Raw genomic sequence first — 60,200 nt, 5'->3', positions numbered from 1 at the left:
CCCAAGCATTGAGCATCTCTGAGGATGCTTTGATTACCGATTAACAGAGTTGGAAGGGACCCTGTAGGTCATCTAGTCCAACCCCGCCATCCAAGCATTGGGCATCTGCAAATCTGGAGGTTGGGAGAAGAATCAAGCAGTCATGGCTTGTATGGTGAGCTTTTCAAACAGTAAATAAGGTCTTTGGTTTGCATATCTGAAATGGCCTGGGGTCTCCTGCTTGAGCGGAGGGGTTGGACTAGAAGACCTCCAAGGTCCCTTCCAATTATTATTCTAAATGTTTAGGACCTCCTGCTTGAGCAGGGGACTGGACTAGAAGACCTCCAATGTCCTTTCCAGCTCTATCCTCATTGATTGATCGCCCCCAAGTGCACAAGAGACGTTTCGAGCATTCAGATCTTGAGGTTGAGCCCTTGGTGACCGCATGGACTCATCCACAGTTCGCTTTTGGCAACAGCAAAGGAGTGGGCTGCTACTGCCTTTATTGGAGATTCCACTCCCTTTTTAATTTCCTAGTCTTGGTCTCCAATCCAAGTCCAGCCAAAATTGACCGAACGTGCCACATGTGTGGGATTTCAGACGTCTTGCTTGCTCCTTGACCGAGCTCCCTCTCTGTAGCCCTCGGGAAAACGGCGGCTGATTTATGGTTGATGCAATCCCCTTCTAGGCTGAACTGTTTGCATAAAACGGAAAAAATGCATTTGTGATTTGTGGTTTTGATGATTAGGGGGGAAACAGAAAACTCTGGAAAATAAAAAGAGTGAACTTTCTTTGGGAATCATAGCATAAGAGATAACTTTGCCATTATATTTGCCGCAAAGAAATTTGAAACCTGCCTCTTTTTGTTCTTCCTCTAATGCACTTTTTCCTTCCCCCACCCCTTCTTTCTTTACTTACTGTACTCACTCTTTGCTCGTTTGTATTATGGTAAATTTATATTGGGACGTGGTGGCTCAAATTGGGACGTGGTGGCTCAGTGGCTAAGATGCTGAGCTTGTCGATCAGAAAGGTTGGCGGTTCGAATCCGTAGTGCTACGTAACGGAGTGAGCTCCTGTGACTTGTCCCAGCTTCTCCCAACCTAGCAGTTGGAAAGCAGGTAAAAAATACAAGTAGAGAAATAGGAACCACCTTTGGTGGGAAGGGAACAGTGTTCCGTGCGCCTTCGGCGTTGAGTCATGCCGGCCACATGACCACAGAGACGTCTTCGGACAGCGCTGGCTCTTCGGCTTTGAAACGGAGATGAGCACCGCCCCCTAGAGTCAGGAACGACTAGCAGATATATGCGAGGGGAACCTTTACCTTTATATTTGCCACAAAGGAAATTGGAAATTTCTGCTTCTTTTTATTCTTCCTTTAATGCACTTTTTCCTTTCTTCTTCTTCTTTCTTTCCTTACTGCTTCACTTTTTGCTATTTTGCATTACGGTTAAGTGTTTATGCTTTTGTAAAACTATTTATGGGATTTTTTAAAATATTCAGTGCGGATTCTGAGAGTGGGGGCTATTGTTGGCCGGTGGCTCCGTAAAGGGGGCAGCAGATAAGGAGAGACCCAGTTAGAAGCAGCCTTTAAATGATTGTTTATTTTCCCTTTGGTGACCCTGGAGTTAGGCTCTCTGGCGGCTGTTTATTCTGCGTCTGGTGAAGACAATGCCGTTGTTTGTAGCACGTCCCTCTCCCGAAAGGAAAAGGAGGAGCAGATGGCAAGCTGAGTGATGGCACTTCAGATCTGGACGAGAGACCGACAGGAGGGGAGGGGGAAGTCTAAAAACATCCCGGACGTAAAGAACAATGACCTGGACTTGTCCATAAAGTCCCTGGATCTGAACATGGCTTAGGGGAATAGAATAGAAGAATCGAATAGACGAGACTAGACAAGAATAGAACAGAAGAATCAAATCAAATCGAATCAAATATTTTAATTGGCCAAGTGTGATTGGACACACAAGGAATTTGTCTTTGGTGCATATGCTCTCAGTGTACATAAGGAGGATAAAATACATTCATCAAGAATCATAAGATACAACACTTAGTGATAGTCATAGGTTACTAATAAGCTATCAAATCGTACTAGGAAAAAATTAAAACAATATAAATTGAAAAATACAAGCAACATGGTTATTATAGTCATACGTGGGGAGAGATAGACACTAGGAAGGAAGAGAAGTATAATAGTAATGCAGCCTTAGTGAATAGTTTGACAGTGGTGAAGGAATTAGTTGTTTAGCAGAGTGATGGCATTCAGGGCAAAACTCTCCTTGTGTCTAGTTGTCTTGGAGTGCAGTGCTCTGTAGAATTGTTTTGAGGGTAGGAGTTAAAACAATTTGTGTCCAGGATGCAAGGGATCTCTAGATATTTTCACAGCCCACTTTTCGACTGGTGCAGTTTACAGGTCCTCCATGGAAGGCAGGTTGGTACCCATTGTTTTTTCTGCAGTTCTGATTATCCTCTGACGTCTCGGTCTGTCTTGCTCTGAGTTGCAGAGCCAAACCAGACAGTTATGGAGGTGCATATGACAGACTCAATGATTCCTCTGTAGAACAGAATCATTGGAGAGTTTGAGCTTCCTGAGTTGGTGCAGAAAGAACATTGTTTGTTGTGCTTTTTTGATGACGTTTTTGATGTTAGGTGTCCATTTTAAGTCTTGAGATAAGATAGAACCTAGAAACCTGAAGGTCTCTACTGGTGATACTGTGTTGTTGAGTATTGTTAAGAGGTTGGTAGTATAGGAGATTTTCTTCTAAAATTAAAATTAACCCATCTTCTGCATTTGCACAATCAGCTGGACAATAAGACTACTAACCCAAAGCCAAAAGGATTGCCTCACCTTGCTCCCTCATCAGTCTGCTGCCCACTCCCTGTTGAAATATCCCTGTGGGCCTCAGCCTCCCCACCCCACCCCCTTGCTTGTGCCAGCGACATCTCTAAACATAGACAAAAGGGGCTTGGGGGGGACCTCAACCTGGAACAACGTGATAAAGAGGGGAGGTATTATTAAGCACCCCACAGAGAGCATAATTTGTGTTTTGGAAGAAAGGAAGGAAGCCAGTTCAGGGAGGAAAATATATCTCCAGTCTGGAAAATGTGGCAAACGTGATGCCAAGTATTTGCTTATCTTTCTCAGCTGGGTGTCAAGCACGGTGACTTTTGGTTTTATGAGCTTAGTATTTGGCACAAGCTACAAAAAATACACCAGTATTGTTCAGGTTGACAGGCAAGCCAAAGAGCATAGCAGCTTCGGAGAATGCATTCAAAATCCACAGTAAATCACTGTCTACAGTTTGAAACAGCCAAACAAAACGTTTGAAATAAATTCATTCAACAGTTTGAAATGGCCAGTCTAGAGAAAAGAAGGACTAGGGGGTAACATGATAGTACTCTTTCATTATTTGAGAAACAGCCACAAAGGATTGGGGGAGGGGGGTTCAAATTATTTTTCAAAGCACCAGAAGGCAGGACAAGAAGCAATGGATGGAAGCTATTCAAGGAGGAGAAGCAACCTGGGATGAAGGAGAAACTTGGAACAGAAGTTGCCTCCAGAAGTTGTGGTGTGTTCCATCACTGGAGGTTTTTAAGAAAAGACTGGACAGCTACTTGTCTGAAATAGGACAGGGTCAACTGCCTGAGCAGGGGGTTGGACTAGAAGACCTCCAAGGTCCCTTCCAGCTCTATTCTGATCGATTGAAACAGCCATCCAGACAAAACATCTGGGCAATTGGAAACAGCTTGCCTCCAGAAGTTGTGAATGCCCCAACACTGGAAGTCTTTAAGAAGATGTTGGAAGATGTTGGATAGCTATTTGTCTGAAACGGTATAGGGTCTCCTGCCTAGGCAGGGGGTTGGACTAGAAAACCTCCAAGGTCCCTTCCAACTCTACTAAAAGTTAGCAAAAGTTAGCAATTAAGCCAGCCTGGATGTCTTTAAGAGGTGGGAATGTAATCAACTAGAGCATTTTCCTGTGGCATTTCCTCGGCCCAAGAAAAGATTAAGCTGATGAAAGACTTCTCTTCATCGGTTTTCTGGAGACCCCCCCCACCCCTTTAAGTGCCAGGATAGTTAACTGAATATCCCCCCCTCCACTTGCTTTTGTCTCCTGTTGGCTCTTGGGCTGTGTTTATTTGTCTTAAGTATTTGAAGACAACTTTGAAGTCAGAAGTGAGAGACAGAGAAAACACAATCAAAGGTGAGTCAGAGGGTCAGAGAAGACCTCTTGGTCAAATCTTTCATTAATCAAAGGCCAACTTGAAGGACTCCATCCTGCTTGGAGAGAAACAGGCAGGAGCAATGAGGTGGGTGGATCCCTTTTTTAAAAACTTGGGCCAATATATCAGAATTCAAATTTCTCTGGGGCTGCCATAGTTGGCCACCGAAACTCAAATGCAGATCTTAAGATGACCGCAGGATGCCTAATGTCCTGGCCGCCCCAAATGGCTATCCAAAGCCTAACCTAATTGCAAAATGGTGCGGCTGAGAAGTTAAGAGTTTGGGAGAAGATCAGATTGTAGTTGTATAAGTGTCAGCCGAAGAAGCTAGTCGTTCCCGACTCTAGGGGGCGGTGCTCATCTGTTTCAAAACCGAAGAGCCAGCGCTGTCCAAAGACGTCTCTGTGGTCATATGGCTAGCATGGCTCAACGCCGAAGGCGCACGGAACGCTGTTACCTTCCCACCAAAAGTAGTTCCTATTTTTCTACTTGCATTTTTTACGTGCTTTCGAACGGCTAGGTTGGCAGAAGCTGGGACAAGTAATGGGGGCTCACTCCATTCCGCGGCGCTAGGGATTCGAACCGCCAAACTGCCGACCTTTCTCATCGACAAGCTCAGCGTCTTAGCCACTGAGCGACCACGTCCCTGTATGATTTTGTTATTCTATTCTATGTACACTTTTAACCAGCTATAAATGTCTCTGGATGTTTTGTGGCCTCAATGTGATGCCACAGTATCAATTACAATGCAAATGGACAAGCATTGCCACATCGACTTTCTGCCTGGCCCCTTTTCTCCTGCGCATGGAGTACAGTGTCTGGTGCATGGCGCATTCAGCACCGCTCTGGATTGGGTCCCTGTTCGCAACCAACTCTGGGAAAGATGCCTCTTCTATTTCACTTGGCCGGGTTGCTCCCTGGCAATCTTAAAGCCGCTTTCCATCCAAACATTTATATTAAAAGCTGTCTCCATCCTTCTCCGTCTGCCGTGCCAAGTCACAATCCTGAGGGGTGGAGGGGCGGGGAGGTGACTCTTTCCAACTGGTTACGTTTCGGGCCTCACCCTCCACCCCATCAGCACCCCCTCCCTGCAAACCCAGCGTTTCAGATAAGTCCTGTTCCCCTGCTGTAGATTTAGATGGGAGGGAAACATGTTCGGTTAAAATGAAAAACTGTTTCTGGAACGAAAAACAAACATGAAACATGGCCTGGGAATTTTGCTCCCCTGGGTTGCGCTTCGCACAAAACCCCAAATTTGGGTGTAAACCTGACTCGCAATATTTCAGCACCCTCCCTGGATGCAGGGCCCAGTCTGGGCTCCTTCTGGAGGGGGGGGGTGAGGAATAGAATTGCCCACCCCTTTTTCCTGGCTGAATCCAGCCTGGGACAAAACGGGGATATCTCAGAAGGGTTAGGCAACGCCTGGAAAGGCTGCCCCAATTGAAGCTGATTATTTCTCACGATCAGGACATAAAACCTAATTTCCTATACACGTTAAAACAGAGGTGGGTTGCTTCCAGTTCGGTCCGTTTTGGCCGAACTGGTAGTGATAATCTGGCCAAGGTCGCAGAACCAGCAGCGACCCAGGCTGGCCACGCCCCTGAACTGATTCCCCAGTCTCCGTTGGCATTGCTGGCATCTTATTATCTTTTAATGGTTTTTGTGCAGGCGCACAACCATTTTCAGTGAACTGCACATGCACAAGCAACGCGCAGCTGGCATGCGTGCGAGCAAAGCAGTACCAGTTCGCGTAGGGACCCACCCCTGCATTAAACCCTACATTCAAGTTATTAGCAAGCAACGGCAGTTGCAATTACAAGACATGCAAACCTAGGTTAGTTTATTGTGCTGGCCTGATCTGCAGAATATGTTCAGGTAATGCTTAAGATACCTAAAGCACCTTGAACCACAACTATAAAGATTGAAATCCTTCCATTCTCCACCGTTCAGTCGGAATGGAACAAACCTCTGGGATGAGAAGTGAAATGTCTTCAAGCAAAACAAGAAAGTCCAGTGGCCTTTTGAAAGAAAGCACCTTTGGGGACAACTGTGACCCGGACAACTGAGACTCTCCATAGACACAACTACACCGTTTCTAGTTGGCCTCAACTGGCCATTTTGTAAACTCAAGCAAGAGTTTGGCACAGTTGATCCTATCTATTGTGAGGTCAACTTCCTTGGACGGATAAACAGAATTTGTTATCAGGCACAGAGCTTGCCATCCGTTTGTTCTTACAACGTATGAACAGATGCTTTGTGGGTCTAAATGCAAAATACCAGGGCAATTGCAGCAGGAAGGCTGCCTGCCAAAGCACCTTTTATTGATCAATTGTTAGCCTAATTCTCCTGCCAAACCCTGCAGACAGTGAAGAGTCCCTCAATTGCTAGCTTTCCTGGCGTAGCTCTTTGCAGTCAGACTGTGCCCAGAACGGCTTTGCTGGCAGGAGGGACTTTTCCTCATTAAAAGTGAACATATTTGGAGGGTTCGAAGGACTGCTTAATGGGGAAAGAATGAAAGTCCCTTCACAAGTGGAAGATGTTGACAGCTAAATAAAAGATAGCAATAGCACTTAGCATTTATATGCCGCTTCATAATGCTTTACAGCACTCTCAAGGCCAGGGATGTCAAACTCGCAACCCCTGGGCCAGATGCATCACACACTGGCCATGCCCACCCTCATTTTAGCAAAGGGGGGGGGGTGAAGTCATGATACGTCATGTGACGACAATATGACGGTGTGAGTTTGACACCTCTGCTCTAGGCAGTTCACAGAGTCACATGAATATATTTTCCGGCATTTTTTGTCCATTGTCTTGTTTTTTGTTGGTTTCTGTCAACAAATGTCCATTGGATATAATGAATTCATTTAATGACCACTGCGAAACAAAGTAAAATCAAGCCCGGTCACATCGTGACTTGCTTAATGACCAACACAAGTTATGACTGTAATTCCAGGCTCAATTACAGTCATAAATCAAGGACTACTTGCAGTTGACATTATGTAAGTTTGATGAAATGGTACTCAAAACCCATCTCCCTATAATACAGCTCCCTGACCTGCTTCTCCTCCTAACCTCTGTGACCTGTTGGGCTATTAATACCACTTAGATTTATATACCACTTCGCAGTGCTTTACCGCCCTCTCTAGGCGGTTTGCAGAGTCAGCCTCTTGCCCCCAACAATCTGGGTCCTCATTTTACCCACCTTGGAAGAATGGAAGGCTGAGTCAACCTTGAGCCAGTCAGGATCAAACTGCTGGCAGTTGGCAAAATTAGCATGCAATACTGCATTCTAACTATGGCATCGCCATAGCCCTTCCTTCCTTCCTTCCTTCCTTTCCTCCCTCCTTTTGTTCCTCTTTCTCTTTTCCTTCTTTAGCACTTAGCAATAGCACTTACATCTATATACTGTTTCACAGTGCTTTCCAGCCCTCTTTAAGTGGTTTACAGAATCAGCCTCTTGCCCTCAACAATCTGGGCCCTCATTTTACCCACCTCGGAAGGATGGAAACTTGAGTCAACCTTGAGCCGGTGAGTGTCGAACTACTGGCAGTCAGCAGAATTAGGTTGCAACCACTACGCCACCAAGGTTCTCAATCACTATTGTTTTTAGGAAGAGAAAAGCCAAGTTGGCCTATTGGGCAAAGTCATGGCTTTTTGGTCACTGATTTAGTGAATAAACCACGATTAGCTAAGTTTGTGCAAAAAAAAAAAAAAACTGGAGCCATAAACTGCACCTTCTTTCCCACGATGGCTGGATTCACACAATGGCAGAGTCCTGAACTAGATGAATGATCAGAGGGCTTAGTGTACCATGCAGGACAATGAGAGACAGCGAAGAAACAGTAAGTGGCCAGAAAGAGAAAAATAAAGAATAGGGATATTTAAAATTCCTTAAGATTACCAAGGTGCTTGTATGCATTGCCCATTTGTATGTTTTTTTTTTAAATTGCTATTGTACAATTTCTTCCTGTCCTAAATTATTCCCACAAGGCGGCAACTTTTTTTTTAAAGGGCCCTTTTAAGAGGTGGACTTCAAGACCCAAAATTCATCCCTAAAATGACTTTTTTATTTCATGTTTTATTTTTTAGCTTTAAAAAAACACTTTGGGCTTTATATCTGTTGTACAATATGTTGAACGTTTATCTTGAGGAAAACAAACTTTTAATGTAGCGGAAATGGGGGAGGGGGAGATGTTTGTCTCCTTTCCATTGGTTTCCCAACTGAAAAAGTTTTCTTTCAATGAATGTGAGTTTCCTCCAGCTGTTGCACAACTATCTGAACTCCTTATTGCTGAGTCTGCTTATTGTTGTTGTTTTAGGCAATTCTAGGTGCCAATAGTCTGTACGATGACCTGGAATCTCCCATTTCAGACTGGCCAACCCCCTTGCAAGTCATCAGGCGTCAACAGTAATTTGAAGGACAAGATCCAGTTGTCATTGCAAGTTCTCCAGCTGTGTCAATTTGAGCATCTCCAGCTGTTCTTCCTTCATTGCCACTGTGTTATTATTTGTGACTGAGCCATCCAGATAAGCAAATTATGATGGCATCTTTTCTGCCAGTTGAAGAATCGCAGGAAGTGTCACAAGAATCCTCCTATGAGTTAAGAGGGTTACCTTTTTAAGAAGGTTACCATTTAATAAGGAAGAGCAACTCCGTCTTGGAGTAGGGGAGGCTCTCTCCTTGCCCCAAGAGAACAGGTTTGCAGGTTCTCCTTCTTAGGATCTTCCTATGGGATCACTTGTCTTTTCAATGGGAGAAACTCTGCTTTCGTATTGGTAGGTAAGTCATGCTCTTCTTCAGGAGCTGCCAGCTGGAGCTTTACTCTCAGGAAATTGGCTTCTGCTCCCATTGCAGAGCCCTGACTCACCGCAGGCTTTGGGTGACTCATTGCCCAGCAGGAGAGAAGAGGCCCCGTAGAGCCAGCCAGAGGCATCTGGAAGGAGTGCCAGCTCCATAGGTGCAGATGTTGATGGTGGAAAAGAAGGTAGAAGAGCCCTCTCCCGTCTCAATGTGCCTTTTCCACCATATGCACCTGGCACACCGATCACCCCTGCTCTTTAAGTACAGGTAGTTTTGCTTTACAACTGTTTATTTAATGACTGTTCAAAGTGGCAGTGGGAAAAGTGACTTAGGATCATTTTCCAGTTACAAGCTGATCAAAATTCAGGTCCGTGGCAACGGGCTTGTATTTATGATCGTCATGTTGCTAAGCAAGGCAGTTGTTAAGTGAATAATGTGAAACCAGCTTCCCCCATTGTTCTGCCCACTCCCCTCATACACACGTATGTACAGCAAGAGTTCTACCGGTGTTTATTCAAAGCCCTCAAACACGTCCTTGGAGAGCATCCCCGTTTGGTAGGTCCTGATTCCGAGCTCAGCATGATGACCGAGTCCAACAAGTACACACAAAGTACACAGGAAAGCAGTTTGGGAGTCAAACGGGTCAGGATACATGGCACGAGCACACAAGGCACAGAACTGGGCACGTTGCTCCAGCAAGACTCAAGTCCTCGGGGCGGGATTAAGTAGGCGACGCCAATGCAGCCCTTCATGAGAGTCAAGGTTGCCTCCTCGCGAATAGCCTAGCTGATAGGTGTTGTGCCTGCCTCCTCTCTGTCCGACGTGTCCTTGGATCAGGAGGAGGTGTGGACTCCACTTCCTCCTCATTGCTAACTGCCAGCAGCTACTTCCGATCCTAGCCTGGAGCCTCCTGGCCAACTCACTGCAGCTTGTCTAACCTCAGCCTCAGCCTGTCCCCTCCCTTGATCAATCCAATTGAGGCTGCTCTGTCAGGCTAGCAATCTCCGAGCCTCGATCCTGATCAACACTCATTCCCGCGCTTTCCTTTGCCGACTCAAACTCACCCTCCTCCTCTGAACTTGTGTCTGGAGATGGGTGCAGGGGCAGACCCATGACATCCACTGACTCTGCTTGCGAGAAGTTGGTTGGAAAGGTTCCAAACCACCATCGTAAATACCTGCTTATCGATGAAGCTGTATACCATCTGTAAAACATTTTGTGCCACTTTCCTCCTAAGTTGTAACTTTTTTTATAAATTGAAGAGATTTGCTCCACAGTTCTTCCCATGCTGTTGGTTTTGTGATTGTATCACTGAAGAAGAGTCAATCCTTCGATGATGTTGGTAATCAAGAAACTGGGGGAATTGTTTGAAAATGGGCATCTCCATAAAACCTTTCTGAGCAGATCATAATGATGGCTTGGCAGCTGACCTTTGGACTAATTGGGGACGATCACACATGGCTTCCAATTTAGAGGAAGTAAAATCTGTTGTTCTGTCAGGCCATGTTTACATCCTTATTTGAATTTGGTGCCTTTGCAAGCTCACAACATTCCTTGCATAATTGTTTGACGATGTATGTCTAGTCACACTTTGCTTTTAAGCCGACAGCTTGACCTCCTGTTGTCCTTTCCTCTCCTTCCACTCTGATTCTCTCTTTGCTCATATTCTCTCTCATTCCTCCTATGAATGCATATAAGCAAATATAAAAGGAAAAAAAAGAATGGCATTGCCATAAGTGTGTACTACAGGCCACTCAACCAAGCGAAAGAAATAGATGAACTTTTTGCCAATCAGCTAACTAATGTGTTCAGGAAACAAACCACAGTAGTAATGGAGGACTTTAACTACCTTGACATCAACTGGGAGATAAACTCTGCACCAAATTGGAGATCAAACAGTATTAAAAGTTGCCAATACTGCAATATCAAACATAAGCACTAGCTCACTGCAAGAAGCAGACCAAGTAATGTACAGCATAGCTGACAAGAAATGATAGTCTGGGCACAGGTATGAGATAACCCTAAGAAATATAACAAGAATGCAGCTTGGTTAAAGGAGATGGATAAGAGTAAAAAAAATGGAATGAAAGAACTTATAACAACAGCAGAAATGGCAGAGAAAAGGGCATGGAATTGGTCAGCACTAGGTGAAAATGAATTGCATGGATTTTAGTTGAAACATTTGACTAGTCTACACCCTAACTGGTGTGATAGCTGGTCTACAACAATGAAGAGGCGATCTCCCATGTAAGACTACTCTGGTTAGACCTACGTAGCTTTGGAGCTCAGAGGAGGTTAGCCAAGGGTTGAGATGATGAGTAATACTGTAAAGCAGGAGATAAAATCAACAGAGCGATAAACATTTATAAGACGTTAAAAATGCCTAAGTAAAGAAAGAAGAGCTTTGCTTGCAATCTTTGGAAAGTTAAAATATAGAGGCCAAGCCAACATCTCCATGCAGGGCATCATACTCATGAGAAAGCCTTTGGTTTTTCTTTGCATGGCAAAGAAGTTGTCTTCCAAATAGCCTGAGCAGATCACGAGGTGTGAGAACAAACACAACTGTAGCTTTTAGGGACTTAAGCCATTTAGCACTTTCAGTAATCCAGTACCTTTAAAACAACTTTGAGAAGGACTTTGGAATCCTAGTGGACGATCACTTAAACATGAGCTAGCCATGTGTGACAGCAACCAAAAAAGCTAATATAATCCTTGCTTGTATAAACTGAGGAATAGAATCAAAATCACGTGAAGTATTAGTACCGCTTTATAAAGCCTTAGTAAGACCACACCTGGAATACGGCATCTAGTTTTGGTCACCACGTTACAAAAATGTTAGGACTTCGGAAAAAGCGCAAAGAAGTACAACTAAGACGATTAAGGATCTGGAGACAAAAACATATGAAGAAAGGTTGCAGGATTTGGGTACAGCCAGTCTAGAGAAAAGGAAGACTAGGGGTGACATGATAGCAGTATTTCAGTATTTGAGGGGATGCCACAAAGAAGAGGGGGACAACTTATTTTCCAAAGCACCAGAAGGCAAGAAAGGAAACAATGGTTGGAAATCAATCAAGAAGAGAAGCAATCTGGAAGTAAGGAGAAACTGTCTAATAGCGAGGACAACCAGTGGAACAGCTTACCTCTAGTAGTTGTTGGTGCTCCATCAGGGGAGGTTTTTGAGACTGGACAGCCACCTATCTGAAGTGGTACAGGGTCTCTTGCCTGAGCATTGGGTTGGACTAGAAGACCCCCGAGGTCCTTTCTAGCTCTATTCTGATTAAAAAGAACTCCAAATGGGCAATTCATTAATATAATTTAAAACTGGCATGACTAAGGCTGCATCAGTAAAAAATTATGTTGTCTGATGAACCAAGAAATTTTCTTTCTAGACCAAATCTTTGTCCTTAATCCCCATTTTTCCAAGTCATTTTTTCCATCAGATACTTATTCTGAAGTTTGGGGGGGGGGGGGTGTAGCAGCTTTTAGCAAACTAGTAGGCTGTTCCAATTCCACAGGGGGAAGAACGCCACCTGCTGGCTCCCTTGCAAAGTGCAATCCCAAAGCCTCATTACTCTTGAAAACAAAAGGGTGCAAACTCCTAGAATTTTAGTTGCAAAACATTTGGAAGGTGCCAGACAAAGAATAGTTACATTAGATTAAGAGCTGAGCAATACTTTACCTGCTTATACACACCTAGATTTCCTTTCTCCCCCACCCCCCAAAAAAATTCAGAAGGGAAAAAAGAGGTAGCGAAGTAGAGGGCACTGCTTAACTTTTTCTGATTTTGTTGCTTCCTCTATTCAGATCAGCCTTTCCTCCACCCTGTGTTTCTGGTTTGGTGGATTCAAACCTGCATTTATTCCATAAACGTATAACTAACACAAGATGCAATGGAAGAGAGCAGAAGAAATATTTTTCCTAGTTTTGGAAAGTTCTTTATACGGTGTTTAAATGAAGCTGTACTTCTTTCGGGGCTTACGCGCTGCAGTTGGAATGGATGAGGTCCCTTCAATTCTGCTATTCTATTTTTTTAATGTTTCTTCAGTCAATTCTGACTAATGAAGCCATAGCTTAGAATATTGCGCGATTGTAATCAGCAACTTGAAAACCGGTATATATAGCATATTGAGAGTACATGTTTGGTTCAATAAACCACAATCAAGGAATCCATGTTTTCTTATGAATCTAGCCACTTAATTTTTTCAAACGAACTAATATTCTTACATTTTTGTCCCTTGACTTTTCCTCTAGTGGTGGATTGGGCTCTTTCTTGTGCACAGTGCAAAAATGGGATTTGGAGTAGAAATAACCAGCAAAGCCTCTTGGCTGCTTCTATCCAGGCAGTCCTTTTGGCAGCCAATCTCTGGTGAGCAAAACCCATTCATACGTCATGTCTGCTGTTTTTGCTGCTAGAACATTGTCTTCCGTTGCAGGCCTCCTTTCCCACATCCCTCTCTATCTTCTTGAAGGACTGTATCTTGAAACTCATAAATCTGCAGCTTGAAAATCCAGCTATCCCAGAGAATAAAGGCGTAGCTTTGGAGATAAAACGGGAATGCAGAGAGCCAAGTTTGGCCTCTCGGTGCAGGGAAGATTTGACAATTCTCAAAGGCTTCCTCATCCCTCAATGCAGAAGCACTGAATTACTAAGTCTTGTGCCAAGGGCTAACTCTGCTGCTCTTTCCATAGTTCCTGCTGCTTTTGGGAAGGTGGCAAAAGTGGTGATGCTGTTAGCAGGCATCTGATGGTGCACCTGGGATATTGGCAATGTCTTTAGCCGCGTTAGCAAAACAAAGAAATTCCCTGGCAGTGAAAGATTAAAAACCCCAAGGGTCCCTTAATATCCTAACTTCTATTTCTGGGAAATCACTATAAGATTTATAAATGCATTAGTGCTTGACTTACGACCACAATCGGGTCCAAAATTTCCATTGCTAAGTGACGCATTTGTTAAATGAGTTTTGCCCCATTTTATAACCTGTCTTGCCAGAATGGTTAAGTAAATAACTGCAGTTGTTAAGTTAGTAATGCATTTGTTAAGTGAATCTGGCTTCTCGGTTGACTTTGCTTGTTCAGAAGGTTGCAAGAACAGCAATCGTCATAAATTTGGGTCAGTTTCCAAGCATTCTGATTTTTGATCATGTGACCATGGGGTTGCTGCAACGGTCATAAGTATGAAAAACAGTCAGTTATTTTTTAAAGTGCCATTATACCAGTAGTTTTAAACAGTCACTAAATAAGCTGTTATAAGTCAAGGACTACCTGTAGAATTTGCTAAAATTTAATAACAATTATCCTGCTAGGTTCATTTCTCCTGCAGGAAAACATTTCCTTGATATTTGTGCTCTTTGCTTATAATTCTGAGCTTTAAAAAAAAGAAATAAAGGTTTATTGAGAACTTCTTTTGCCTGTATTAACCTAATGCAGTCATAACATGCTAACAGTTATTTATTAGGTTTATCCTTGTTGCAATTTAAAAGACTCTTAGCAGTTTACCACAGCCACTGCTACAAGTAATAAAACATCCACACTACAACAAATAAAACCAAACATAAATCTATCTACAAGAGTGCTGAGCCAGTATCAACTCATATAACATTTTTATTTTAAAGCCTCATTTTTAATAGCTTTGACTAGGCTCATCCATTTAAAGAGATTTTTTTAATGAAGAATGGAACATTTCTAGGAACTGACAGACTTCTCTACTCACGTTGTACAAGCATGTACATGAGAAATCCAACTATTTTGGTTTGTAAACCATGTCTTGTTCCATAGTTTAGAATGTGCTGGCTCACTCAAAATGTTAAGCCAGCAGACATGATAAATACCTAGTGCAAACCAGTTAAATGACAATAATGCAAGTTGTCTTAAAATACTGACTGGGTTCCTATATTCTAAGAAATCAAGAGATCGCTTTGGCTGAGTAGTTACCCCCACCAAACCATTGCTTCTTTAATTATGGATAAACAAATCAGGACTTAATCTCCTGTATGAAGGTGCATGGAAAAACTATTGGTAAAGCAGCTGAACAAGGTCTTTGTATCTCCTCCCCAAGAAATTTGTTGCCTGGAATCAAAGAATCAAGGTTTCTAATGGAAAAAGTGTGTAGATTTCGATCATGTGACTATCCAGTATGGAACTCAAAGCTGTTACTTGGGCTGATTGCATTCCTGGGCATCCTCATGCAGTGCTTATATAGAATGAAGATGAATGCACATGTCCGAGGATACTGTAGGATCCAATCTTGGTTGGTTACCGGGACCAGAGGTTTCGTCTTCTGAGCTTTCGGACTTGTGCTGAAGTTCACCTTCAGGGAACTTCCCTCTAGCCTTTTTCTCTGGAAAGGAAACCTTTAAAGTCCCAAAGCAATTGACTACTTTCCCATACTGGTGCTTTATTTCACTAGTTCTTGAACGCAGGTTTGTTAACTTGCAACCCAGATTCCTAACCATGTGAGCCACTGCGCTCCTATAGTTTAATATTTAGAACATGGGTTTATTGCATTCTTTGACAAAGTGATTAAATTAGTGGATCAGCGAAATGCTGTGAATATGATGTACTTGGACTTCAGTAAGGCATTTGACAAAGTAGATCACAACCTACTACAACTTGACAAGATAGGAAAATGTGGGTTAGATCACATCACCATCAGATGGATTTATAAGTGGCTGAACAACTGCGCTCAGTGTGTAGTCCTTAACAGAACTACATCTATATGGAGGGAAACATGAAGTGAGGTACCCCAAGATTTTGTCTTAGGCCTAGTATTCAACATCTTTATATATAATTTAGATGAGGGGATGGCCATTGATTCACTTAATGGCCCAACTCCCCCACTAACTTTGGTTGTCAGAAGTCCCCTGGGACGTTTGCAAATGGCAATCATATGATCCCAGGACACTGCAAGTGTGTTAAAAATCTGCCAGTTGCCAAGTGCCCTAATTTTGATCATGTCACCATGGGTACACCGAAAGAGCAAGGACTGGTTGCAAGTCACTTTTGTCAGTGCCATCATAAACTTTGAATGGCCATTGAACGAATTGCCACTAGATAAGGAGTAGTGAAATAGGTTGCTATCAAACAGTATTTTCATTGGAAGTTTTCAAATAAGAGACTTTACAGGCACATATTCAAAATAAGTTAGCGTATCTTGCAGTATGCAGGGAATTGGACATGAGTTCTAAGACATCTAACTCGATTCTATTCCTTGGAGAAAAGCTTTAAGATTCCGGCAGAGGTTATGCAGCAAAGGAGTCATTTCAATGTTGCTAAGTTTTCTTCCTAGAAACTGGCTCAAACTATTTCTTTTTAGAACAGCAAGCATATATCACACATCAGTTTCACCAACATGAGTTTTTTTTATAAAAAAACTACATCTTCTTTTGAGGTATTTTTGAATTAAGCATCAATTTGTCACAGACAATTCATTAAAACAGATTACTTGGTCTCAGTATCATTTTAAAAATTGAAGAAATGAGAGAAAACTTACACATTAGGAAAAAGTCATAGCACAAACTTGGTATTAGAAATAGTTACATCCATCAGGAGGTATAAAAAGCCTAGGTTGGGAATGGTGTGTCATCTGAAAACGAAGTGACAAGCAAGAAGAAAATGTTTATCTTTTTCTTATGCGCAAAAGAAAATAAGCAGCAGCGCACTTCAGAGTCTAAACATTTTCTTCTCATTTCATGTCTGTTTTCAGTCAACACTCGAATAAACGAGTCTTGATGTAAGAGAACTGAGAGGGCAAATCAAAGGCAGCTCTACTTTTAGGCTGATTGAGGCAATCAATTAAAGTTGCAAATGTTAAAAGGACAAACAGACTTTGGAGGGCAAAACTGATGCAATATTCCTTAGCTTCAGCTTAAGTGCCATAAAAATTTCTCTTGCTACTAGAAGACTCAATTGATAATATAGTCAGATTTGCATTGTGGTAGGAGGGAATGCCATCTTGTCTTGGTTCTTTTTGTTTCCTTAGGGCAATAAAATTTGATAAAAGCTGAGGGGAAACTGGATTTTCTGGTTAGTCCTATTTTCTTTATTACTATCACAGGAGGAAGAAAGGGGTATAATTGCTCTTCTGAACACCAGATGGTTTAAATCAGTTTTCTTTTTCAGTTTCTGCAATCCCTTAATCTTTCCGTGAAGTTTTTAATGATGTTTACATCATGTGTCTCTTCTAGAATCTCAAGGCAGCATACTTAATATTCTCTTCTTCCCTCTTAAGCAATTCACCCCAAAATAGAGGCTTAAAAGTACAGAAGGCATTCTGAGTTGCTGCTGAGCTATAATTTACTGGATTTGGAGGTTTATTGAAAAGACTTATTGTAATGGACAGATCTGTCAGAACATAGTAATTGAAGGTTTTTAAAGTTTACATTGACGATAAATTGTCTCCGATCCCAGAAATAACAATCTGATGTAGATGAATGTTGAAATTGAAAAATCTACTGTCTCATCTCAAAACAACTGTAAAGTTTAATCTACTGAAAGTAGCTTTTCATTCAACTACTTAACTCTGTAACAGCCATTCTACCTGATTCAGTTTTGTTAAATGTTGATGTTTGGCAGAGAACATCCGAGATGCCATAGAATTACTTTATCTTCATTCACATTATTTTGCATTCTTGTTTTTCTCCACTCTTCATATCTCAATGGAGAATTCTGGTAACGTGTTTTCTTGATTGCACTGTTTCCCATTATTTCACTATTAAATGCCAACTTATAATAGTCATATTATTCACGTTGATAAATATAAGGTATTTTTCCAGTTATATGGTGGAATGCAGTGGTTAGAATGCTGTATTGCAGGCTAATTCTGCTGATTGCTAATTGTCAGCAGTTTGTTTCTCACCAGGCTCAAGGCTGACTCCACCTTCCATCCTTCCAAGGTCGATAAAAAAGGACCCAGATTGTTGGGGGCAATATGTTGACTATAAACCACTTAGAGAGCGCTGTAAAGCACCGTGAAACAATATATAAGCACTATTGCTATATGCTTTTAACTAGATATTTTATAGAGTAATTAAATTCTTGCAGTTGTTTTGCAAACCAAACATCTCTTATGGGATGTGTGTAAACATGTTCATCCTTTAAAGGAAAATATTTGTAGCTCAGGGTTGAAATGACGTGTCCTTGGTGATCTCCAGCTTGCTAGTTTTCTTGCAGATGTTTTATAACTAGGTAACATCATTAGCGCTAAGGAATGGTTGGTGATTTCGGAGATGTTTTTGATGTATGCCAGTGTTGTTATTTTTGTGTTGGTTGTGCTGTCTTGGGTTGAGTAATCAGGCACTTTTGATAGTTGAATGAATATCCATTTTGTTGGAAGATGTTGTATAGATGCTCTATTTCCTTTTTACGCTGTTCAGGATTGCTACTGTGAATTTGTGCTCGTCTAAATGAAGTTCTTACAGATCTTCCACTTGTAGGAGGTTGGGTTATTGCTTTGCTGGTGGAGCACCTGGAAAGTATGGGTGGGTTTTCTGTACACTTGCCTTTGTAGTTTACCATTGTAGTCTCTGCTGATCAAGATGTCCAGAAAGGGTTGTGAGTTGTTTTCTTCTTCTTTGGTAAACGGGATTCCTTTCAAGATGTTGATAGTTCTGTGGGTGTTCTCTAATTGGTCATCTCTAATATGTCATCTACATATTTGTTCCATGATTTGGATTGTATTTGAAGAAGGTTCCGTTGCATAATGACCCTCATTATAAGTTCTCAAAGTGATTATCCTATAGGTATACCTTTAATTTGTTGGTAAACTGGTCCATGAAATTGGAGGAATGTGGCTAGGCAAAGTTTTGTAAGATCCATCATCCCGGGTGTTCCAATCTTTGTGTATTTGGTTAAGTCCCCAATACCACAATCAAGAAACTGCCAAACAAACCAACAGTAACAGCTCAAACAAAGACCCTCTAAGACCACCCCCACCAACATTAATAGGGCAAGCATTAAATATTAGCTAAATGAACACAAAAAAACATTTCTATAAACTTGCCAAAAACCTGGGCATTTTTTGTGTCAAAAATATGGGTACTTTTTTTTATTCTTAGTGTCAAATTTTGGAAAGGACTTTGCATTTCAAAAATGCTAAGAGCTTTAAGAGTTTTTATATAAATGTATGGATACTTCCTAACTCAAAAGGGTAGAAAACAATAACAGCTACTTTCAGTAATCCTGTTCAGATATTGTTCCACATTTGAACAAGCAAATCAAATCCAAATCTCATCAAGTTGGAAGGCCACATTTGGGTCTGAGGACTCAAGTTATCCACTACAATTCTAAATATTAATTTAAGAAAATTGCAATTGAAGAAATAAGGGACATTAACTTTAATTTAGAATGTGCTGAATTACTCATATATGGAATTACCAATAATTGCATTTGCAATTTGAATATGTACTAGAACTGCACTGCTTTCCTGCAAATAACAGGGTAAAGATGTTTTATACTTTTGGATCTCAACCTGGAAAAAATGGTTCGGGCACAAGAAAGTATGACACAATGGTCAACATCTTCTTAAAAAACTTGTGTCTTTCCCTGGTAACTGGACAAGCTATGAAAACAAGGAGAGGTTGAAATGGAGCATTCACGTAGAATCTCCTTTAATTCAAACATTTGTTTTCCTAGGATACATTGAAATATATACATAGATGCCTAAATCTGATCTCTTTTCACTATACTGGGCAATTAATTCATAAGGTATTTTAATTATTCCTTCCACGTGCAAATATCTAGAGGGTAAATTTAAAATGAAATATACTTAAATAGAAAACATTATTCAAGTTAAGACATACTGAAATATAAGAATTAGTGTAGTTCATAGTAAATCCTTGAATCTGCATATTTATGTGAGTAGAATAAAGGTGAATCCACCATACCAAAGGCTCTCACAACTTCCTACAGTATAGGTCTGTTGCTATTAACATGCCATAAACATACAGAGTACCCATTCAATACAGCAAGACAATACCAGACAAAACTGAAAGAGCTGACTATATACTGTATTCATAAACATGCTGCAATTATGACGAAATGACATAATTAATTGAACATAACATTTTTAGAAAAACAAAATCCCTTGACTATAAGTCACAAATGCTAAAATTTTGCACCTTGGGGTTCAAAGAATATCCTTTCCAAGCAGTTTATATTAAACTTATATACCAACCAATTCCAGTGACTAAGCAGTGCACAACAATGTCACTAGTAAAATACTAGGAAATAATTGTTTCCCCAGTATAGTAAAAAAGATGAGTCTCATGGCAGTTTCATCAAATGTATTAAGGAATACAAATTAGAATTGGTTTTAGCAATCTGTTTGTGTGCATATGTGTACCTTCAAGTAACTGTTGGCTCCTGGCAACTGCCTGGGCAAGTCCTTGAGGTTTAACAGAATAACAGAAATGGAAGGGACCTTGGAGACTAGTCCAACACACTGTTCAAGCAGGAGACCCTATGCCATTCAGGACAAACGGCTCTTAATCCTCCAACTCTCCTTCCCTCTCTCTATTAAGGTCTCCCACAGCAGCAGTCCCAGATAGGGAGGGGCATTGGGGTAAGCAAGGTTTTTGACTCTGCTGCAATGCTTTTCTAAGTTCATTTGCCTGTTTCCTAGGACTGAGAAAGTATGACTTGCAGAAAGTCTCCCAACTGGCTTTGTCCCTAAGGTACTATTTTTCATTTTGTTATTTTCTTTTGAGTTGTCTTCATATTCAAGAAAAAAATAGGCCACTAACCCCATAAACATTGAGCTTTCTTTTCTAATTTATCTTCTATCTATCTCCAAGCGGAATATGCTACAACACAGCATAATCAAAAATTTCCAGACTATTAGAGTCTCAGTTGACGAGAAAGTAAATGGCACATAAATTCTGTCATTGTTGTCTTTTAAAAATGATTAACCCACTATTTTAAATCAACTGCAATCACAACACGTAGGAATACATAAACTTCTAGATCCAGCAACTACCAATCAACCACTGTAAAACTGAGGTGTGCCAAAACAATGTTATATCCTTTAATCTGCATGGCCTTCAAAATGAATCCGACTTTTGGTTAAAACATTCACTGGCTTCTTATGTTAAATAGTGAAAGAGACAAATTCTGTATCAACTGCACATTAATGAAAACCTACTGGTATGTGTATGAGCTGAGAATGTGGGTAGGTACAAGAACCAAAAGCTTTCACTGGGCTTACAGAAGTTTTAAATCCTGATTCAGAATACCTGTCCTAATATCATTCCATGCTGTATGATAACCAATAATCAGAGCTCAATATCCTAAATAAAATTTATTCCAAACTATTATCAGATGTATTCACTCTTTCATTCTTGTGACATATGCATTAGTTTGTTTCATAAAAAAATAAAACAGGTATGGTTATTACTAAAACAGCCCTTAAATACACATCAGAACGTCCTAAAAGTGCTCACAATCACGACTGTATTCAGAAATTTGCAAACTTGTTCAACTCTAATGAGCAAAAACACATTTCCTGCTTTTCCATACTTACTTGAGTCTATGAGCTGCATGGCAGCATATTAAATTTCAATCATTCTGATATCGTTTTAGTGATGAATTCAATAAATACATGAATAATAATTTAAAAGCTTGTTACAGTTTTAATAATCCGATTTGATGTTTCAATACTCTTTTTGGTATTTTTTTCAAGACCAATCACTTAAAACTCACCTTATTCTTCCAAGTTATCAAAATTGTGTTATGTAAAAATGGAATGGAAGCAACAACATGAACAAAGAGGAACATTTCTTCCATAATACATAAAAGTAAAATTCCTGAAAGGCTTTATTAAAAGAATGACATCAGATGTTCTGATTTATGCATTGAAGGAGCCCTCCCCCCTTTTAAGAATTAAGTAAATTCTTAATGAGGAATTAAGAAAATTGAAAAAAATAAGAACCACAGATACAAGTCCAACTGCCTTCACTGAAATGTGCTTTGTTGCCTGAGCTGGGTTTAAAAATTGACTTTTTATCACCTATAAAGAAACGAAACACAGTGTAAAGATAATCAGAAGAGGTCATGTAAATAAATAAGCTGTCACCTGCAGTCATGAAAATAAACGAAGCACAGCCAATTTATTACTTTTCTTTTGCTCTGCATGTTAATCAGTAATACCAATAGAATGAACCCGTTTAAGTTATATAGTGAAAATTCGTTTTGATTAGAACCCTGAATGCATCAGATTGCAGACAATGGATGGAATTGTCCACTGTGACTTCTCATTATGTAACACTGCCATTACAATGCGTTAACAATGCAGTTAACATTGGTATTAAAAATATCAAATTCCCATAATGACATACTGAGCTCTCTAGTTTAGCCAACATTCATCTAATACAATTATTGCGATTTTGTGATCCAAGAAACGCAGGTGGCAAGAAAACTGGCATTTCTAAAAAAAAAAAAGTGTCAAATTTCCTACACACACAAACACATACAATATCGTGCTACTGTTATCACAGAACCCGCAAGTCAGTTCATTGTAACGCAATGATTGCCGAAAAGCTCAAAACTCCTGTATTTCTCTTCAGAACCATCGGAACCACCTTTTTTTCCTCACTGCGAATTTATGCCCGTACTCGAGAGAGAGAGAGAGAGAGACCCGCGGAGTTAAAACATAAAATCGTGATTAATTTTATCGCCCCCCCGCGGGGAAAAGCTATCTGAGTCGATGATAGATGATCAACGCAACATGTACATCAAAAGCCAGGAGCACTTCGGTAAGAGGGATCGTTTGCAAAAAGAAGAGAACCGACGGTTTAAGAATACGTTAAAATTCCTGAAAAATCGCGGGGAAAAACAAAACAAAACAAGGAGCCCGGCCGGCGACGGCGCGCGCGCATCGAAAAGACAGCCCCGCCGCCATCTTCGTGTGGAAACGCTGCGTTTTCTGAGGAAAATAAAATGGCTCCTTCTTCTTCTCCGGGAGCTGAGGAGCCGCGCGCGCTCCAGGCAGGAGCAGTAGGAGGAGGAGATCCGTTAGCACGTCGGGGGGTGAGGAGAGGCGTGCGCTTGCCCGCCTTTCGAACCCTCGCGGGGCGAGAAGCTGTCACCTCAACCGCCACTCTCCCCCTCAGCAGGCGGCGAAGGGTAGGCGTTGACAGCGAGCTCCTCACGCGCGTGCGCCAGCTCCTCCCTCCCCCTGCTCGCTTTCAACGGTCACCTGAGGCAGAAATAAAAGTGGGGGGGAGGGGAGAGAAGAGGGTAAAAGGCGTCACTGCCCCCCTCAGGCCGCCTCTCGCGCGGCCGTGGCGCTATGGGTGCTGGCCACGTGTCAGGCACTCACCCAATCACCGTCGAAGGGCGCTGTCACCGTCGCTCCGCCCCCTCTTTCTCCTCGCCGCATTGTGTGAGGGAAGGAAGAGCGGATCGGTTGTGAAGCCGGATCGGATCAGCGGCCTCAAGGGGTCGGGGAGGAGGGGTGGGGGAGAGGCCCGAAGGTATCCGTTTCCCTCAGAGAAGGGGAACCGACGGCTGTGGAAGAACTGAGGCGGAGGGGCGGCGGATTGGACAGCGAAGGGCTGCGCTAACTTTGAAACTGAGGAGATAACGGACGGGGCGGGAGGGGGAGGGGATCAACGGACGGGAGCACCGATGTGCGAATGATGTTGATCTGGGCTAGAAGGCTCGTGTCTTGGGACGGGCAGAGGTAGCTTCTGAGGAGGGGAGCAGAGGCGGGAAAGCAGACGCATTCCGCTTTTCCCGGTGGGGGAGGGGCTTGGTGGGGGAGGGGCGTCCGCCGCCGTCATGTCCTTCGCCAACTACAGCAGCCTGCAGCGCGCCCAGCTCACGTTCGAATATCTGCATACCAACTCGTGAGTAAGGAAGGGAAGAAAGCTGTGGGTTACCATGTAGCATTAAGAGATTTCTTCTTCCTTGGATCTTGGCAATAACTACTGTACTAATCAAAAAAAACCAAAACCATTGGGTAGAAGCTAATCCTCGTGGGCAATCAAAACCAATGAAAAACTTCTTGGAATCTCTGACAATCAGCTGGCTAAAGATGCTGCTCCAGCTCAGGATTCACTGGATCCCGAAGAATCGTTTTTTTGGACCTTTTAAAAATGCTGTTGGCTCAAGGAACAGGGAGAAAAAGGATTTTAAAAGAGGCAATAATGAAGCAAGATATGGAATTGAGGAACAAGTCTGATGCAATTTCTGAAAACGACATACTCCAATAAGCTATACTGCATAACTATAAAGTTTCGATAGCAAAAAGTGTATAGAGAGTTCTGCAGAGATATCTGTAAACAGGCCTATGATCGCTGATCGACCAAGAAATGTAACTTTTAAATAATAGAAGGAGGTGGGTAAGTATTTTCACTATATTGGAATGAGAAATGGGTTACTAATTTAGTATCCTAAAGATGAAGTTAGAGAATCTGACTGAAGATTTTGATCCGCAAGAACACAAATAACAAAGAGTGAAGAGACTGACTTGCAGAGAAATCTAACTGGTGCCAATTGAGATAGACTTGATTTATAAATGGCTGCAAGTTCCTGATGATAATTCACTGCAAAAAGCTACCATACTTCACAGCGGAACATCCACATCTTGTTTTTAGTTCGATTACTAGTATCAATAAGACGATACACCACTTGCCAACTTCTGAACACGTCAAGAAAGAATGCATCTTATTTAATAAGTGACATTAGATGTGAAGGTGTGACAAAATCTCCCACAATTTGATGGTACAGAAACTACAGAAGGTGGAAATGGAATAATAACAACCTAGTTCTAAAAAGAACAGCATATATGATATGCATATGATAAGATTTGCATATCAAAGAAGCATGAATTCTTTAGGTACAGTTTTGTTGAATTTGCAGAAATGGCTCTTGCAGTAAAAAAAAAAACTAAGCGAACAAGACTAATAGGAAAGATGCAGAGATGATTACTGAGTGTGAAGTTTGTGATATCTATTAGTGAAAGAGCTAGTTTGAATATACCTAAATTATGACAATGGTATATTCCTAGAATCTCCTTGACTTAATGAAGATGAAATTGTGATAACAGGAAACTGGAATATTTAAGTATAATCTTTATTGTCATTGTACTTAAATACAACAAAATTGATTTCATAGATACGTTTGTCACTTTCCATGGCAAAAGCTGCTAAATGGAAAGTTGGATTGAATTTTTTAAGTTTTCAAACTTCCAATCTGGGAAGATATGATAATGTATAAAAGTCTATGGCAGTGTTCTCTGTTCTAAGCAGGGATGTTCACATATGAACATGGAGTAACATGAGGCAGTATGTTTTTCATTTAATTTTCATACAATATCTCAAATTATTCATACCTTGAGATCCCGGCAGAATTGGCATGTTAAAATCAGGTCCTGGTTTCCTCATTAGTTTATAGGATGTTTGAAATGTTATGATTTTGGTATAATGTAGAATCTGCTGAAATTGTACAATTGATCAGTCTTGCAGAATGGTTCCTGAGCAGTTGATAGGCTAAAGTTAAAAGTGTTGATACTCAGAAGCAGGAAAAACTGGGTTAGTCTTCGACTTACAACCATTCATTTAATGGCCAAAGTTACAATGGCTCTGAAAAAAAGTGAGAGGGTTGGTTTTCACACAACCATTGCAGCAGCCCCATGGTCACATGATTAAAATCAGCCACCTGGCAACATGGTCATGTGATCATCTCTTCCACCTTTCTGACAAGCAAAATTGTGAAGACATTCATTTAGCAACCATGTTACTTAACAACTGCAGTGATTCACTTAAGAACTGTGGTATGTAAGATCATAAAACGGCAAAACTCACTTATTTTGCTTAGCAATGGACATCTTGGGCTCCATTGTGGTCATACGTCGAGGACTACCTGTACTATGTTTCAGTTGTCTTTGACAATAAAGTGAAGATTATAGCTATAGCGTAGAAAGTAACTTAAATTAATTTAAAGACTGGTAATGTTCCATGCAAGTACTAACTAGGTCCAGTTCTGCCTAATTTTTTTTTTTTTTTGAGATAGTCAATACTGCTTCGTGTTGTCATCTGCTGAAGCGGGATTTGTAGTATTTCAGTAAAACAATGTTCTTTGTCAAATTAGCTGTGTAGATAATTAGTGAATGTGTGAAGCTGGAAATAATTGATGCAGACCTTGGAGATCTTTTAGTCCAACCCTCTGCTCAAGCAGGAGACATATACCATTTCAGACAAATGGCTGTCCAGTCTCTTAATAGTCTTCAGCGTTGAAACATCTACAACTTCTGAAGACAAGCTGTTCCACTGGTTAATTGATCTCACTGTCAACAAAGCTGTCCCTTGTTCTTGTTGCTTCTCTCTGATTAGTTTCCATCCATTGTTTCTTGTCTTGCCTTCTGGTGCTTGGAAAATAGGCTGACCCCATCTTCTTTGTGGCAGCCCCTCAAATATTGGAACACTGCTATCGTGTCACTCCTAGTCCTTCTTTCCTCTAGATTACCCAATTCCTGCAACCATTCTTCATATGTTTTAATCTCCACGCCCTAAATCATCTTAGTTACTCTTCTCTGCATTCTTTCCAAAGTCTCAACATCTGTTCTGTAATGTGGCCAAATCTGAATGCAGTATTTCAGATGTGTTACTGGGATGTTATAAAGCTACATACAATCTCAATTATATCCTTCTGTTTATGCAACCAAGGATTGCATTAGCTTTTTGGCTGCTGTGGCACACTGCTGGCTCTTATTTAAGTGGCTGTCCACTTGGATTCCAAGATCCCTCTCACACTTATGCTTTTTAGCCAGATTTCACCTAAACTTATACATTTGATTTTTCCTATCTTACTTTTCTCTATATTAAATTTCATTTTGTTGGCACAGTGTTCAAGTCTGTCAAGATACATTTGGATCTTGAGCCTGTCGTCTGGGGTATTGACTATTCCTGCCAACTTAGTGTCATCTCAGATTTGATGAGTTCCCCTTCTATTCTCTCATCTAAATCATGAAGATATTGAAGAGTATTTAGACAGAATCTTGTGATACTCCACTGCTTGCTTCCCTCCATGTGGATATAGTACCATTAAGGATCACTCGTTGAGTGCTGTTTGTCAGTCAGTTACAAATCTATCTGGTGATAATGCTGTCTATCTCACATTTTTAAGCTTAACAAGTAGGTTGTGATCTACTTTGTCAAATTCCTCACGGAAACCCAATATGTCCACAGCAATTGACTGATGCACTGATTTAGTCACTTGTCAAAAAGTGCAATAAGATTTGTCTGGCATGATCTGTTTTTGATAAACCCATGTTGGCTTCTGCTTCTTGGTGTTCGCAGATCTGTTTTTTGGATATCTTTTCCAGGATCTTCCCAGATATTGATGTCAGACTGATTGGTCTGTAGTTTCCTGGCTCTGTTTCCCGCTTGGAACCATCAAACTTGCGTAGATGATATTGAATGTAATTAAATGTTTTCAGCATTTGACTGAATTCAGCGTGAACAATTTAATAATAAATAGTTGTGATTGTCTGAATAACCCTAACTAAGTGGAGAGAAAGCATTGAATGGATAATAAGTAGGGAAAGTCATCGGAGAGTACATAATCAGTTTGATATATTACGCTAATTTAAATCCCAAATTTTCTCAAAAGACAACATGCCTGGTTGTGCTCTGTCACTTCCAATTCCATTTTTACAGTAACAGAGAATGATAAATTATGCTGAGGATCTAATGATTCTCCGAGAATTCACCCGGAAGCATTGTTAATAGTGACACTAATCAATCAGATCATTTAATATAAATGCCGTATTATAAATACATAATATGACATAAATAACATGTTTATATACTAAATGAACAAATGTCTTGTGATATACAAGAAGCTGCTTATTAGCATCCTTTGTCTTCCTGATTTAGTGAGTTACTGTTTAGGTTGTTTATAGAATGTTTAATTTGAATTAAAAATAGTCTTCAGAAAAAAATCATTAATTTGGGATTATAGATCTTCAGATAAGAATCAAATTTGGGAATTGTACACAACTTTCTCCATGTCATGGTGAAGGGTGCATTTTACATGCTTCGGATTGTTTATGTATCTATATAATAAAATCAGTTATTTGAGTACCAATCCACATGCAATAAGGAAAGGTGAGAAAAATCCACCTATGACTTAATGAGACTTCAGAATATTGAATAATACTGATAGATGTTTTGGGGAAAAATCAACAACTTTATTGAGACATAAGACAGAACAATTGAAGTTCACAACAGATTTAAAAACTGGTGTACTCTACTAATAGCAATAGCACATAACTTATATACCACTTTACAGCCCTCTCTAAATGGTTTGCAGAGTCAGTATATTGCCCCCAACAATTTGGGCCCTTATTTTACCCACCTCGGAAGGATGGAAGGTTGGCTGAGTCAACCTTGAGCCTAGTGAGATTTGAACTGCCAAATTGTAGTCAACCTTCAGCAGCTGCAGCACTGCACTCTAACCACTGTGCCACCGTGGCTTATCCTTTCCTGTCGGTTGTGTCTTGAAGATTCAGTGGCTATTACCTGTGGATTGATGAAGAGAGGAATCTGTTAAGAATCTTTCTGTTGGTTTTGCTCTTCTTGGAAGATAAACATTTGAAGAACCATCTTCTAGTTCCCTCTTTCTCTGTGCTTATTTTCAGTAGGTCCTTGTGAAGATTCTACAGTTTTCCACAAGGTTCAGTAATAACTGGCGAAAATATTTTATACCGCATTTTTAAAAATAATAATATTGCATCTTTGAAGAAAACCGCCTGCCTGGGAACATGCAGATGACCAAGTCCATCTAGACACAATGGAAATTGGAAAATAGTGTGGCTTTCTGAAATAAGATTTTTCGCTGACACTTAGAGAATAGAATAAAATTTGCAATGCAATCCCTCTTGCCTTTCACAAGATTAGATTACGTTTCCCACGCATTGCGACCTCCTCGGGGGGCTTCCAACAAGCAAAGTGAGTGGGAGAAGCCATTATTTAAAGTTCGTAATGAAAAAGGCTGAAAATCAGGTGCAACTTGATTTTAATAACCATAGTGCTTAGCAACAGATGTTTAGCAACAGATGTTCTGGTTCCAATTGCGGACAAGGACTATTTGTAAGTTGTTTCCATGATCTGTTAAAATGAATAAGATTACCGCGACAGCACTTGGCCTTAGCAGAAGCCTTTCTGGTTCCTGTTCGTAGTTCTATGGCATATAGTGTTAGCAAATGGATATTAAATTGATATAAAAATGTAAACATCCCGTCTTTTATCGCTTGCTAGAAATAGGAGGTTTTATTTTTCCAGTCCTTGAAAAATGCGTAGGCTTTTCTTAGAAACCCAGCACATTCATATTTAAGAATCCTAATATGGTTAGGTTTGGACGCTAGGATTTGCTGTTCTTCAATAGTCAAGTTTATAATATAATTTCTTGTTATTTCTGTTACTCATCTGGTGTAACACTGTGCCTGAGCTTGTTTTTTTTGGATCTGCCTGATCTGCCTTATCTCCTCAAAAGGGAAGACATGCTAAGACACTTAGTTTGGGGGGAAAAACACCTAGGAAACCAACTTCTTACTTGCAGTTACCCAAATTAAAACATCCTAGAGAAACAGAACTTCAGTAACTAGCTGAATAAATATAGTGAACGATAGTTTCTTATCTTCTTCGTTGTATCTTCTCTGATTTTGCTCATTAACCAGTATTCTAGCATTGATTTGCAGTTGGTTACGGTACATCTCTTATGAAGTATTTCATTTCACTTAACTGTACTTTTAAATAACCTCCAAGTATTCTGAGTGATTTGTCATTATTCCCTGTATTTTAGGGAGATTTGCTTTTACTGTGAACAGGAATACGACTTGAGATTCTTTCAAATAGTCACATCACCGCTGAATGGCATATTGGTGTCAGATTGCAAATGGCCTGTGTCATTTTAGATATTGATTAGATCAATGATAAAATTGCCTTATTCAAGTTTTACAAACTCAACAGTAGAAAAAGTGATTTTAAAAATTGCCACTTTTCCATTGTTCTGCAAAACAATAGTTAATGTAGATATTACTTTGAGGGTTTATTATTGTATTAGTGTGGTTAAGAATAGTAAAATGGGATTCTAATTGTTACAAGTACAAATTTAATTTTTTTCTTTAATTTTCTGGATTAGCAGTAGTTATTAACATGCATTTCTGAACATTTGCATCACCAAAAGTATGCAGAATTTCTTATAAACATTATAAAATTAGGAAAGCCACTTTCACAGAAAAGAAACTTCTTAATGCTACATATATCAAGAACGATTTCAAATCGAATTGTTAATAGTTTACACATTTGAAAAATATTGGAAAAAAAGGTTTTGTTGATTTTTTTTATTATTTTGCTGAAATTGTACTCCTCCAGTCTCTTATCTTGTCTTTGAGTAAACACGGAATATGCTGCCATCCTAGTTAATTGTAGAAATTTGTTCTTTTTTGAGGGACAGTTTTATGTAATTTTCTGGGCTGCTTTAAGAATCTGTTATAAATTGGATAGCGTCTATAATGTATGTACACTGCTTCCCGGATTCAAAGGATTTTTACTGATTCTGTTTGGTATTGCAGAACTACACATGAATTCTTGTTTGGAGCCCTCGCTGAGCTTGTAGATAATGCAAGGTAATGTACTTAACACAATAACTTCCTAGGTTTTAATTTTGTTTTTCTTGCATTATTCAGTCACCTTGAATGGTGAAATGGTCAGCAAATAAATTTGTTAATACTAATGAAAAAAAATTAGCTTACAAAATGCTTAGATTGCACTGGATTTAACTGGCTTTCAATTCATTGTTTTATTGAACTTACAGAGAAATTTGAATGTAAAGATTTCTTTTAAAAATAACTTCACATACCCTACGCTGGAAATTTTAAATAATGCTTTTATTGAACTTTGCTCAGTGCTATTTTGCATCACTTTATTAAATTGAAAATAACACATCCAAAACACTGTTTAGCAGTATTTAACCCCCTCCTAGAATGCTTGTGTACCAATGTGATGCTATAATTTTGTGTCCTTCTATCAATTGTGCTAATGTTATTTCCATTGCAGTTAAAAAGACCACCAAAATGGATAAATAGAATCAGCTCCTATGTGATTAAAATTGTATTGATCATAATTTTTAAGATCTTGGCTGCTTTACGCCAGTTTGCTCACTAGCCTATCTAGCTTCATTAAAGTGTTCCCTTTCTTGCTCTTATTTTCATCTATGATTTTAAAGTATCTTCTTGCAGGGTACAACAGTTCTTAAAGAACAGATAAAAGTAACTTACAATACTTCTATCAGATGTGATAGCTGATCTGCAACTAAAATTAATTCCTTATTGCTGTTTTCTAGAGACGCAAATGCCACAAGGATAGATATCTTTGCTGGTAAGTTAACTTTTTTCCTTATAGCTTGCCAGATATTCACAGAACACAGAAGGCAGATTGGAAACTGGAGTGGGTGGAACACACAGAATATGTACATATTTAATGAGAACTAAGAAAGGGTTAAATGGTTTGTGTGGTCACTGATTTCATTCCCAGGCCCTTACTTAAGCTTTAAAGCACTTTAACTCATTTATTCCATAAGTTCTTGATGCTGTTCTACCAATAAAATATGACATAGTGTATGATAAACAGCTTGAACACTGCAGTTTTTTTTATTCCTAATATAAAAGAAGGATTATAGACTCGTCACTCAAAACTCTTCTCTTCTCATAGAGAACCGTGAAGATCTTCGAGGTGGATTCATGCTGTGCTTTTTGGATGATGGAGCTGGAATGGACCAAAGTAAGTAAAAAGAGAGTGAGAAAAAAGAATATTTCAAATTGACAGCTTACAGTACATCAAGTATGGATTATCCATTATGTTTTACCAAGGTTTGTTAGAATATTTGTGACGTCAGCAAAGGCAGAATGACAAATATATATATATATATATATAAGATCTGTTGACTAGTGTGCTCTGAAGGTCTATTTCAAAGGTAAGTCAATTGAAATTTCAAGCGTGATGCCTTCAAAACGGTAATTTAGTGAGTTATTGTAATCTGGTAATCATGTACGTTTGCTCACAAATCACACTTCTTCAACTGAATGTTTTTTGACTTGCCATATTAGTGATAATCAATTTGATATGAATTTGTGTATTTGTATAAGTAATTTGTTTTATTAAATAGTCTGACGTGGAGTATTCCAGAATTTTTTTAAAGAAAATACATCTGTGACTTAAACTGTCAGCCAAGTGGATGAGCATGTTTTTTTTCTTAAACTTAACAATTTAGGAAAATTATAAGGTCTTTTTCAAATAGAGCTTTGAAATTATAAAATATTCAGTATCATAAAGTACAAACTTAAGTATAAAGAATAGCTGTCTTGGTATCATTTGCTTTTTTATATTTGAGCTTCCTTTCTTGTTTGTTTTATCTACCTGTAATGTTGATTTTGGAGGAATAATATTTTATGCAAATTGATCAAAATACAAACAACTAGAATTGACAACTTTTTTTAAAAAAATAAGGATTTCTTTTTCATAACAACAAAGGAAATGGAGCATTTGTACAACATCTTCCAACAAAATGGATATCCATGCAACTTTATCAAAGCTGTCAACCCAATATAGCACAACTAAAGAATTATACTGCCATACATAAAGAATATCTCAGACACCCCCAACAGACTACTACAACTACGTGGAATCGGCGTAGCACACAAGCCAATTAAAGCCCTCTAAAACATCCTAAGCTAAGCAAAAGACTCAACAACCCCAGAAGAAAAAATGAGTAATCTACAACATACAATCTAAGAACTGCAACAACTACTATGTAGGAGAAACAGGCAGAAGGCTGGCAGAATATATCCATGAACACCAACTACCCATCAGGAGCCGTGGTGAAGACCCTTTAATTTCACAACATACAAACAGATATAACCATAGCTTCAATTGGGAAAATATGACAATCTAGCCTAGACGAAATCCAAAAACACCGGAGAATTTCTAGAAGGCTGGCACTCTTGACAAATCAGCCCTCAATAGACACATAGATATGAACCAACATCTATAGACTATGCTAAAGGGACTATTACCCAACTCAGAAAAGAACAGAAAGACTCAAAACACCTCTCCACCAGCAGTTGGCACCCAAATCAGCATAGATGGTTAACCTCAGGTTAACCTCAGACAAGGTTTACCTCAGACCAACAATCAAGTAAACAATACTCCAATCAAAAAACTGCCAAAGAGCCAACAGTAAACAGCCCAACCAAAGAATCTGTAAGATCACCCCCACCCACCAACACTGACAGAGCAAGCCACCACTGCACTCCTTACTAGCACTGATGATGTTACCTAGTTTGGGTAATGAAATGTCAGCAAGAAAGCAAGAAAGCTGAGAGATCACCAAGGGCCCCAAGCCAGTAGACTGGCCCAAGCAATGCTGGTTGAGTACTTCCGAGACCGCAAGATCTACATCTGTCTGTCACGAGGAGCACTGAGACCCCTCCGCCAATGGTACAAGTTGGCTGGTGAGGTGGAGATTGACTTGACGACGTTTCACGAATGCACTGGCTGGGAGCAGTGACATACTTATGCCCCAGAGAGGAAGGATTCACCCCAGATGGGAAAGGGGAGGGCCAGCCTTAGGCGTCGCAACATATGCTATTTCCGATGTGGCAAAGATAGCCACCAAGCAGCCGATTGTCCTTCCCAGGGCCAAATACAAACACCTGCGAAGCTCCCAAGAAGACTAAAGCAACCTTTAGTTCCCGAGAGGGATCATTAAGAGGGATTGAGATCGTAGAGTTCAACCCCATCGTCCAGCGAAGGTGAGGGAATGCCGATCAAAGGCCCCAAGTTGGATCAAGACAGTGACAGCGGAGAGGAGACGACCCTATGATAAGCGCCCCCCTAATCCCAGTGACAATCAGCATAGAACGAATGGTTCTTCCTCAGGATTCAGGGCATGATGACGGTTTTACTGGACTCCAGGTGGACCCATTGCCTAGTTAGCCTAAATGTAGAGGGGGGCTTGGACCACAACTTCGAGAATTAAAAACTCTTAATAGCCTTCTTGCAGTTAGATGGTTTGCTAACAGGGCAAGGTCCAGCGACCTGTTTTTGACTAAACCAATAGGAGTAAAAATGGGACCTCACAAAGAGATGATTAGATTCATCGTAGCCCCCGGAATGGACCATCCCACGGGGCTTGGCTTGGCTTGGCTGGAAAATGGAACTTGTCTGTAGACTGGAAGAGAAAAGGGTTAAAAATCCCCAGAACCGGAAGCCCCAAAGAAAGTGAAATTAAGTAACCACACATCACTTATTTAAAAAGTGAAAGGGGAAAACGCGGCTTCAACCGAAGAGCGGAAAGAAGCAATTAGCGCCAAACCTAGTGCCCAACAGTGGAAAATACAGTTAAAACTGATACAATATCTTGTTGTAAAAGCTGTACACATGATTTCGGTTGACAATCTTATGCCTTGGACATGGGAAACTTTTACTAGTTCTGTTTTGTTTTTTTTCTGCCTAGCTTTTTGGATTGATAAAAATTTCAGTATTGCTATTGGCTGAAACTTATTTCTTTGAAACATATTCTTTGACACTATCTTTTCTTTGTATCAGAACTTTAAGGCTATATAAGGTAGTCTTCACTTACCAACCATAATTGGGACCAGCAACTCTGTCACTAAGCCACATAGTCCTAAAGAGAAATATGTGACCAACCCGTGATGTAATTTTCAGCTGTGGTTGTTAAGGGATTCACCCTTAAGGGCGTGACTGCAGCTTGCCATTTCCTACTGGCTTTCCCAGTGACTTGATTGAAAACTGGCAAACATTCCAAATGGCAACCATGGGGCTGCAGGACCCCATGGCTATTGTAAATGTACACCACTAGCCAAGCATCCAAATCGCAATCGCGTAACTGTGGGGATGCTGTGTTAGCCACGACTTGGAGGACCGTTGGTCATAAATCTGCTATTTTCAGTTTCTTCATAGCTATGAAGGTTTGTTAAACAAGCAGTCAGTAACTGAGGACCGTCTGTAAAATAATTCAGTGAGCGGGAAATACTGAGCAGACTGTTTCAGAAATCGTGCCAGGCATTGAAATAGGCCTTTGGCTGACAATCTTCATAGCTAATTAATACCTCCAGTTTAATGACCAGTTTTTGGGTAGTTAGCTTGGAGTTTTGATTCACACAAAAATTTCAGTACATCTTGCCGTGTTTCCCCCAAAATGAGTCAGGGTCTTATCTTCTTTTGACCCTCAAAATAAGCGCTTGGCCTTATTTTCGGGGAGGTCTTATTATTTTTGAGGTGGAGGCGGTGAGCGTGGTCACCTCCTGGCTGCTACTGTGTTGCAATATTTTTAGGGAGGGCTTATTGTAGGGGGAGGGCTTATTTTAGTGCATGCGCTCCAAAGCCCCAATTGGGCTTATTATCCGTGGAGGTGTTATTTTAGGGGAAACGGTATACCCTGGCTTATTCAACAAAAAAATGTTTTAGTCTAATCAACCCCATTATATTTGTATAGAAAAGGAATGAATAAATCATCTTGGTTGTTAAAATTATGAGCTATGGTGGTTCGGTTCTATGAAGAAAGAACTGCACAACATGGAATATGACTTTGAAGATAGTTTTAATATTTTCAAAATCCACAATCTCTTTTCATTACGTACCTGTTATATGGCTGTTCACAGCCAGACAAAGGAAATGGATTTTAATTGTATTGACAGTTTGCTCATCTATCAGGCATCCATATACAGCCTTGCATTTTAAAAAGTGACATCCTCACAAGATTTAAGAAATCAAGTAAAAGGCAGCAGAAGCTTTAAGCAAACGCTTCCATTTTTTTTTTTTTTTTGGTGACAAAACTATATATGCTGCTTGAACAGTAACAATTTATTTTCAGAGCTAACATGAATGAAATTAATTGGAATGCCCGGGATAAATTGATGAAAAGAGATGGGTATGAAAAGGCTATAATCTAGAAAACTGTTCCGTGGCTTTCCCAGTACGGAAGACAATAGTTCTTTCCAACTACAACCTCTTTGCCATACAATATCATTGCCTAGCAATTATACCTTTGTTATGATTGAAGATCAGTTTCAAGCTTATTGTCAGAAGAAGGGGAGTGGTTCCCAAGTGGCTTTGTGAATTCACGTCTACCTTTTCACCTTCTGAACCGAGGTTATGAAAATTGAAACATAACCTGGAAGAAACCTTTACCTGACGCTTCGGTACCCCGAGGGAGCTAGTAACATATGTATCTATTTGTTGTATTGCTTTCAGATGACGCTGCAAGTGTGATTCAGTTTGGTAAATCTGCCAAACGGTCCCCAGAATCCACCCAGATTGGACAATATGGAAATGGCTTAAAATCGTAGGTATATGGAGTCCCGTCTCCCAAGCACTTTTTTGTTTCATTAAAATGCTAAAAAGAAAAAAAAAATTACTTAACTGAATGAAAGTAAGCGCAATGGAAAGAATATCTTCATCAGAAAGATCTTCCGTTAAATTGAAAAACCTTTATAGTCAGATTCCATTCATCTCAGAAGCTGAGCTTTTCTGAATTTTCGCTTAGCCCTCTCCCGATTTTCGGCTAATTAAACTTAGTGAGCTTGTCCCCTGCCATATCGTTTTCCCTATGTCCCGGCAGGATTGATTTTGATGTTCCATAAGCTGACCTCTTTTTCTGCAGAGGTTCCATGCGGATCGGCAAGGATTTCATCCTCTTTACGAAGAAGGAAAACAGTATGACGTGTCTCTTCTTGTCTCGCACCTTTCACGAAGAGGAAGGCATTGACGAGGTTTGCAAGACATTCGCCGTGATAAAATTGAGAACGCGCCGGTTTTTGAAAGACCATCAAAGTGGAATCATTCTAAAGCAATTTTTGTTTTTTTTAAAAAAATAATAATTTGCAGGTGATTGTTCCGCTGCCCAGCTGGAATGCCCGCACCAGAGAGCCTTTGACAGACAACATGGATAAGTTTTCCATCGAGACGGAATTGATTTACAAGTATTCTCCTTTCAAATCGGAACAGGAAGTGATGCAACAGTTTGACAAGATTTTTGGAGAGAAAGGTAGTGTATTTTAACACACTTTAACGGGATAGTATGTGAATGCTTCAACACTGGAAGTTTTTAAGAAGACGTTGGATAACCATTTTTCTGAAGTGGTATAAGGTTTCCTGCCGAAGCGGGGGGGGGGGGGGTTGGACTAGAAGACCTCCAAGGTCCCTTCCAACTCTATCATTTTATTTCTATTAAGCACAGGAAATTGAGCACAATTGAGCACAGAAAACCCAAATTTTTATCTTGTTAAGTGAAACAACTGTTATTCTATTTAAAAAAAAGTATTCTTTGAAATCAAGAGTTTTCAACATAGCATGTTTTCACGATAGACCCAGTGTGTGTGTCTATCTATTAAAAGGAAGACTGCGCACACGGGAGGACTAATGGCACTGTGTGTCTCTTGCTCCAGGGACCTTGGTGATCGTCTTCAACCTCAAATTGATGGACAATGGTGAACCTGAGCTAGATGTGACCTCTGACCCCCGAGATATCCAGATGGCTGAAACTCCACCCGAGGGAACGTAGGTTTGATAGAGTCCGCAATCTAAGCTCCGCTTTTATTCTATCTTTAATCAAGGATAACATAATTTGCATGCTGTTAATCACTCCGTTTGCAGACGATGAATTTAGTACGATGAGAGAACATTTTTAGGATGATGTGTGCTCTGCTTTCTCTCTCTCTCTCTCTCTCTCTCTCCCCCCTCTTTGATCTGTAAGCCTGTGTTTCGTTTCAGGAAACCTGAACGTCGTTCTTTCCGGGCTTATGCTGCTGTGCTCTACATTGATCCCAGAATGCGGATTTTCATCCATGGCCACAAAGTGCAAACTAAACGCCTCTCCTGCTGCTTATACAAGCCTAGGTATGATGCACAGCCAAGTTGTTTTGCAGCCAGCGAGTTCTCTTCAAATATCAAAACAAACTCGAGTTGCTATATCCTATATCAGTCGAATGTTCAGTTGGAATCCCCTTTCGGTTTAGCCCATCTTTCAAACTCTCGGCTCACCTGCTCTCATCACAACATACTTCAGATTTAGCTTGCATTCATCATCTAATTCTTTCATCAACATGCAAGATATTACGGTTGTTTTTGATTTATCAGTTTGACCTTTCCCTTTTTACGCGTCGCGCAAGCCCGCATGAAATTTGGTATCCATATATCTCTACTCCTGGCGTGGTATTTGCACAGTTTTGGCTCACAGATTAAAGAGAACTGGAAATGCTCGTGAAAGACTTGCAACGAGACGAACAGATACCTATTGTGGTCATTAACCAGCAGAAAGCAAGAAAGAAAAGAAAAGAAAAACGTTTTTAAATATCCTGAAGATCCGAAAATATTAAAGGCTTCATTCTTCTTAGTTCATATCTAACTTGTGAAATTATGGAGCCTTCTGGCAGATCTGAGAAAAATTTAGTACAGTAGCAGACGTAAAAACAAATGACTTTGCTGAGGCAAAGCCATTCCCTAATCAAGCAAGTTCGATTGCTTTTAATATTCATTGTCTAATTTTATGTACCACAACACAAAACCTGGTAATCTTATATTCAGAATGTAAAAATCACTTGCTGTGCTGGTCATTACAGTATATCCTGTTTTACTTGCCAGGAGTGGGGCAATTAGAGCATTTCGGGATGAGCCAACATCTTTTGCATGCTTCCCAATCGGCTTCCGACAAGCAGAGCTAATGGAGAATGTGGAAGTAAAATAGCAAGCTCTAATCACTTAGGATGTCTTACAACCACGGTGATTTATTTAACTGATTGAGAAGTAACCTTGTCGTCAACGCGAGATTTTCTGCGTGGTGTCTGTGGCACGTAACGGTGGAGTTACTAGGCAGGGTGCAGGGCAACCAAAGGGGCAGAGATAGGGGGAGAAGAAGGAGAGGTAGTCCTGGAAGAACCGAAGTTCGGGTCTGGGAATGACCCAGTCTGGAATGGCTTGGCTTAAGGGAGGAGTGTGGGCTTTTGGCTAATGACCAGTGGAATTCGGTTGAGAATGGCAGTGCTGGGATTGCCATCACTAATGCAATCACGTACGGTCACGCTTTATGACTCCATCCCTTAGTGACAGACATTCCGGTCCCAATTACTGTCGTAATTCATAGATTACTTTGTATTTTTAACCTCTCGATGAAATTGCTGTTTGTTGTGGATAGTCAAATATCAGGTAGGAGTTAAATTACTTGATTTCAGGCTCAAAATCCACATCTGTGCGGTCAGGCAGAGGGAGCCCGATTGTATAACCATAGAACAGCTGGAATCATAATCTTTTGGTTCTTTAAAGATTTGTTTTGCTCACTTAGGGTGCAATTAAGGGCTCCTTCCAGTTAACTTTTTCTCCAGTTTTTCTTAAGGACAATAAGGAAATGGTTTTCTGTGGCTTTTTCCAGAATTTTTTTTCTCAAGCATTTCGAGATTAGCAAATGCTGTGTGGGTCTAGCTGAGCATACATCTTAAGAAATTGGAAGCCTGCTCTATCGTTAAATATCCAAGAGAAATACAAGCCGTATGGAATGCACAGGTTTTTGTGGATTGTGGCCGTATTAACGCATTCCCTCTCTTCTTCCTCTCCCTCTTCTTGCAACTTCTTGCAGGATGTACAAGTACACATCCAAGCGCTTCAAAACTCGAGCAGAACAAGAGGTGAAGAAAGCAGAGCATATGGCTCGGATTGGTGAGTCCCCGAATAGAAAGGAATTCCTTTCATTCACAGTCGGCAAGGCTTATGAAACAGTCTTTCAGAGGAATCTTTATCCACACGAACCTTATCTCGCTTGGAGAGCTGCCAAATAACTAGTTTCCAAATGCAGGGCAAGGCAAACTTGGCCCAGTCACTTAAAGTCATACACAGAACTTTCCACTCTTGAAACGACCGAAGGAACGAATTGTTTCCTGCAAAACCCCCTCCCCATTCGCTCCTCTTCTGTTTCCTATGGGAGGGGCCAACCACCTCCAAGGTGGGACTCCATCATAGCTTTGAAGCAACTGGTTGCACGCCGAAGACCTCCTGTACACATTTTCTAAAGGTTAATTTCTCTCTTACAGTGGAAGAGAAGGCCCGAGAAGCGGAAAGCAAAGCCCGTGCTTTAGAACTGCGGCTGGGAGGAGACCTTAGTAGAGAGTCCAGGGTAAATACACACTGCATTTGACTGCTAATGTGAAATGTCGTTCTCCAAGAAGAGATTCAGAGAAATCTCTAGCTGAACGAAAGAACTGGTTGTGCTTGGTAGACGGGAAGGACAAAGGTTAAAGGTTCATGGTCAAAATTGCTGGAATATCTATTCTGATGATGCACCATAATAATAATAATAATATACGTGTACATATGCGCGCACGTATAATGATATAATCATGCCTGACTTAATTTGAAAAAATGTTTCATGTCTGAAGTAGGAAGAGAGAGCTGAACATTTTGAAACCTCAGCAGAAGTATGCTTCTTTTATGATAGTTTATCTCCACAAAATTGTGCATGCGTAACTTTTGCGAAGGGACGCGGTGGCTCAGTGGCTAATATACTGAGCTTGTCGATCAGAAAGGTCGGCAGCTTGGCGGTTCAAATCCCTAGCGCTGCCAAACGGAGTGAGCTCCCGTTACTTATCCCAGCTTCTGCCAACCTAGCAATTCGAAAGCACGTTTAAAAGTGCAAGTAAACAAATAGGGACCACCTTTGGTGGGAAGGGAACAGCGTTCCATGCGCCTTTCGGCGTTGAGTCATGCCGGCCACACGACCACGGAGACAGACATCTTCAGACAGCGCTGGCTGTTCGGCTTTGAAACGGAGATGAGCAACGCCCCCTAGAGCCGGGAACGACTAGCATGCATTTTACCTTTAACTTTTGTGAGTTCCAGATGTATGATGTTTTCCGAAATCAATAGAACGAACGTGTGAATAGATTTTCTGAATGGCAGCTAGACTCTATAAGCAGACAGTAGTGCTCGGTCTCACTGTGCTTAAGGCCTTGAGCGAGTGAGCTGTTGTTTTAAAGACGCGAACGTTGAACAGACAAATTACATTACTTCCCTGTTTTAAGTTGAGGTGTTTTTTACATCTGTAGGTTATGTTACGCCAGGCTCAAGACATAGCAATAACCGTACGAAGAGAGGCAGATGTCAAAAAGAGGATCAGGGAGGCAAAACAGCGGTGAGTGGAAAAGATACCGTTCCTTCATGTTCCTTGCTTTTTTCTCTCTCTCTCTTCAAATAAGTGGTCCATTAGAGAAGTAAAAAAAAATAGGGAAAAGCAAAGTTTCAACGGCACTGAAAAAAGTGAATTACCGTATAAGATGCACCTAGCTTTTGGGGAGGAAAACAAGGGGGGGGGGAAAATCTGCCTCTGCCTCCCAGCAATTTGCCTCCTAACAGAAAACAGCAAACAGCCAGTTTTTCAGTTTCAGCACAGCCTGATTAGCACAAGCAGCTGATTGTCGGTTGGATCAGCTGTTTCAGGCTGCCGGGATTGCCATTTGCTTATTGCCACCTCAGCGCGCCTCATTTTCGGCCCGTTCTGGGCGGCAGGGATATAGATATATAACCAATAGTTGTACCGAGCCCTTGGAGAACAATACCTGCTCTTACCCCTATTTTCACTCTACATGGGAGTCTGGCTGCACATCCCTTCATAAAAGGGCAAGAATGTTGACTCCTGTGAGCCTCCTTTTAGGGTTCTAATCCCTGTTCCCCAGATAAATATCCACGGATTTCCTTTTGACTCGGTTTCCCTCTTTGCAGAGCACTTAAAGAGCCCAAAGAACTGAACTTCATTTTCGGTGTGAACATAGAGCAGCGCCATCTGGACGGGATGTTTGTCTACAATTGCAGTCGGTTGATTAAGATGTACGAGAAGGTGGGCCCACAGCTGGAAGGCGGCATGTGAGTTCCCGCGGAGTCCTCCCCACCCCTTTGTCATCGAAGGCCTCTTTTTAGAAGAAGCGGGACCGTCTTTTCTTGCTGTAGAAGAAGACCCTTTTTTTAAAAAAAAAATCTGTGAGAGATAAGAGCTGGAATTTATATTCTTAAAAAGAAAGACTTCCAGAAAACCAGATTCACTTCACGAGCGTGTTACTAATTTCACAACGGCAGCGATTCACTTAAGAACCGCGGCGAGAGAAGTCATAAAATGGGAGCAAAACTCCCTTAACAAATTTCTCACTTAGTAAACATAAATTTTGGGCCCCAATTACGCTGTAATTCGGGTCCATCTACTCCCAACACATTCCCCTATTTGTTGCCGCGGGGAATCCGTCTTCCCTGTATTTCTTCTCTGACATTTATTAGGGTGTTGGGTTGATGCCGGCAAATATGACCCCGTGTTCCTTCCCCGTAGGGCCTGCGGCGGTGTAGTTGGAGTAGTGGATGTCCCCTATCTCGTTCTGGAACCGACACACAACAAGCAGGATTTTGCAGATGCAAAAGAATACCGGCACTTGTTAAAAGCAATGGGAGAGCACTTGGCTCAGTATTGGAAGGATATTGAGATCGGTAAGAAGTTGTGGAGTTGGGGGGGAGGAAAGGAGGAAGAATAATGGGAAAGAAGCCCTAAGAACATGGAGACATTGGTTGTTCATTTGAAAAAAGACATTTATTTATTTATTTTTTAATTCAAAAACATCCAGCTCAGAAAGGCATTAGCAAGTTCTGGGATGATTTTGGCTACCTCTCTGCCAACTGGAATCAGCCGCCATCAAACGAACTGCGTTACAAAAGGCGGAGAGCCATGGAGATCCCAACCACTATTCAGTGTGGTAAGTGGTGAATTGAAGATTTCCTCTGTTCTGGGGTCCAAAGGCAGCAAAAGCCAGCGGTCACAGCCAAATAGCAGAAGTAGCAACAGCACAGACTTATAGACCGCTTCACGGTGCTTTTACAGCCCTCTCTAAGCGGTTTACAGAGTCAGCCTCTTGCCCCCAACATTCTGGGTCCTCATTTGACCCACCTCGGAAGGACGGAAGGCTGAGTGAACCTTGAGTCGGTCAGGATCGAACTGCTGGCAGGGACCCTTGGTATTACGTCCTCTTTACACAACAGTAGTGGACAATCTGAAGTCCCAGAAGCTTCTTGTAGTTCCCAAATTAACTTTCTTGCAGTTCCTAGAATACCTTCAACTACAGTCACTGGAACAGACCAATATAGTTTGCTGCCACTTTTAGTTGGGAAGTGCATTATACCGAAGTGCAATCCTTATAGCTAAGTGTACGTAATGAAAGTGAAGCTAAGTCTTCAATCCAAGAAAAAGGAGAATTCTGGTTCTGTTTGTATATGTGAGATGGACTGATCCATTTCCCATCATTGCCTCTCCCTCGTGACTCTTCGCCGATGAACGATTGGCAGGAGAGCATTTTTCAATGTTCTTTTGGGACATTTTCTCATGCGATAAGAAGCCACACACACATGGCTTCTTTCTTAATGATTGATTGATTTGATTTATAACCTCCCTACGCTGGAGGGAACCTTAGGCAGCTAAGAAAATTTAAACAATATACATTAAGAAATGGAAATTAGTCTTAGAGGTAAAACAAATACATCTTTTTGTGGTGATGTGGTAGTCGTAGTAATGGTAGTAGTAGTAAAACAATGCAGCTACTATCTTGGAAAGACAAATATCACGTCCCCCAGGCATATATTGACTTAAGTAATGTGGATGGTTGTAGGTGATAGCTCTAACATTGCTACGAAAAATATCCGTGAAAGGAAATTCCTTGTGTACCCGGCTAAATATGCCTAAGACCATTGGCAATCGTTGCACTTCCAATACCTTGGTTGAGAGACCTGTGCGAAGGTGTCTCCACGTTTTAGCATGCTGATTGTATGTTATGTCCTCATATGACAGATGTGTGTTTGAAATGGCGGACACTCCCATTCCAGCTCAGCTCTGTGGAACAAGAATACCCAGATACCTGGATGTGCGCCATGAACCCCGATCCCGAACAGGACAGGTGAGAAAGAATCAGAAAGCAGTTTAAATAATGAATTGTCTTTGCACCAGTTAGATCACTTGGAAAATGCTTCTCATTCTCCTATTAAACAGAAGAGAGAGAGAGAGAGAGAGAGAGAGGGAATAAAGCCCAGAAAGGACAAAAAATAGCAAGTCGAATAGTATATTAAATAAGGGAAGAGAAGAAATTAGCTCAGTCTTTAGCTCAATACTGTCAAACTATTCACTTAAGGCTGCATTGCTGTTACTGTTGATCTTCTCATCGTTCCATTCACACCTGTGGTGTGAATCTTCGTCTCAGTGTTACCTGAAGATGCCCTAAACCCATGTATGTTTTCATCACATGGCTGAGCTTTTTTTTTTTCTTTTGCTTCTTCCTTCCTCCGACAGGTGCGAAGCTCTTGAGCAGAAGCAGAAGGTTCCCCTGAGCTTCTTGAAAAAAGAGAAAACGCAGGAGGATAAGCAGAAAGAGCTGACGGATAAAATTCGCCAGCAGCAGGAGAAACTGGAGGCCTTGCAGGTAAGTTTGCACGCTGGACTCTTAACAATTCTTCAGACTTTTTCTCCCGTCATGCCAGCGGTTTCATTCCACCAAAGTATTTGCAGATGTTTTACTGCAAGTCATTCATACATCCACGTTTCTACAAATTCTACTACAAATCTGTTGACTCTACACTAATTAAGAAGGATATTGTTGTGGCCTGTCGGCTGCCAACCCCTCCATCAACCGAATCACAGCAGGCGGAGGCGTGGGAGTCAGGGTCAGCATCAAGGCAACCTGAGAGCTCCAAGGGGGAAGAGGGAATGGAGCTAGCAGAGAGAGAGAGAGAGAGAAAGAGGGCCGTCCGTCAACCCTCAGATGGAGAGTCATCATCCCCCAGGTCTGGAAGTGGCTGATGAGGGAGAGGAGGAACAGCTGGGTCTAGTGCCTGTTGCACAGATGTCAGAGGAGAGGAGAACAGTGGAAATCTACGGGCTGGTCCTCGGGACAGAACAGCCATCATTGCTAGCAAAGCCTCACCCTAGCTGTGGGGATCAAAGGCAGGGGGCGGAGATGAATAGATGTTCATCTTCTATTCATCTTCCGACTGGACTTGTTAGCGCGCGGTGAGAGGGAAACTTTTTTGCCGGGGCTGCCGGCGCTCCAAATAAAGGAATCGTTGATTTAACTACAGAGGCTTTGCCGTGTTTAGGGAGCTGGGTCAGAACACCTATGAGCATATATAAGAGTACTTTAGACCTCACTTTGGTCTAGTGCTTGAGGTGCCAGGCTAGAAACCAGGAGACCAGTGAGTTCTACTCTCACTTTTAGGCAGGAAAGTTGGCTGGATGACTTTGAACTAATCACTCTTCGCCGAACCCGCGGACAGGTTCGCTGTTATTGGGGGGGGGGGGGGAGAGAGGAGGAAGGAGTATTCTGTGTTTTCGTGGCCTTGAGTTAAAATAATAAAGACGGGGTGAAAAAAAAAAATACTTTATCCCACTTGCTCTGTCCAGAAAACGACCCCGGTGCATTCGCATGCTGACCTGAAGAAGCTGCCTCTGGAGGTCACCGCACAACCGATGTTAGAGGTAAGTCCCCTCCTGCCACTGCCGTTTGCACAATTGTCCTCTTCCGTTAGACCAGAAGTCACCCAGTTCAGTCCTCTGCTTACATTGGTGGTTGGGGCCAGGTATTTTCATCGCTTGGGTATAATTTGGCTGTAAAATACAAGCTCGCACAACTACATTGCTTAGTGACAGCTGTTCCAGTTGCCGTCGTCACCCCGGAGCCCTGCGGGTGGTTACGCAGGAAGAGGCAGGAAGCCCGAGCAAGGAGCACAAGGGATACCACCAATAGTTGCTACGGAGTGCATAGTTACTGCGGGGATAGAGATGCTGTGGACGATCAAAACTGGATGCAGTACTCTAGGTGTGGCTTTATAGAGTTGTTTTAAGTATTGCACACTCGCCTCAATCCTAACCTTGTGTAGTCACTAAAAAGTGTTTCAAAACTGAGGACTTAACCTACCTTTTCATGATCTCCTCCTGGCAGAACGCAGACCTAGTGAGCAAATCCCAGCGGCCCCGATCTCCCCCGCTGCCAGATGTGATCAGGAACGCTCCCCGAAGGCCTCCGGTTCCTCCTTCCAGGTCCATCAACTCTCAGAGGAGGGGGCCCCAACCCCGACCAGCCCTCGGCTGCCCCAGACCACAGAACACGGCGCATCAGGACGAGTCCAACCTTTCTAGGTTGCAGTATCACCTGGAAGCCCCTCGGAAATGCTCCCCATCCACCTTCGTCAGGCCTCTCTCCAGATCGGCCTCTATTGGAAAGGTGGCGGCCGAGCCAGCTGATGCCCGAAGCCAGCAGGGATCCCCCAGCCCCAAACACTTGAAGGTGCTGCTTCCCCCAAAGAAATCCGCCTTAATCAAGCCCACCCAGGTGAAAAATCCTTTTTCTGGGGGAGAGAGAGAGAGAGAAAGAGAAAGATGATAGATGGATGGATGGATGGATGGATGGATGGATGGATGGATGGATGGATAGATGGTTGATGATAGATAGATAGATAGATAGATAGATAGATAGATAGATAGATAGATAGAAGATTATATATGATAGATATAGATGTAGATAGATAGATGATAGAGATAGATGATAGAGAGATGATGATAGATAGATAGATAGATAGATAGATAGATAGATAGATAGATAGATAGATAGATAGATAGATAGATGGTTGATAGATGGTTGATAGATGGTTGATAGATAGATGATAGATAGATGATAGATAGATAGATAGATAGATAGATAGATAGATGATAGATAGATTATATGATAGATATAGATAGATAGATGAGAGAGAGAGAGATCAATAGATGTTGATAGATAGATAGATGGTAGATAGATAGATAGATCATAATAGAGATAGATGATAGATAGATAAATGATGGATAGATAGATTATATATGATAGATATAGATAGACAGATGATAGAGATAGAGATCGATAGATGTTGATAGATAGATAGATGGTAGATAGATAGATAGATCATAATATATATAGAGAGAGATAGATGATAGATAGATAGATAGATAGATAGATAGATAGATAGATGATAGATAGATAGATAGATAGATAGATAGATGATAGATAGATAGATAATATATGATAGATATAGATAGATAGATGATAGAGAAAATAAGGCCAAGTGTTTATTTCAGCGGTCAAAAGAAAATAAGACCCTGTCTTGTTTTCGGGGAACCATGGCGCAGTCACCGGAACAGACCAATATTGTTTGCCGCCACTTTTAGCTGGGAAGTACATTACACCGAAGTGCAATCCAAACTCAGCTGCTGCTTGGAAAGGGGAAAAGGGACGTTGGCCCTGAAGGGGTCTGATGCAGCACGTCTCTCCTCTCTGCAGGCTTCCAGTTCCCGCAAGAGAAGCATGAGCACCTTGGAGGATGAAGCGGAGGAGGAGGAGGTCGGACTGAGAAGAGAGAAAAGGAAGCCAGGCAAACCTGTGACGGTGAAGGAAGAGAAGAAAGACTCGAGCGAGGTGGTCGTTGAAGTAAGTGGGCAGAAGGAGAAACGAGAGCTCTAGGACTAGAAATGGCTGCCACTTTTCCTACCTCGGTTCTGTTCCTTCTAGAGCTGCCATGGCGAAGCTTTTTGTCCTCAACGTGCAGAAAGTGTCTGTGCATGCGCACCAGCGCCCACATCCATAACGCAATGTCCGTGCGACCGCCCCCGCCCGCCCACCCCCATTTTTGGGCCTAGCAGGCCTCCCTGAAGCCTCCTGGGACCAAAAACGGGATGCAGGGAGGGAACTGCACCCCCTTGCACTCCCCATACCTCCGCGCATGCGCACACAAACCCTGCCCCTTGCACATGCCCTCACGTCTCCCGCATGTATCCTACTCCCCTACCCTCTGGACCTTCCGGATGTTGCTCTCGCAGGCCTCTGGAGCCTCTGGAAAATCACGCAAGAATGTTTGCGTGATTTCCAGGGGCCAGAAAAGAGCATGATTCCCAGAGGTTCACCCTCACTCTGCCGGTCAGAACGACCTGTATGGAGACGACGTCACTCTTCCTTGGTAAAGTGCCAAGGCGCATATATTGCATTCCTGCCCCATGGTTTTATATTCTCAGGTAGGCATCACTTAAGTATTTTTTTATTAGCCCAACTCAATTCCTAAATAATGTTCATAGCTTATGGCTATGGAGCAGCGCAGTTCTCTCAATGAGCCCACCATATTTATACATAAAATAAAGGAAATGTGGATGTAGTATAATAGTTGGAATGAAATCAATTGAAGTTGTGGTAGATCTTGTGCATGTATCAACATCAAGGCTAATCCCTCCTGCAGCCTAGGCTCCGTTCTGACGTACCTTACGTAGCTATGGCACAGAGCTAACTGTACCTTCTCTATAGAGCAGGGTATGGCGTTTCTAAGGGTACAAAAATAAATGCATACTGTTGTTCTGGGTGGCATTCTGAACGTTTGGCCCGTAAGTACACGAGGAAGATGACTGGTTTTGGAATATATTTGGCTTCTCTCTGCTTTCAGCTGACGGACAGTGCGGGAGAAGAGGAATTGGCACACATGAAAAGAGCACAAAAAGGTACTTTGGCTTGGCCTCTTGCGCCTGCAGGATTTTTAAAGGGAGGTAAATCATGCATGGATTATACCCGCCACAGAAAAACTCTTCTGTGAGCCTCAGTGGCACAGTGGTTAGAGTGCAGTACGGCAGGCTACTTCTGCTGGCTGCCTGCAGTTTGGCAGATCGAATCCCACCAGGCTCAAGGTTGACTCAGCCTTCCGTTCTTCCGAAGTGGGTCAAATGAGCACCCGGATTGTTGGGGCCAAGAGGCTGACTCTGTAAACCGCTTAGAGAGGGCTGTAAAAGCACCGTGAAGCGGTATATAAGTCTAAGGGCTATTGCTTTATCTATCTGTCTACCTTTCTATCTATCTATCCATCCATCCTTCTATTCTGTCTGCCTATCTGTGTATCTGTCATGGTGGCGCAGTGGTTAGAGAGCAGTACTGCAGGCTACTTCTGCTGACTGCCAGCTGCCTGCAATTTGGCAGATCGAATCTCACCAGGCTCAAGGTTGACTCAGCCTTCCGTTCTTCCAAGGTCGGTAAAATGAGGACCCGGATTGTTGGGGGCAAGAGGCTGACTCTGTAAAGCGCTTAGAGAGGGCTGTAAAAGCACTGAAGCAGTATCTAAGTCTACAAACGCTATTGCTTCTCCACCTCTTTCTGTTAACAGGATGACTTAAGTGAGGAGCCTGTTGCGGCTTTTCAGATGCTGCTGAATTTGAGCTCCTAGCCTCCCTTGTCCTCGGGAGGCCCAGCGAGCTCTCCCCTTAAATCTCAGTCTCGTAAACAGCACTTTGAAGGAAGCGTCCTGACACCAATAGCAGTTCTATCACATTGAAAGGAAAACAAAGATTCGTGTGATTTGAACTTCTGTGGCAGCAGCTGTTTCACGCCAAGAGCAATAGAGCGCGCCAGGGTCCCTCCGGTTTCTCGGCCGAGGCTGTTTTCCCGGTCTCTTGAGCGGCCTCATCCCTTTCTTGCCCCTCTCTCGCAGACAAAGGGCAGCACGTGGAGGTGCGAGTGAACAAGGAGTGGTACACGGGCCGTATTACAGCGGTCGAGGTGGGCAAGCAGACGGTCCGTTGGAAGGTGAAATTCGATTACGTCCCAACCGATGTTACCCCAAGAGATCGATGGTAATTTTTAATCTACAGATTCTGGAGCAGTGGAGGGGAGCGGGTTTGGGGAGGCTGGGGCACTTCAGGTTTTGCGCAATGAAACGAACGTGTCGGAAGCATATCCGATGGCCCCGGGCAAAACGCCTTCCTTGCTAACAAGGTTAGGTCTAGAATGAGGGAACTCTGGTTCTGTAAATCGTGAGAATTATCAGCGTTTCCCTTTTGACCCAAGAGGCTGAGAATTTCTGAACTCATTCTGGATCGAATCAAAGACTTTTTCCCCCCACCTCCCCTTTTGCATCATGTTACCGTATTTTTCAGATTATAAGACGCACCTTTTTCCCTCAAAAAAGAGGCTGAAAATCTGGGTGCGTCTTATACACTGAATACAGCATTTTTGACCTCCCGAAATCCCCCCTCCTTCACCAAAATGGCTGTGCTTCCCCCCATCCAGTCTCCAGCAGCACTCTATAAGCTTCCTAAATGCTATTCGTGCCCCTTTTTTGACAAAAAACGGACCTGTTTTCATGAAAAATGGGCCTGTTTTTGCTTGTTGTCCCCCCCCCCCTCAGGAGCACTCTACAAGCCTCCTAAGGACTATTTACGTCCCTTTTTTTTGAAGGGGGAAAAAAAAGAGGCCCGTTTTCATTATGGGGAGGTTTGCAATGTGCAAAAACCTTTTTTTTTTTTGTAAATTTTCCTCTTCAAAACCTTGCTGTGTCTTATACTCCGAAAAATACAGTAATTACTCAATTATTTCCCAGGAGCTAATAGGGGAAAATAACTCCCCCCTCGTGCGTTCTGCATATCATCACGATTGACTGACATGAAATGTCAGGGACTTCTGATGTGCTTGTTGCTCCCTTCAGGGTGGAGAGAGGCAGCGAGGATGTGCGGCTGATGAGGCCCCCGTCGCCAGAACACCAAAGCCCAGATACGCAGCAGCAGGAGGAGCAGCACCAAGGAGGAGAAGCGCCACCGCAGACAAACGGTCCTTCTGAACCTTCTACCTCCGAGTATGGCCGGATAGAGCCAGACACCACTGGGCCCGGCAGCAGCCAAGAGAACGCAGACTTGTTAGCCCAGTCCTTACGGTGAGTGAAACCATTTGCCAACGGTAGTGAGAATTTGGTTAGAACTAGAATCAGAAAGGTGGGCAGTTCGAATCCCTAGCGCCGTGTAACGGAGTGAGCTCCCGTGACTTGTCCCAGCTTCTGCCAACCTAGCAGTTCGAAAGCACGAAAAAAATGCAAGTAGAAAAACAGGAACCACCTTTGGTGGGAAGGGAACAGCGTTCCATGCGCCTTTGGCGTTGAGTCATGCCGGCCACATGACCACGGAGACATCTTCGGACAGCACTGGCTCTTGGGCTTTGAAACGGAGATGAGCACCGCCCTCTAGAATCAGGAACGGCTAGCACATACGTGCGAGGGGATTGCAAATGACATTCTGCTATGTATTTGCCTGCCTTCTCTTTGCTTCCGCAGGAATTGCTTGCGTTATTTCTTGCCCCCCAATTTCCCCATCTCCAAGAAGGACTTGACTTCCATGAGCTCGCAGGAGTTGGTGGCATTTCCTTTGGTGAGTCCTCTGTTCAGGTGATAAATTCTCATCCTATATTACTTCACCGGGTATATTCTTTTTGCCTTGTTTCCTTGTAACCTTTGGGACGTTCTCCTCCATTTCTTCTCCCCACAGAAGGAGTATTTTAAACAATACGAGGTGGGTCTGCAAAACTTGTGCAACTCCTATCAGACCCGTGCAAGTGGTCAGATCCAAGCCTGTGAGGAGAAAGTCCACATCCTGGAGCAGAAGGTCAGAGAGACCAATGAGAAGCTTCAGAAACTGAGGACGAACATCGTTGCTCTGCTCCAGAAAGTCCAAGAGGTAAGTCGGAGCCTGGATTATCTCTGGGTTATTGAGCTCTTTCTCCAGAGGCGCAAAACCAACCGCTCCCAAAGCTGCCGCGTCAAACCTTTATCGCGGTGGAAGACCAGGCAGAGATTTTGCACGATGGATCACAGCCGATAAGCTGCTTTGAATCGGCTTTTCCCTGAGACCGGAACTGCAGCCTTAAACATCGGAAAGGAGCAGCTCTCCAAATCTCAGCTTATATTCTCAGGGCCTCGTCTGCCAAATTCTCTATTGTGGGGTTTTTTTTTTGTAATTACTGCTTGATTGCGGTGGCCTAGAGGTGTCGCTTTCACCTCACAATCAGGAGGCTGTGATCCTAGGTAGCAAGGGTGGGATTCGGGCAAACAGGATGTTACTTTTACTTCCCGTTTGGCAAAACGGTACTTCCGACAACTGGCCGGCCCCGCCCCTCCCAGGAGTCCCCACGCGCCCCGTTCTGTCTCCCAGCTAAGTGCAGGGAGGCCTCCTAGGCCCAAAATGGGCCATGGGGGGTGCGACCCCACCTCCCGTGGCCTGTTTTTGCTCCCAGGGAGGTGCAGGAAGCCGAGTGCTGCCTGTCACACTCCCTGGCCCCACCCACCATGGCCACGCCCACCCAGCCAGTCATTAGGGCAGCGAACTGGTTGCCAAATTAGTTGAATCCCGCCACTGCTAGGTTGAGGCAGATATTTCTCTCTCTGGGCACACTGGGAATATACCTGCTGAACAAAACTCCACATTGGCAACAGGAAAGGCATCTGGCCAGTAAAACACCCTGCTCGCTCCATTCAGTCACCCAGACTCCATCCCGCAAGGGATCACGGGGCCGTTAAATGAAGAGGATGACTGCTTGAGTGCTTTGCTCGTAAGAGGGACGTTACGTGGACTTAAAAGTTTTGTTTCCCTGCTGTTTTTAGGATATCGATTTCAATTCAGACGACGAACTGGATGCTTATATCGAGGATCTCATTACCAGAGGAGATTGACGAGCCGAGCTCCGGCGTCCGGGTGAAATTAGAAAGTCATATGGTTACTCTGTCCTCTGGGCTTCCGGTAGGTGTAGAGCAAGCAGGGCAGGCACGACGGGCCAGAGCTGAAGCCCGGGTTTTAGACATATGTCCCTTGTAGAGTATGTCAGTGTAGAAAACGTTCGTATTTTTCTCTTTTATATAACGACATTAGCAACTGTACTGTTAAGGTTTCTAACCTGTTGTTTATAAATATTTGTTTAAAAAAACCAACAAAAAAGCCCTTAAAAACCCCAAAAATATAATGGTTCTTGGAGCAAGCTTTATTTGCAGTGCGGATGGGTTCATTTTGAATTTTTTAACAATTTTTGAAAGCTACAAGAAACCCAACTCTTTGGAGGAATGTGCTGGAGCTGGTCAGAGAAGCACATGAGAGCAGTTTGTGGTTGGTTCCTCCCTCGGAAGGAGGAGAAAATTCACTCCAGAGGTGTAACAGAATTGTTTGTTCTAATCGGAGAAACACATTTTTCTGACAGCAGGAGGGGATATTGTCAACCACAAAACTACAATTTGCGGCTCGCCTCCTCCTTTGCATTTATGCCAATGTGGACATCTTCCCAAATTTGGCTGCTGACACCTGACCACAATTTGCACGCTGAGATGGTCAGCCAGTTCCCGGCCACGATGCAGTCCCACTGGAACGAGGCCCTCCGGCTCTTCGCCACCAGCCTTCGCCCAAAGCCCCCCCACCAGGAGGCCGAAGCAGACCCCAAGTGGGAATTTCTGCCCCCCCTCCGACCCCCACAAAAAGACCCCGAAGGGGGAGACTCTCTGCAGCAACACAAGTGTTCTTTGCACGTATCCGTCCCAGGGGCCGCAGTTTGAGGACCCCTGATTTAGTGCAATGTAAAAAATGCAAATAATTTTTCTGCAGACCACCCAAATATCCTTGCAGACCGCTGAACTAGAAGACCTCCAAGGCCCCTCCCAAGTCCGTTATTCCATTTTGTGTTCCCCCATGGTTGACCTAACCCTGTTTTGTTGGTTTAACTGAGTTTTCTGGTTTGGCACAACGTAGAATCCTTCACTTATACAGCCGAGATCTGCTGAACTGCAGGTGATGAATTCTGCATGCCATGCAAACCGAGGTTTCCCTTTGGTTCTTCCCACCCCAGAGCTCAGGCAGCCCCGTTCTCGGCTGACGGGGGGCTGAATGCGTTTGGAGGCAGCTCGTGGGTCCTGCCTTCGGTGTCACTTCAGGCCAAATGCAGTGGGGTTGTTGAATTGTTGCATAGATCATTGTGTAGACGCAAGGAGCTTTCAGAAGGAAGGGTGGACAGTCTTCCAGTGCACAATGAATTCCATAAACACACACACACACACCCCTTTCATCTCCAAGCTGTTTCCCAACAAAATCCCTTTGACAAGGAAGGAGGCTCTCTGCAGGCAAGCACAGCTGACCGAAAGTCACTATATAACACCCAAGCTGAATAAAATGCAGGGGGATTTTTGACTTCAGTCTCGACTTTGGCTGCTGCCTTTTGAAAGAGAGATCAACAGGAAAAGAGAGAGTGTCTCAGAGGGAGCATCCAGCAAACTTTCAAGGACTGCAAAGACAACACCGAGCCTGCAGCTGCTAGAAGCATCTAGGAGACGTAGAAAAATAATCTCTTCTGATTAAGATGGCAACAACACACAGGAGCTCCCAGCGGACGCCTCCAAAACAGGGGAAATGGCTCTTTTTATATAGAATTGTGCAGAAACCTGATTTTCAGGCAGCCGTTTCCTTCAGTCGCTTAGTCGCGCTCTTAGATTGATTGATTGGTTTGTTTGTTTGTTCATCAAACATATAGAATAGAATTAGAAAAGAATAGAATAGGAAAAGGAAAAGAAAAAAGGAATAGTATTAGAATAGAAAAGAATAGAATTAGAAAAGGAAAAGAAAAAAGGAATAGTATTAGAATAGGAAAGAATAGAATTAGAAAAGAATAGATTAGAATTCGAATAGAATAGGAATAGAAAAGAAAAGAATAGAATTAGAAAAGAATAGAAAAGAACAGAATAGAATTAAAAAATAGAATAGAAAAGAGTAGAATAAGAATAGAATTGGAAAAAAGAATAGAATTAGAAAAGAAAAGAGTAGAATAAGAATAGAAGAGAATTAGGAAAGAATAGAATAGAAATAGAATAGAAAAGAGTAGAATAAGAATAGAATAGAATTTAAAAAAGAATAGAATTGGAATAAAACAGGATAGAAAACAGGCTCCGTTCTCACTTGCAGAGGGCTGCGGGAGGCCGTCATGGCCGGTAACGGAGCCTCGATGAGTGACCTTAAGCTGGCCACCCACCCACCCAGGTCAAGGACAACCCTGATGTGGCCCTCAATGAAATCAGGTTTTGACACCCGTCATCTAGAGCGCTTGTCATATTTAAACTCTGCCGCAGGCTTTCAGCATCAGCGGTCCGTTGCCCTCCCTTCGTGTCCGTAGCTGGATCCAGGATATGCTTCCTCCAACCCGTCCCTCAACGGCCGAACCTCTAGTTTCTAAGGTCTCCTTCCAGCTGCTGAGACGGTCCTTCCCCCGCTCCCTTCCCACCACCCTTATCACTGTGTTCCTTTTGTGACCTGCAAGGGGGGGGGGCGCTGCTTTTGCCAAGGCGGTGCAGCTGCTTAGATCAGCGCCTGGCCGATGAAAGGACCTTCATGAAAAGCTGGGCAGCTGCGACGACGATGCCTTGCCCAAACTGCCAGCTTCCCCAAGCCCTGAGGCTCAGCTGTGGTGAGCCACCCCCCCATCCATCCCCATCCACCCCCTGGACAATCTCCATTGCAAGTGGAAGGGTGTCTTATCCCCTGCACGGCTGTGTCATGGAGGCCTCCTGCCTTCGCTTCCTAGCCCCCTCTGCTGTCTAGAAGCCCCCCACCTTCTTCCCTTTCATGAGATAAGACAACCGCAGCTGTTGCCCCTCTTCCTCTTGCCAACCAGAGGGAGGAGGGGGAGGAGGAATGGAACTGGGGATGCGCAGTTTGGGTCTGGAACTGGACCCAGAAGATTGGCAAGTTCTCCGTCGCCTTGCGACACTGTAGCCTTGTCATCTTTTCTCTTGGTCTTGGCAATTCTACCTTGGCTCCCTTGGGGGGGAGTCCTGCAGATGTGGGACGGGGCAGCTTCCCACGGGGGGCGCACAACAACACAGCTTTGTGCTGTCTTTCCATGGGTTTATTTGTTTGTCGAAGATAGCAGGTATAATTACCGATTCATTACAGATGAACAGAGTTGAAAAGGACCCTGTAGGTCATCTAGTCCAACCCCCCCCCCCCCGGCCAAAGGCATTGGGCATCTCTGAGGATACTTTGATTACAATTTAAGAGCCGGAAGGGGACCCTGTAGGTCATCTAGTCCACCACCACCCCCGGCCAAGTTTTGGGCATCTCTGAGGATACGTTTTAAGACAGCATCTGGAATAACAGCATCCGGTTTTCTTTTTAAAAAAGGTTGTTTATTTTAAAAAGGTTGAGACATGGGAAGAACGGTTGCAGGAATTGGGTTTGGCTAAAAAAAGGACTAGGGGTGACATGACAGCAGTGTTCCAATATTTGTGGCAGTCCAATATGTGGGATGCCACAAAGAGGAGGGGGGTCAACCTATGATTTAATTTTGGATGATATTTAGAACTCTTGACACCTATTCTCCAAAGCACCTGAAGGCAGGACAAGAAGCAACGGATGGAAACTAATCCAGGAGAGGCAACGTGGAATTCAGGAGATACTTCCTAACAGTGAGGAGAGTTAATCAGTGGAACAGAAGTTGTGGGCTCTCCATCACTGGAGGTTTTTAAGAGGAGACTGGAAAGCCATTTGTCTGAAGTGGTATAGGGCCTCCTGCTTGAGCAGGGGGATGGACTAGAAGACCTCCAAGGTCCCTTCCAAGTCTGTTATTCTATTATTTGAGGGAGGGAGGAAAGAAGGGGAATGGATGGAAACTAATCAAAGAGAGAAGCAACCTGGAATTAAGGGGAAATTTCCTGACAGTCAGGACAATTAACCAGTGGAACAGCTTGCCTCCAGAAGTTGTGAATGCCCCAACGCTGGAAGTCTTTAAGAAGAGACAGCCACCTGTCTGAAATGGTACAGGTCTCCTGCTTGAGCAGGAGGTCAGACTAGAAGATCTCCAACATCCCTTCCAGCTCTCTTCTGCCTTCTGAATCCCGCTTGGCGTCGCCTCCCCCAACCCCTTGCAGGGAAAACTCCCTCCCCACCCGGGTGAATTCCCCCCCAACCTCCCGCTTTCTCAGAAGTCCCAGAGCAAAACAACCTGCTAGAAAAGAACCGGCACTCTTTTTTTTCTTCTTGAAGAAACAGGGTGATTTTATTGGGTACAAGGGAGTTGCCCACCGCAAGGACCTGCCCCCAAACGGTGAGATCCCAGGGTCGCGAGAGAAAACCAGGCAAGGAAAAGTCTCAAGACGGGACGGTCCAGGCGGTCCAGTGGTGGGATTCAAAGAACCTTAACCACCGGTTCTCTGCCCTAATGATTTCTTCCAACAACCAGTTCACCAAACTGCGCAGAAAGTTACAACAACCGGTTCTCCCAAAACAGGGCGAACTGCCTAAATCCCACCACTGACCAAATCCGTTTCGAAGGCGGGTGCCGTTTTTGGGCGATTCCCCGGCACGGTTCCGTCCCCCCCCCCCCCCACGCGTGCCACCCTCCTACACCTTGGTCCCCAAGGAAGGCAGCTCCGACTTCTGCGTCTGGCCGCTGAGCGTGGACGAGATGGATCCGGCGGGCCCGCGTTGCGGAGGCCGCAGCCCGAGCAGCAGCCGGCACTGGGCCCTGAACCGCCCGTCGAAGAAAGCGTAGAGGAAGGGGTTCAGGCAACTGTTGACGTAGGCCAGGCAGGTGGCGTAGGGGTGCAGGCGCAGGATGAGGTCCAGCCAGTCGCAGGGCAGGTTGAGCAAGCCCACCCAAGACAGGACGTAGAGGCTCTTGAGCAGGTGGAAAGGCAGCCAACACAGGGCGAAGACGGCCACCAGGGTGACCAGGATGCGCAAGAGCCGCCTCCGCTGCCGGCTCTCCTCCTTACGGCCGCGCCGTCGGAAGTGGCGACTGACGGCGGCCCCGATACAGCAGTAGCAGAGCGTCAGGAGCAGCAGCGGCAGCACGAAGCCCAGCGCCGTGGTGGCCAAGCTGAGCGCCGCCAGCCATCGAGCTGCCTGTTCAGCGCTGCCGGCCAAGGTGCTGAAATCCATATCGCACTCCAGCGCCGAGCCGTTGCCTCCCCGAGGGCTCAGCCGCGTCTGCCGCAGCAGCAGCGCCGGCAGCGCCAGGAAGCCGGCTAGCAGCCAGACGGCAGCCAGCGACAGCAGCGTCCAGGTGCGCGGCCGCGGGGACGCGCAGGAGGCGGACGACGAGGAGGAGGAGGAAGGAGACGGGCGTGGCAAGGCGTGGACGATGGCCAGGTAGCGCTCGACGCCCAGGCAGCCCAGGCAGAAAGCCGAGGCGAACATGTTGAGCAGCACCAGGTAGCTGCTGAGCTTGCACAGCGCCGAGCCGAAGGGCCAGTGGAAGCGCAGCGCCGTGTAAGCCGCCCACAGCGGCAAGGTGACCACGAAAGCCAGGTCGGCGAGCGCCAGGTTGCCAATGTAGGCGTCGGCCGAGCGGCGCTTGCCCGGCGAGCCCCGCCAGACGGTAAAAATGACCAGCCCGTTGCCGGACAGACCCAGCACGAAGACCAGCATGTAAAGCACCGGCAGAAGCGAGAAGGAGAGCTCCCAGTCCGTCTCGGCGTCTTCCTCTGTTTCCCAGGGGCAGCCCCCGACGCCGGGACCCCAAGCCTCGCTCCAGTTGCCCGCGGGGTCCTCGCCGTAGTCGTAATAGGGGCTCTCCATCCCGGCCGCTCGGTCTCCTGTCCCCGGCTGGCTGCGGGGCGCGGGGCAGGCCGGCTTGCGCTTAAAAGAGGGCGCCGAGCCTGACCCCGCCCTTCGCTGCAAGAGGAAAGGGGGGGGGATGAAAGCCCTTGGAGGGGAAGGAGGGGAAGGGAGGGGAGGAAAGCCCACGAAGACAATACCCCCGTTAGGCTTCTCTCCTCCCGAAGTGGGTAAAAATGAGGATTGTTGGGGGCCAAGAGGCTGACTCTGCAAACCGCTTAGAGGGGGCTGGAAAAGCGCTGGGAAGCGGTGTATAAGTTTAAGTGCTATTGCATCTATTTGTCTCATCTCTATGCCTGTCTATCTCTCTGTCTCTGGTGTTCTTTCTCCATGTCTGTCTGTCTGTCTGTCTGTCTGTCTATCTACCTACCTACCTACCTACCTACCTACCTACCTACCTACCTACCTATCTCCATCCATCCATCCATATCTACCTACCTACCTACCTACCTACCTACCTACCTACCTATCTACCTACCTACCTATCTCCATCCATCCATCCATATCTACCTACCTACCTACCTACCTACCTACCTACCTATCTACCTACCTACCTATCTCCATCCATCCATCCATATCTACCTACCTTCCTACCTTCCTACCTTCCTACCTACCTACCTACCTACCTACCTATCTATCTATCTATCTATCTATCTATCTATCTATCTATCTACCTATCTCCATCTATCCATCCATCCATATCTACCTACCTACCTACCTACCTACCTACCTACCTATCTCCATCCATCCCTATCTATCTATCTATCTATCTATCTATCTATCTATCTATCTATCTATCTCCATCCATCCACCCACCCACCCACCTACTTACCTATCCTCTCTATCTTTATCATCTATTCTCTCTCTCTCTCTCTCTCTCTCTCTCTCTCTCTCTCTCTCTCTCTCTCTCTCTCTCTCTCTCTCTCTCTCTCTCTCCCTCCATCCATCCATCTCTATCTATCATCAATGCATTATTGCAGGCTAACTCTGCTCATTGCCAGGAGTTCGATCCTGACCGGCTCAAGGTTGATTCAGCCTTCCATCCTTCCGAGGTCTATAAACTCTATAAACTGCTTAGAGAGGGCTGTAAAAGCACCGTAAAGCGGTCTATAAGTCTAAGTGTGATTGCTTTATGCCAACTAACGTTTTTCCAAGTTGCTGTGAGTTCTGGTTGCTCTTCTTTTGGGGGGGGGCATTGGAATCCCCACCCCCCAAAAATAGAGCCCTTCTCTGTGCCAGGGTCTCTGGGCATGCAAACGGGCAGCACAGGTGCCAGAGAAGGGCAGAGCCGAAAGAAGGACCATTGGGAAGAGGAGCCAGGAAGCCCTGCTCAAATCTTCAATTCAGGTTGTTGGCTTTTGAAACTATTGTGCGGCTGTTGTTGTTGTTGTTTTGGGTTGTGAGAGTCCGTTGTCTGTTCTGGCTAGAGACACACACCAAAAAGATTTTGGGCTGCCTGCTCCAGCTGCAAAAAGCCCAAATGGCTGGACTGATGGCTGAACGGGGGGGGGGGGGGGGGGCTCTTTGATGCCTCCAGGTGGCCATTCAGATCTTTGCAACCCACTCTGGTCTCCCGTCTGGGCCCCACTTGTCACTGCGCGCGCCCCCTCCCCTTCCCCCTGCACACCTCCCAAGACACAAAGAGGACTCAGAACCCCAAGGAGGCACAAGGGAGGCTCCTGTAGCTTCTTGATAGCCACAGTGTGGGA

General features: G+C 43.3%; 2 protein-coding genes across 2 annotated transcripts; one reads left to right on the top strand and one right to left on the bottom strand.

Moving 5' to 3' along the window:
* The first annotated feature begins 23,381 nt into the window (after nt 1-23,381).
* Nucleotides 23,382-52,883, top strand: MORC2 (MORC family CW-type zinc finger 2). The gene is made up of 26 exons (XM_081966622.1): nt 23,382-23,843; nt 30,575-30,628; nt 31,345-31,379; nt 31,713-31,781; nt 36,276-36,366; nt 36,685-36,793; nt 36,909-37,068; nt 37,469-37,580; nt 37,794-37,919; nt 39,652-39,731; nt 40,103-40,185; nt 41,114-41,199; nt 41,787-41,927; nt 42,382-42,536; nt 42,671-42,799; nt 43,885-43,990; nt 44,380-44,509; nt 45,487-45,561; nt 46,025-46,414; nt 47,396-47,542; nt 48,543-48,597; nt 49,575-49,716; nt 50,568-50,792; nt 51,186-51,279; nt 51,397-51,585; nt 52,509-52,883. The coding sequence occupies exons 1-26, from the start codon at nt 23,776-23,778 to the stop codon at nt 52,575-52,577; spliced, it is 3,120 nt and encodes a 1,039-aa protein (XP_081822748.1). The 5' UTR covers nt 23,382-23,775; the 3' UTR covers nt 52,578-52,883.
* A 4,015-nt stretch (nt 52,884-56,898) lies between these two features.
* Nucleotides 56,899-58,534, bottom strand: LOC309399169 (apelin receptor-like). The gene has a single exon (XM_081966721.1). It carries the CDS (start codon nt 58,450-58,452, stop codon nt 57,274-57,276), a length of 1,179 nt encoding a protein of 392 aa, XP_081822847.1. The 5' UTR covers nt 58,453-58,534; the 3' UTR covers nt 56,899-57,273.
* Nucleotides 58,535-60,200: the final 1,666 nt, after the last annotated feature.

This window comes from Natrix helvetica (genome assembly GCF_964273705.1).
Source record: "Natrix helvetica genome assembly, chromosome: 14".
NCBI lineage: Eukaryota > Metazoa > Chordata > Lepidosauria > Squamata > Natricidae > Natrix > Natrix helvetica.
The sequence above is the reverse complement of the archived record's forward strand: the minus strand, read 5'-3'. Positions and strand labels throughout refer to the sequence as shown.

Excerpts from the sequence above, each read along its gene's own strand:
- MORC2 (XM_081966622.1), top strand. The coding sequence starts at position 23,776 with ATGTCCTTCGCCAACTACAGCAGCCTGCAGCGCGCCCAGCTCACGTTC. Across the intron at positions 31,380-31,712 it reads AAGGATAGATATCTTTGCTG|AGAACCGTGAAGATCTTCGA; the intron begins GTAAGTTAACTT and ends CTCTTCTCATAG. Across the intron at positions 39,732-40,102 it reads AGAGCATATGGCTCGGATTG|TGGAAGAGAAGGCCCGAGAA; the intron begins GTGAGTCCCCGA and ends TCTCTCTTACAG.
- LOC309399169 (XM_081966721.1), bottom strand. The coding sequence starts at position 58,452 with ATGGAGAGCCCCTATTACGACTACGGCGAGGACCCCGCGGGCAACTGG.